General features: G+C 32.7%; 2 protein-coding genes across 6 annotated transcripts; one reads left to right on the forward strand and one right to left on the reverse strand.

Moving 5' to 3' along the window:
* Positions 1-267: 267 nt before the first annotated feature.
* Positions 268-9,205, forward strand: LOC109620083 (protein asteroid homolog 1-like). 3 transcript variants are annotated; one of them, XM_066081867.1, is made up of 4 exons: positions 268-345; positions 606-1,758; positions 5,795-5,943; positions 6,135-9,205. In XM_066081867.1, exon 4 carries the CDS (start codon positions 6,220-6,222, stop codon positions 8,320-8,322), a length of 2,103 nt encoding a protein of 700 aa, XP_065937939.1. In that variant the 5' UTR covers positions 268-345; positions 606-1,758; positions 5,795-5,943; positions 6,135-6,219; the 3' UTR covers positions 8,323-9,205. The 3 variants fall into 3 exon arrangements, with proteins under 3 accessions (XP_065937939.1, XP_065937940.1, XP_019927249.3); XM_066081868.1 differs by lacking the exon at positions 606-1,758; XM_020071690.3 differs by lacking the exon at positions 268-345 and having other exon boundaries at positions 366-1,758.
* A 4,395-nt stretch (positions 9,206-13,600) lies between these two features.
* Positions 13,601-53,665, reverse strand: LOC105348258 (plexin-B2). 3 transcript variants are annotated; one of them, XM_066081870.1, is made up of 21 exons: positions 52,477-53,665; positions 51,245-51,457; positions 50,248-50,367; positions 49,830-49,936; positions 49,554-49,683; positions 47,710-47,872; positions 40,412-40,505; positions 38,915-39,005; positions 27,144-27,173; positions 26,926-27,027; positions 26,316-26,405; positions 25,852-25,945; positions 21,949-22,118; positions 21,157-21,290; positions 19,311-19,431; positions 18,764-18,924; positions 18,088-18,273; positions 17,650-17,728; positions 16,607-16,852; positions 16,098-16,256; positions 13,601-15,018 (listed from the first exon to the last, which is right to left on the reverse strand). In XM_066081870.1, the coding sequence occupies exons 1-21, from the start codon at positions 53,557-53,559 to the stop codon at positions 14,818-14,820; spliced, it is 3,774 nt and encodes a 1,257-aa protein (XP_065937942.1). In that variant the 5' UTR covers positions 53,560-53,665; the 3' UTR covers positions 13,601-14,817. The 3 variants fall into 3 exon arrangements, with proteins under 3 accessions (XP_065937942.1, XP_065937943.1, XP_065937944.1); XM_066081871.1 differs by lacking the exon at positions 27,144-27,173; XM_066081872.1 differs by lacking the exon at positions 13,601-15,018 and having other exon boundaries at positions 16,116-16,256; positions 16,607-16,878.
* Positions 53,666-59,705: the final 6,040 nt, after the last annotated feature.

A 59,705-nucleotide genomic window follows, 5' to 3' on the forward strand; every position in this document is an offset into this window, starting at 1 on the left:
AAATCGAGAATTAAATTTTTTCTTCTTCAAAAATTGCAATTATTAATCCGGATTTTCGATTTATACGTTCAACTTTGATTATATCCATTCAACTTTGATTATATACCGGTAGATTCATTGGCTAATGTAGTTTCAAATATCATATTCATATTTTAATTAATAAATAATTATCCTGTTGCAATGCGGCAAGTCAACCATGACCAGTTTTTAAAACGCCATATGTCACACTCATATTTCCACTCTGACAATACATATTTTTACATACCAGGTTATGCTCGTCACTTACTCGATTGCGCCCCTTTAATGTAAACGCATATTCATTACCGACTCTGCCTCTTCTTCAAGGTATGTGAAATCATGTATTGTTTCATATTGCGTAAACTATTTTATTTTATCTTATTTTCATTATTTTAAAAAGTTTTTACAATCAGAAAACGCAATACCTCTAAGAATAAACATGTTTATATTATATTATGTATTTTTTCCAGTATAAATTACTTTGTTTTGTCTGTGTATATAAAGGTAGCGATACTGTATTATAACTTTTTATGGGTGCAATCAGCTAAGGTTTATCGAGCGCTTTAAAACAATAAGAATTCTTTTAGGAAGGGAGATAGGCCTTTTGTTTGCCAATCGTTCCACAGGGGCTTGTGTAGAAAAAAAAGATTAAAAGTGGGTATATCGGAGGAGAATTAACAAGGGAGGAAGCGAGGGAGTATCAAAGATTGCGTCTATCGGTATCAGCTTATTTCTCATTTAAATAGTTCAACTGGCCATATGCGCCGATTAGTATTCCTAAATGATTCGGATATGATATTGTATCATAATATGATATTGTATCATGTGAAATAATACAATATGGTATAATATGATACAATATTACAAAATATGCTTCAATATCACATGTTTTGAAACAATATCATATTTGATACAAGGTCATATCATGATAAAATATCATATTGTATAATGATATTATAAGGAACCATTTTGTACCATATAACATAAAGTTGGACACCATTTTGTATAGTATCATAGGAAACAATATCGTATTGTATAGATGTATACAATATAAGGTATAGAAGATATTGGTAACATTGTATCATGCTATACAGTATGGAATTTACTTATAATATGGCTATTATACAATTTTGTATCATATGATTTTATATGATATTGTGTCAAACCACACTTCAGTACCAGATTATTAAAAGCCGAACATTTTACAGACGCCCCCTTTTTTTTACCTGTACAAACTTCAAAATGATGCCGCTTGTCAATCAAGTTTGAAACAATAACACTCAGTTTGATTGACTTCACTCCGTTAAAAACGAACTCCATTAATATTGGCATCGTATAAATTAGGCTCTTTAGATTCCGCACTCCTACTGACATAGTATGTTTTTTTTATACAATTATATTTATTATAATTAACTTCCTAAACAATGTCAAGTGCTAAACACAATGTACTTTTAGACTTTTAGTTATATTCTTAAAGCAGAATGAATTTGCTGATTTTTTTTCAATTGTACTTTACACACGTGTGCTTAGAGAAAATTCAGACGACGCGTATATAACATTTCCGTATGAAATCGCTTCGTATGGTCATTAGAACAATAACAAACATGTATTCAAACTAATATCAATTCTGACTGATTATTTATTTCCTGTGTATTAGTTCGCTGGAAAATATTTCAGCCAATGATTATCATCATAAAAATAATGGTGGTCTCAAGAGGGGGATGCATATGCCTCGTCTAGGTGAGCTTTGTAATTTGTGATTTACTATGTATTTCTACGTATTTAGATCATGCAATTTAAGATCGTGCGATCAAAGATTTATAAAGACTGACTTGAAGATACCGGTGCATTCTCTTTCACTATGTCATCTTGTGGAATAATCTGATGTATATGACGTAATAAGTTGCTATATAGTTTTATTTGTTTATATATTGTTTATTTTGTAATTAAGCATGGTCTCATTCTTTATTAATCACATTTTTATTTCACATTGTCAACGAGACCGGGTTGTTTTCACACTCTGGGCTTGCTTGATAAACTTACACCAGTGTACATCGGTGTAAACAATTTGTATTGAATATTAAGTGCACTTAAATGGTGTAGTGTAACGTTACATGGTGTAGGGAAGTTAAAAGAATAAATATGGAGGAAAATGAGAGAATCTGATGTTCCGCGGTAATTGAAGGCTTTTTTCCTGATATAAATGCTATTAAATAAACACATTTCAAATACGGGTTTCGTAAAAAAGACAACTTTTATGCGACTTCTAATCTTATATTATTTAAAATCATTTGTCAAGTTTCCAATCAAACAAATGAATCATTTGATCTTCATATTCAAGTGGTTTCAGTGCAACACCCAACAACATATGCCCCAGACTCGGTGTAGAAAAGTGTACACCCGGGGCTTGTTTCATAAACAGGCCCAAGTGTTTTGGGCTTTACTTCAGTCTAGTCCGAGGAATTACACCGAAACAAAGTCGATCGAGCGTACTTTGTATTTTCACAAAGCAGCGTAACAATGCTGAGGTATGGTGGCATATCTCTGCCCCTTGTGTGCAAGTAATTTTTCTATTAATTATGTGGACATGCAAGATAAATATGTTGACATGCAAGATAGTTATGTCAACATGCAACATAGCTATGTTGACATGCAAGAAAACTGCAATCAAATGAGAGTTATAAAAAATCTCAAATATCGCCAACATGTGACATTCAAGATGCTAGATACGCTACCTATTGATGTCAACATGCAACTTATTTATGTTAACATGCAACTTCTTTATGTCGACATGCAACTTATTAATGTCGACATGCAACTTATTTATGTTAACATGCAACTTCTTTATGTCGACATGCAACTTATTTATGTCGACATGCAACTTAGTTATGTTAACATGCAAGATAAATATGTTGACATGCAACATATTTATGTCGACGTGCGACTAAGTTATGTTGACATGCAACTCATAAGTTGCATGTCAACATATTTATCTCGCATGTAAACATAACTAAGTTGCATGTCAACATATTCATCTCGCATGTCAACATAAGTAAGTTGCATGTTGACATAAATAAGTTGCATGTTGACATAAATAAGTTGCATGTTGACATAAATAAGTTGCATGTTAACATAAATAAGTTGCATGTCGACATAAAAAGGTAGCATCTAGCATCTTGGATGTCACAAGTGGGCGATATTTGAGAATTTTTGAGATTTTGTATAATTCTAATCAGATTGCAATTTTCTTGCATGTCAACATAGTTATGTTGCATGTTGACATAATTATCTTGCATGTCAACATATTTATCTTGCATGTCCACATAATTAATAGAAAAATAACTTGCACACAAGGGGCAGAGATATGCCACCATACTGAGGCGTAAACATTTGGCTATAGCTACTGAACCAGTCCTTGACAACGCAGCACTGTACATATATAAAATAGTTTCGATTACGCCGTTATGTATACAGGTTTAACAGAGACATAGGTAGCAGGGGACAGTTTTATGATGCATGAAATTGTGAAGTGGGGGTACCCCCATTTACCACTGTGTTGCGGGAAAAATATTATAATTTGCACCTGGATCAAAATGACTTGTAACTACCTGTTAGACTTAAGGAAGGATATTAAGCTTAAAAATTTACCCAAAATGACACCCATATCTTTTTCTGGTCAAATAAAATGTATATAGTCTGTCTCAAGTTATTGCTTCCATCACTTTTTGATGATTTTTAATAAAAATACACATACCTGTGAAAGAAATACAGTTGAAATCGATGATAAGGAAAATATCAAAGATTTCTTCATTGAACAATTGTCATTTTTCACTCATGAAAGTTCACAGGAACGAAAACAAATTTCTTACGGAGATTTATAATGGGAATTGTTTACATCTTTTCTCCATTCGGAATACACTCGGGATACCTCGTGCAATTTTTCAACGTTATCATCCTGGCTTATTAATGGCTGATGCAATGCAAAATCTCCGTAGACTTTTTATTTTGGGATGTGTATTGAAACCTGAAGCGGTAGAGGGGGCGTTTCAAAACAGATAATCTGGACATTTTTCATATTAGTGGATGAACGTAGTCTGAGCACAAAGGTATTTATTATTATCGAAATATCAAGCAAAAAGTGGTGGAAGCAAAAACTCGGGACAGAGTATGATTGACCCCTCTCTGCAATGTCAAAATTTTACCCATTTTGGCCCATTTAGACCTTGCCCTACCGTGTTCCTTGTAGTCTAACATGTCCCCTCCCTGCCAGTCTGTACCGCCCAACCCCCATCCATGTCAGTTTCACACTATTTCACTTACCGTCTGCCCTACTTTCTTCTTGCATGAAAAGTGAGCACATCTGTCAACAGCCGCCATTTCGCATCTGACTCCCACACACCCCCTATAACACTCTGGGACCTACATGCTTTACACCAAAATACAGAAATGACTCCCTGCAACCATAAAATTATCACCTATAATCAATTCACTAATTTTCAATTACAAACAGGCCTTCAAATACACTAACACTCATTTTTACTAAAATATTGACGGGTACTTTATGCAAAACTGTCCCTTGCTACTTGTACCATAAATAACAGTTTGAGAGGTTGGCAACTCCGCCATTAGCGTGTTTTGTTGTCGAAAAATGTTACGGGACCAACCTTACTTTGAGAACAATGTACATATTAGTAAATTAATATATTGATCTCAAACCAACCGTGTATTGATTTTATATGTCTCTAGGTCTATGTAGCATGTGGAAATAAAAAATATTAGAGGAACAAGAATTGAAATAATTTTACTAAAAACATGAAAGATTAGATGAATTCTTTGTATGTATTTGGGAAGTTCGAAAAAAAAATGTGTTTTCTTTTATCATATTGAAAATTTTGAATTTACTGGATGGGTGTAAATTTACAAGTTGTCATATTGTAAATTTACAAGTTGTCATATTGTAAATTTAGTGTTTACATCTACCCAGTTTATTAATATACTCATAATTAACAATATGACAATTTTCTGACCTTAGTCGCCTTTTGTCATTGCGCATTTTAAGTGAAATGGATTTTAGGGGTTCTAAAACAAAATTAAACAAAATTAAAGCATTTTAATTTTGTTTTCGATTATTATGAATGATTTTTTTAAGGTAAAGTTATTACTCAAATGTAGAAAGAAATAAAATGGTTAAGAAAAATATTATATGTAAGTTTATAAAATGTAACACATAGTCGGGCGTAAAGATGCGTTCTTTAATAAAACGCAAATATTCGAACTAGCGCTAAGTCTGGACGTGCTACCCCTTTATGAAACGAGCCCCCGGTTTACACGAAAACGCTACACCACTTATTTACCATTACGAATAATAGATTATCGATTTTTCCAATCATATCCTGGAAAATAACGTAAACTGATACCTCAAGGAACATGGGGTCATTATGAAAAAAACCCGGGCCATTCTAAATGATATGCCAAATTGCCTAGCCACTTTCTAACTATATATATATATATATATATATATATAATTATATATAAAACACGGCCTTTTGCGCAAAGGCTTTGCTATTCTCTCGCTTGCTTCAAGGTATAACACCGGTAATCGGCCAATCAAAATGAACTTAGTCAATTGTAGTTCCATATATACTTCAGAATTATTTTTTTCCTTGACTGAATTTTTACATTTTCCTTTACTCAGTTTTAAAATTTTTTGTACCACTGAGTAGGATATTTATTTTGTTAGGTGATGATCTTTTTTCACAGGGACTACTTCTTTCAGGGCACATGCAGCAGCTTCCTGGGGAGTGTGCAGTCTGTTTACATACAAATGGAAAACACGTGGTTTTGAGGGTAGACCTGTTTGGAGCTAGATATTTTGAGAAAATGCAGTATCGCTTGCCCTTTTTATGGTGTTAGCTGATGAGATAGGTAACAAATAACATTTCCTCCGAATATTTTGTCATGAAAAATACAAACTGATTTTTAAGAATTTTTTCCCCTCTATTGTGTTATATAGTGAAAACAATTACCGGTGTGATACCTTTACTCGCCAGATATATTATGCAGAACATAATAAGAGCATATTCATGTATTCTTTAAATTGTCATTATAAATTTCAGGAATCCAAACTAGGTATCCCTTGCTCCTGCTGCTTCTACAACTGTAACCACAACAAAATAATAGTAAACTTTAATTACGGTGATTATGGGAATTTCTGGATTAACAACCTTCATGAAAAATAATCCACAACTGGCTAAGGAATTTCCGCTGCAATCAACAAAGGTAGTCATAGATGGCAATAGCCTGTACCACTTCATATTTTATTATAACCAAGTTGATTCCCTTCACGGTGGGGATTATGACCATTATGCCCTAAAAATCAGAGAGTTTTTTAGCCTCCTTCACACCTGCAACATCCAACCATATGTTGTTCTTGACGGTGGAAATGAGCCAGATGGCATGAAATTCGAAACGATTCAAAACCGAATGAAACATAGGCTTAAACTTGTTAACCAATTGGCAAAAAATGAAAAGGATATTTGCAAAGTTATGCCAATCCTGGCATTTGACACATTTAGAGCAGTTTTGCAGGAAATTAGGATACCGCTTGCAGTTTGTGATTTTGAGGCTGACAAAGAAATCGGATTACTGGCAAACAAGTTAAATTGTCCAGTATTGTCTAATGATAGTGATTTTTATATCCTACCCTTAACAGCTGGATTCATACATTTTGACTGTGTAGATTTCACGTTGCAGGAAACTAAAATGGAGAATAAAAGCTCAGAATATTTTCTTCCTGCTCGGCTATATCATGTTGATAATTTTGCAAGTTTCTTTCCGTCGTTGGGTACCAAAGTTTTACCCTTGTTAGCTACTCTTCTAGGAAATGATTATGTTAAAACAAGTATATTCAAGCCATTTTATTCATCAATCTGGAAGTTGAATGGGAAAAAACAGTTTCGTTTTCTTGAATTTGACCATAAGATTCTTATAGTTATTCTGTGGTTACAAAGTGTGAAAACATATGATGAAGCTATTTTTACAATCAAATCAAAGGCTCAGAATTCAAACGACAGAAAAACCATTTCAAATGCGTTCAGAATTATTACAGAAAGATTTACTTTCAATAAAACAGAAAACGAATCTTCTCTGTATTCGCTTTTATTCGGAAAGCAACCAGATATTGTCAGAAAAACAATACGAGGGTTCAATAAATCAGTAATTCCGGAATGGTATGTTCGGGAGCACAGAAAAGGGATTCTTCCACCACGTTCAATGGACATTGTCACATTACACAGAACATTTTTAACTCCACAGGTCGAAAGTTCAAGCTCACAAGCATCATCTTATAAGTGCAGTGAAAAACTTCGAGCATTTATGTATGGGATACTACTTTCAGAAGACATTGCTGTACTGGAACTGAAAGAAGGGTTGATTACAGACAAAGAGTGTGCTGTCGAGGAATATAATCAAAAAGACGATTTCAACACGAGTATATTTGTCCACCCTCTTCAAACATTGACACAACACTGCACTCTCCCAAAGCTGTCAGAAATTAAAGATCTTTCAACACCAGACAAAGAAAATATCCTTCGCATGATATTAAATACCGATTCCTTAAGAAAATATCGAATGACCAAAGATCTTGAGCTGGTTATTGGCATTATTTTATTTTGGGTAAAAGAAGCCGAGCCGAAAGTAACACTACATCATTTGCAAAGCGTTCTTGTGTGTATGATAATGCTAAAAGTTAAGTGGGTTGTTCAGGGAGGCGACACTGGAAGCGAAAAAAATTTGATAGAAACTGCAGTTCTGAACATGACCGACAAAAGTTTAGAAGAGGTCGGTACGAATCTTCTTACATATAATACCGAACTTAAAGACAGTGTGAACAATCCAGTAAAGAGTGAATTAATCCACGGATTTGCACAGCTCCAGACTTGCATCATGGCTACAATGCACTTTAACTCTCTATTGTTGCACCCATTTCCAAGTCCATGCATACCACACATATTTTCAGGGACGTTTTTGTACAATTTTTGTCTGGAGCTAAAAGAACAGAAAGATCCTGACTTTTTCATACATGAACTACTTGTAAAGGGCTCACAACTTACAGAATCATACCAGTGCCTCTTTGATGCTGTGATGGAGTCTATTGACCCAAACAGATTAGAACCAGCGACTAAATATTTAAATGAGAAGTTGTTCTGTAAAGGCAGGAGACCAAAGCTTGTTGAAAACGTTCTCCTAACCACTAGGAACAAGTTTAGCATTCTTTATATGAGGGACAGTGAGGATGACGACTAAGACACTTTTTAACTTAGTCCAGTGGCATATATTTTGAAAACCGGACTAGAGATTCATAACCCTGATTTGCAACAAGGGTTTATTAAAGATCATATGAAACGATTTTTAACACTATGATTTTCTTTCATAAATATAAAGCTTGGTATAAACAAATGTTAAAATACGTGAAGTAAGATTTTTTTTGCCTTTGCATTAATGAGAAATAACCGTGAAAACTCAGCACCTAAAAAAATTCTTCCCCGCTTATCGTTCTTGATTTTGTGGATTAATGACGTCACACAGACCCACCGTTGTAAACAATGCATCAAAACTAGTGTAATTTTACAGTAGTTAAGTAATTTTTGCTTATATTAACGTGTCTTTAATTATTAAAATATATTTGCGCTTTAGTTTGAGCCGTTGGCATTTTAACTATGTGCAGTATGTCGTCAATTTAATCATAAAAACACCCCGTAAAACAACTATGGATCGGGTAGTGAATGATTTTAAAGTGCGGTATGAATAATTTAGAGTTTTGTGTTAAATGTATACTGTTTTGTTAGATGAAATTTTAGAACTCGAAAGAGCGCGTTCCGTATCACTTAATTTTGAATGTCGTGACACACTCTCCTAAATTCTATTCTGCAGAACATTTTGTATTTTCTTCACTTAATGCTGGATGTGTGTAGTGTGCTCATCTTTGTCATATATTATACACTATAACATGTAAATGAATTGCCTGGTTTACTATCTTCTATCATTCAGGTCAAATATAATTAACAGTGATTTTTATGGCTTACGGCCATCTAGTTGCCGGATAATCTTTACGGCAAAGAGTTCAGTTATCTGAACATGCGCGACAAAAAATAGTTCTATTCGATTATTGCAAAGTTAACTGTTTGTCGTTCATAATAAATATCTTTAAGCAAGATTGTATTTTCCATACGTTATTATCACTTATGTTATTGTAACCAAGATGAATTGACTTTATTTAAACAAACTCGAAATCTAACGCGAATGAATATTAACTGCAGTGTTTTCCCTAGGCCGCATAGAGGTAGACGCCCCTGCCATGCATCACACAGTGCCGCCATGCTTTCCGCTATGCATACTTACATGTATTATAAGCAAAAAATCTTTTCCCAATTATTTCAGATCCTAACAGTGATAAGTAAATGTAAAGTTGTCGTTATTTCGTTCAATCTTCATAAAAACGTTTGCACCCATAGAGAGCGTCGCTAACTTCGATCGACATCGATCTCAGCAAGGGGGGAAGTGTTTAACGGTTAAAGAACTGAACTTATGATTGAGATATATTGAAACTGGGATTATAAATCGGTAATAAATGCATAAATAGAAGGGCAATTACCACTTGTTTTAATATAATGTGCCTTCTTCGACACCTCCGCCATTATCGAATGTTGGGGATTTTCCAAGATCTAAAAATAGCACAATGTTCCCTCGATGGACTTACCTTGGTTGTGCTATGATTGAACTGTTTATTTGTCGTAAAGATAATGGAAACTTGAGACCAAATGTAATCAAATAAGAAAACAATATGCAGTTAAGCTTGATTGCAAGTCATATACGGAAGCGATGTCACATTACTATAACATAGAGACATCGTATAGTATGCCTCTGAAAATGACTGTGTACACATATCATGTGAAGAGAGACTGACTGCAAAGTTATAGTGCAGTAATTAATTTTAATTAAATTTGGTGTCAAAACAAGTTTGCTGTAATTGCATAGTTCTGCCTGTTTCTTGCCCCCCCCCCCCCTCCAAAGAGTTTATCTCTGTACAAAGGGGAAAAAATAAAACAGAAGGTATTAGAACTGCCTTTTGAATTTATATTTCTTATAAAAGCTTGTGGAGGTCAGCCTCTTAAAAAAGTAGAAATAAACCCAGAAAATATGAATAAATATACATTTATGAAATACAAATAAAATGGAATAATACTTGTTGGTGTTGATTTCATGAGAATTCATTAATTATAGTACATAACATGCAGTACATTTCATCATTTGGTTATATTATTTTTACGCGCAGTGATTTCGCGCTGGCTGTGTCGCTGTTACGTGTTACATGGTGGTTTCAATCAGTTGATAAAAGAGGCGTCTAGATTTCAATCCTGTCTGTTTCGGTCACTAAGGTTCGACCAATCAACAAATGGATCATGTTGATATTGGTCCTGTTAGTTTTTATAGATCTATGAATTACATGTAGCTAGTTACTTTCTATAGAGCTATAAATAAACTAAAGTTTCCGTTAGAAATAGAGGGAATCATACTCGATCCATGTAAATATATTCATATCAAACCCGTAAGCCATTATGGCCCTTCAGGCCTTTGATTTTGTTTCTGTAAAGAAAAGTATTTTTATAAATTGATAATGCCTAATTATTCTAGTACAGAACCATCTGAGACAGACATACGAAAGACACCTTGATGGTAGGTTTTATTGTGAAACTTTAAGAAAGTTTATTTTAGATATAAAAGCCAGTATATATATGGCTAAATTACTGCCTCTGATTTTTTGAAATAATCACAAAACTTGTAAATATTAGATGACAAAATAAAGATCAAACTTATATACTTAGTTTTTGACAAAATGTACAAGAACCGAAACAATGTACATGCTCAGTAAGAATTACACCCCCCCCCCAAAAAAAAAACCAAAAAAAAAACCAAAGAGATGTGTCAAGCCAAAAAGACATTACACAACAAACTGAAAAATACAAATATGGGGTCTCGAAGAATCAATGGATGAACAAGAACAATATAGTAGATGAACATCCTAACGATTCCAAATCTGTCCTTAACCATATTCCAGCAACAGCACAGACAGTATTATTAAAGATATTTGCAAGGAAAAACTGGGGATCCAAATATCAGAAAACGATATTTATTGTTCCCATCCCACTGGAAACAAAAACAACCATGTGGGCATCCAAATTATCCGTCGTTTACAAAATTGGAAAACAAAGAACGCAGTATACAAAGCAAAGAGTGAACTCAAAACTCTGATATGTTATTAACTGTTACGCTTGCGTAAAATTTACTCTTTTTGGATCAACGACGGGAGAATTTCTACTAAACTGTCCGAAAATGGTCAAAGATATTTGATCAAATCCATCAGTGAACTGCACAAAAACGCGCCTCCACCGAGTGACGAACAACAAGGTTAAAAACTCTAATCCCTTGCTCTCCTCTTCTGAACCTAAAACCGATGTGAGCTACATGTATGTATGTTATAAATTGAATACAATACAATGTGCAATCAGTTATGTATGATATTATAAGCATTGTGTTCCTGAATGGTAGATATTTGCAAATGTATGAAAACAATTTATATTTATATGTACAACCAAGATATATTTAATGGCTGTGGCTAAATTACATAGCTACATTTGTGTTTGCTATATAGTAGTATTATAACTTTTGTAAGCCTAATTATATAATCAATTTGGTTTCTTGTCCAATATTGTTGTTGAGGCCATAATGTTTATTTTTTTTCCTACATATTCTTGTTTTTATTCATTTGTTCCATTCTTGATTTTCACTTTGTATTCTTTATTTGTATGCACACACTTTTTCAGGTTTTTGCGTACTTTATTTTTGACCTTCAACTTGTGTCCTGATATTATGCAACAAAGGTTATGGTCGTTAGGTGCATATATGAATTCACTTCTGTGTGCTCTCTCTTGAAAAAATGTTTTTATTTTAATATTTTCCTATAAAGACTACTTTTCAAATGTTTACTTTAAAACTTACAGTGGTTTTGAAACTCGTATTAAACATTGGCAAGGTGTTTTGAAAGATTAAACTGATCTTAAAATCTACTAGTACACAACTCTTAATTATATATATGTCAATTGCATATATGTAAACAGCTGCCATTTTATCCACTGACTTTTATTTTTGTTGTGTACAGATCTATTGTATTATATGTTTGTATTTGGAGACGGTGTGGTCTACGTTATGGAATTTGTGCCCAGTCCCAACTGTATTTTTGGACAATAAAAATATGTTCAAATCAAAAATATCTAAAGAATCAAAATAGGTGAAGAACAAATTGTCAAGATGTATCAATATGCAACTGACACTGCTTGTTTTACACTTAGGTCATCAGCATATCCTAATGGTATTTAAAACAAAGTCATTAGATTAATATGCAAATAGTTCTGGCTTAAAGATAAATTTTAATGAGACATAAATGATGTTTATGGATGTTAAAAAGTTTGTAAATATTTTTTTATCACTGTAGATATAAATACAAAGGAAACTTGATTTTCTGCAATTAATTGAAAAAAAAGTAAAACATGAATAAGATTTAAACTAACATAAGAAATAAGTTCTGAAGATATCGATAGAATTTTTAAAAAGTGGTATTTACTTTGATAGATGGGTCATCATCAGCATCTCTTAGATTATTTTTTTTTAAAGAAAAATTATTGGATTGATATGCAAAACGGTCTAGCTTAAAAAAAAAAATTAACAGGACATAAATGATGTTAATAGATGCCGAAAAGAATTTAAATAATTATATAAAATATTGTCTTCTTTTTTATTCTATTCTTTAATGAGACCAAAGCGTTACTCTTTTAAAATATACCCTAATTGAGATGTCTCTATCAAGTGAATTATGTGCACTTGATGCAGTAATGTGAAAATCTTAAATAGCATCATAAGTTATTCTTCTTATCCTTTTATATCATAAATACTTGGTAAACACAATGAAAAAATCATGTTTTAACTGTCACTTTGTAGGTAATATAAAAGAAATTCGTAACCAATCTCAGCGTTTTGTTTATTTTTACTAATGGAATATATCTCAATTGCTTACAGCCCCCCCCCCCCCCCCCCCGCCACCGAACGGCATCATGGAAGATCTTGACATCCCCTCCAAAGTGATTTAAAATTGAATCTAGGTATCGGGATTACTTTTCCTGATTTATCGGGTAATATAGAATATAAAAAAAACTGTTTCATTTTTTACATGCTTTCAAAGCCTTACAAATAAATTATGACGTCATAATCATAAAGCATCAAAAACGACACTTTGGAATCATTTATTGGATCCTGACCTTAGAGCTGGCATGAATTCATAAAAGCATTTACACATGTAGTTGCCATAATAGTTTTGATCGCTCTTCTACTGCCACTGGGGTATAAATACCAGTTGAGAAAGTTACGGTCGCTTGCTTTTCAATCAGGGAATTCAGGTTTAACGGACTTCTAAATGCATGAACTGCACACTGTAGTAAAATGATTTAGATAAAGAATTAAGGAAACAACAATCAATAAAACAAAAAATATATTTATTCTTTGAAAGAATTTCAAAGGTATGCATATTTTTGTGCTTAGCTAGTGCTGCCTTACTTGGCATGCACAACGAACACATGTGTCGTTCATACAAGGTGCATGGCGTCTACATCTTTTTGAAAACCTCGGCGGCACTACATCCAACAGTTCAACTCAGATAAATGATAGTAAAACCAAGAAAGTAACAACTTAACATAATTTTCATCGTTTCCTACAAAAACGTCCCGTTTCTAAAATCCATGCCATCATTGACATTCCTCGAGCTACAACAATTTGTGGTTTGTGCATGTGCTATGTGCAATATACACACAAAAGCAGGTTACAAATATCGAGGATTTGTGAAATATGTGTGCATAGATTTGAGTCTGTCTTGTTTCGTCGTTCATCGGATATTCCTTGCCAGTGCAGTGGTTGTCTAATTTTTTTTTGTTCAAAACGCGTTTCTACAAGTCTTTTCGTCGAATGTAACGTGTTCGGGTGTACGAAATACCTCAATGCGCTGAAGCATAGATAACCCTATCGGCCTTTTGAATGGGGTGTGTAGAGATGAGCAGAACTACAGAAATTGACAACTAATATGGCGGTAGTCGAAGATAAAAGGGCAATAATTCGTATTTATGAATTCACGTCAGCTTTAACATGTGTATTCAGTTCCTCGGATATGTATAAAGTGTTTCAATGAAGTGCTAAATTTTGCTATGAAAATGTTAATGTAAGGGACATATAGAGATTCTAAATAATCCGGAAAACGAAAATACATAATCAAATCAAATGTTCTGAGATTCACAGATATCTTATTCTAAAATGTATTATTACATGGATTGGTTCAATTTCTAAAAAAAAACCCCACCTAATTATTTTATTATAGAAGCACAGGTAGAACATACTGAATATAAATAAATACATAGTTCATAAACTTTAAAATTCCTTTGATTGTTTATGCTTAACACAAGTATAAACTAAGAATCAAACTAAATGTATCTTCTTCTAGAATATAGAGAATGGAGATATCCTATTTTACAAGATTATACAAGCAATCTGTGGCCTGAAGTGTTGATCCTTATATTTTTGTCGTCTAATGATTGAAATGGAATATAATTACGTAACAAGACACAATCCAGATTTTAACCATTGTGTCACATGCTGATGTCTTGCTTTGACTTATCCTACTTCATTGTCTTCGTTGTCTACTTAGGGTCGTGTATCACTTTCATAATGTTCACAATTCTCGTCTTTTTTACTTGATGTCGTCTGTGTACCATTACAGCAACAGACACAGTGACAATGGCAATTGACAGCACAAGGAGCACGACGACTATGATACTCAAGAGTCGGAGGTTGGTCGATGTACTCTATTATTCCCACAATTTGTTCAATGTTACCAACTTTCACCTGACAAAAAAATTAAGCTGTAGTAAAACAAGATGAAAAGTTAAGAAAATAAATTACTCAATTGTCTCAACAAAGTATTGACTTTGCATTACCTACTGCTCTACAAACAGAACAACGATACAATTATTTTACGTCTGATGAATTCAATGATCTGTGATTGGCTGTAATTTAACATTTACATATAAGAAAAAATAAAACATTTTATTTACCCGTATTGACCAAAGAGGTTACACTAATATTTGATTTTATATTAAATGCAAGGATTTATCATCACCATTCCTACGAAAGTTCGTGTTACTCATTCCAATGACTTTAGCCTGATGTTAAAAAAACTAAGTTAAGGATATTTTCCTCGCTTTTCAACGCTGACTTGGATAAGTCTGTATTAATTTGTCACTGAATTGTAAGGAAAAACAAGTCTGCTGCTTTTTCATTTGATACAATTATTCAGCTATACATGTATATGTTTACTCAAATCCGTTTAGCTGAAAACTGAAAAGAAATTTCTTCCCGAAACAAAATACATAGTGGTCTTTAAGATCTCAGAGCTCACATGGACAATGCATTCGGTTTAATGAGTGCATATCCCGCCTCTCTTCCTTTTTTTTTTTAAAATAAATGTACATATTAGGCAGTTTTTATCACAACAATGGTTTAAAAAAAATCATTCTGGTTATGATGCATTCCTTTGATTGGGTGAACAAAAATAAATCATCTTATAAAGAATCTTGCCTACGCCCTAAAAAGATTAACCTCAAAATAATATTAATTTGCTTAAAGTGAGAGTTAATTTTTTGTTCAATTTTACAGTCGCCCTAGTGGTATCAATTAGAGCAGCAATTTATTCTCCTATAGCTAGGTGAGGGCTTTGGTACCCTGGACGCCGACATGAAGTATAAAAAAGTCAAAGTAAACTAAAGCACCTTAACTGTAAATCCTGTTATTTTGTATTAACTACATATGATTTATGTTTGTAATTTTTGAATATTTTATCAAATGTTTAGGGCTAACGACAATAAATATTATAAACTTGATATTAGTTTTGGCTTTGCATAGTCAAAAATAATGAACCTTCTCACCCTGATGAATAACTTGTCCTCAGTTAACCTTGTTGGAGGTTCCTTGATTGGTGGCCGACAGAACAGTTCTGTCTCGGTCAAGCTTGTAATAGTGCAGTGTCCAGGGCCGACAAATACCAGATAGTCTTTCTTCTCCGTTGCAGTGGTCATATTTTTACCCTTTAAAAAGCAGCGCAATTCAATGCACCTTTATTGACGAAATTAAGCATTTTTGAAGATTTTTTTAATAAGATCACAGGAAAACTGTTGTGATGAACAGGAAACTAAATCAAATATAAAAATTGTTTTCCTAATGAAAATATATTTCAAAATATTATTTTATTCTCGTTTAGGATATTTCTTTAAAAAATCCAACAAAAATTATCCAAATATATGTTCAAACGTTTAACAACATATTTGATATTTTCAATGATTTTAAAGATAACTGTCCTTAATCAGAAAAAAGTTATGTCTCACGAATTCAAACCATTCCACATAATAAAGTGCAGCTAACAAATCAAACGACTTACAACTAGTTTGATGGAATCTTCTAAACGTGGATTAAAGTTGTATGTTGTGTTATCATTAAAAGCCGCGAACAGAGGGTCATCCACATACAATACACTAGACATGAAGGTATGGGAAAACCCATCAAGGTATATGGCGATATTGGACCTTGTGCCCTCCTCCTTTCGTAGCTTTTCGCTTTCTTTATTGCTTGGATATGTGCATTCAAGTTTAGTTTGGGTAAGAATTCTGCATCCTGAGCCTCTTTCCTGTAGCATATATTATGTTTGATGTACTACAATTAAGCAATACGTATACATGTAAAAGTTTTTGTTGTACATTTTTACAACATTATTCATATTTAAAAAAAAACCCTGAGTTTCATTTGCTTGGCAAGTGAGTTAGTTGTTGATTACACATTGAAATTTTGATATGGAAATTAAAAAACAATTAAGGTAACTATTTCGCGACATTCATAGTCTCGATCCAATGTCTAAATTCTGCATATAGCTCTCGCTTTCCATTTGCTACTTTGTTACATAAAGTATACATGTCAATAGCTTATGAAAATTTACGATATGATATTTATTGTAATGTTAAACTTACCGTACGAAAATAAATCGTTAAAATTTTTTACATGCAGTATGCGTTATACACAAATAAATTTAATTGCAGACTGTACTTAGATACCGGGTACATTTTTTCTTAGGAAGATCATTTTTGCAATTTTAGTTTACCATGATTTTGTACTTCGATAATTACAGTAAGGATGCTTAAAACACATATTTTGTGGTTGAGATAATATTACAAAACTGAGCCGAAAATAGTTCTCGCATAAAATATCATCAATTGTCAAATGGTGACTTATGGTTTTACTTCCATTGATCAATATTTTAATGAGCTTTATTCTCATTTAATAATTGATTTAAGATGTTACTGATTGTTAAATTAAATTTCATCCACCCATGTGACATTAAATCAGATGTACAAGCTAATCTTGTCTGACAAACCACGTATTATAGTTGATAACATAAGATATAACGATTCCTTAAATCAACAATCTTACCTCACTGTCCACAAATCCCACTGTACGATTATCTTTGGCAATGAATCCTTCACCAATCACTTTAAAAGTTGTTCCGCCGCTAGGATAAAATTCAATTTGCTCATAAAATCAAAATTTCTGTCCATGAATAAAATTGTAATTTAGACATGGAGACACAATATTTTAATTAAGAACATACTGAACTATAACTGACTCATTTACAACATTAAGCTTTATTGGTTAGCAAAATTATACAATGATTGCAGAATGAAAAAAAATTACAGGAATAATTAGATTTTAATAGAGGAAAACTAGAGATAACCTCTAAAATAAAGTTTCAAACGGTGACCTGTCTATTTATATAATACTGATCATCTGCTCTTTCGTGTGAAACTTTAATATCGTCCCTTAACTTTCCACCCACCTGCAAAAAATAATTTAGATAAGTAAAAAAGCTACCTGCCGATGGATTTCAACTCTGCAGGTTCAGTTGAAGTAATTATTGGGTCTGGTAGGTATTCAAACAAAAGGTTACTATCTACTTCTGTACTGGTGTCAAAATTCACCTTCAGTTTATACATCCCTAAGTCCAGTGCCCTTGTGTGTATACAAGTTATGTTTCCACGAACTGACAATGCTTTAATTCTACAAATGACATGTTCAGTACTTATTTCATTATATTTACAATTATTTCATTATAAATTGGTTTACATTAATTTACCAAGACGAAAACTTAATTATACTTTCTTAACAAAGAATCTAGTACGCTAAAAATATTATTTGCCTATGCAAATATATATTTGACAGGGAATGAGATAAAAACAGGTATTTCATTACTGATTTGCCATTCAAAAATTAAAGTTTATAAAAATCATGCATCTGTTTACCATACCTGTTTTTTTAAGTAACCGTCTTTTGGTAAAACCCATATTTTCAATTATTCTAATATTCCTACACCTACATGTAGAACTTTAAACAGGATAACACGCCCATTCCTATTCCTTTCAATCGCACTATAGACAAAATTTTAGCCGCACCTATTTCAACATGTATTCATGAGAAGTTTTTAGTCCATCAATGGAGAGTTAAGAAAAGTGAGAGCTAAATTAATCTACTTATCAATCTGCATACTAACAAGGTACATTCTAGAGGTACTTGTGATTTGACTAAGTCTACATTGGTTAACGTTACTGCATACTCCATGTTGCCAATATTTAGATTGTTTCCACTTAGATGAATGGTCCTTCCTCCAGACAAGATACCTTGGGTAGGGGAAATACCAGTTATCTTTGGAACCTATGGTAACAAATCACTGCACAAGCTGAATTCAAACATAATAATATCAGAAAACACAGCTGCTAATTTTGAAAGTTAAGGTGCATAAAAAATGAAAAATGTTGACATTAAAAATTGCAATAATTGTGGTTTAATTTGCACCTCACACTAGCTATGCTACCCATAATCTTATAAGAGGCATAATTAAGTTAAACTTTCAATTTGATCAAAAATGTAATATTACAAAAAACTTTCTATAAGATACCCAAATATAGAGCAATATTTCATGTTTTGAACTGAAAGAAGCTTAACTCAGAACAAATACTTAGATGCTATTGCCTTTTTAATGTATTGATTTCATTTTTAACACACATCTTTACATGGGCCCTGTACATTGGCATTAATACCTTGTATGTAAACTGAATGTCGTCTGACGAGTTCATGCCATCCACTGTCACAACCACCTGTCCACTTTCCTCAGACTTCTCCGGGGAATCAAAAGATTTGCTTAATGTGATGCATCTCATCCTGCCATAGACACATGTGATATATTGATAACTAGGTGTTCATCTCTGTTTACTGTAGAATGTGATAATTTCATGAGGGCCATTTTTCAATTTTTCATAAATTATGGGTTTTTTGCTTATTTGTGGGGATGTAATTTCACTGATACATCAGTTTCAATGTTAAATACGTGAAAATAGGTGAAAAACTAAATCTTTTATGATTAGTAATCTTCAGTACTATGTAAATTCGTGGGTGAGGGCTATACCCATGAATTCTACAAAAATTCAGCCAAGTCAAATTCTAATGATTCCACTGTACTTGACATAACTGTATAACTTGCAATTGTTCATCTGTTTTGCTTTTTTATATATTTTATGCTGTGTTGTTTAAAATTTCATCAACAAAATAATTAAATATTTTGTTGTGGTTGTTATATATTTTTAAAAAGTGTAGTTTAAAACAATATATTTATATTTGCGAACATGTTTCCTAAGATGAACCTAAAGAATAGCAAAAACCTTCAATTCCGTATTTTTTCATGACGTCACAATGATCATGGCACACGCTTATCGCTTGGATTATTATAAACATAAAATCTGGGTAATTTTAACAATTCTGTTAATTAATAAATTCAATTTGCCTTTTTTAAATGTAACTTTAAGCAATAAACAGCAATGGTAAAAAGTTCACGAATATGAATTTGGTTGGTACGTGATCAAATCCTCTCTTCAGGCTTCAAAGGATTTAATCACGTAACCAACCAAGTTCATATCATGGTGAACTTTTTAACTTGCTGTTAAATTCCTAAATCACTGAAGCATTTGACCAAAACATAATTGTTTATGATTATTGATCCATATTCATGATGGATGGATCCAAATATGTTTTGTGCGGATACTTCCATTTAACAAACCAGACACGAGTTACAAAAATTGTTTGCAACGCTTTTCACTTTGATAGCATGTATAAATCACCATTGGAAGTTGTATGAACAAAGATAAAATACTAAATAACCCAACAAAATCAAACATTACCTGCAACATTTTGTTACAGTCCTATCCTGTCGTATCATGTATCTATCCTTTCCTATCGTGTATCATTTCCTATCATATCGTGTGTGCATACTGTTCTATCTTGCGTTAATCCTATCCTATAGTGCGTGAACTCTATCAGGTTTATCATTCAATTTTAACAGTTTTTCTGTTTATCCTATCGTTTTACTGCGGAATGATTTTTATTCATAGGGGTCAATGTTCATGGTTAGCCCTCCTGGTTCGTGGGGATGTCATTTCGTTGGTAGAAGGTCCGGATAATTTTAATAAACATTAAACAAACGCGTGTGTATACATTCATGGGAATGTAAATTTGTGGGCAAAGGTTACTAACGAAAGCCACTAACATTGATAATTCCACAGTAATATTTTGTGCCTTTCCATAACAAGTAAATTTATTTCAAAGTTACAAGTCATTCCTGTCGCATTGTATATTTTATTTCGCATTGTATATTTTAAACAAATAATGTAAAATTCTATTCAGCAGTCTAAAATGATATTACATGTAATTGCTTAATTTTTTCTAGATAAAAAAATAAGAACATTATTACATGTAAATCAGATCTGTAAGAAGTGAAAATGAAAAATTAATGTAAACTATCAAAGTTCTTCAGAACAAAATAGCATATTTACCTGTATATCAAATATATGAACTTTATATATTAAACTTATTTCTGCATGGTGTTTCACATACCTCCGACCCACGAATGTAACATTTTCACATTGCACCCCAGCTAATGTAACTGTCACATCTGACTTAATTCCAAAGTTGAATCCCTCTATAGTGACCTCTGTGCCTCCTTCTGGAGGACCATCTGTTGGAGAAATCTGCAATACAGCAAACATATTTCACTTCATAAAATCAATAAAGCACATTAAAAATATAGGAACTATGATATGTGTTCCTAATATAACCTTGAAATTTAGTATCAATCACATATAATATAAAATATTGGAAATGTTCAATTTCATAAATTTTTGGGGGGCATAAATTCGAGCGTTTGAACCAAATTTTAGAAATATGCCAAGAGTCTTCCAACTTTATCATTAAGTTTCTGAAAAATTGCAAAAAATTTAACAACTGGAAAAGGAAATTTCCAAAGATGAATCCAAGGCTACAGTCCCTGAAACGTTCTACTTTCCCACTTGAACAGTGAGTTAACGGTGAGCGCACTCTGGGTGAACGGTGAGTGCATGCTGAACAAAATTTGGTGAACGCATATGAACGGTGAATGATATGTGAACGCTATGTAAACGCAAGATGAACGATTTATTTAAAGTGCCTCAGGAGTTACTCAACACTGTGGTTCATCAGTAATCAGGAAAAAATAACAAATTATCTACATGTATGTATTGTTATCAGCCTAAATATAAAATGATCTGACTGAACGTGAAGGTTTTGTGAATGGTGAGGGTGAACAGAGAAGCGGACACACTAAGATCAATATGATTCCATTTTTAGTAAAAAGTTAAGAAAAGTCCTCACTTTGGTAACTGTAGGTCCACCACAGGTGTCCGCCTGGCTGCACTGGTTATTATCTACGTCCACACAGCCTGTATTTTGGCACCACTGACACTCGTATCCCTTGGATTGATTCAGGAAGTGGCAAGTGCTACAGTCCTCTCGGTATGAAGAAAGTGACTCACATTTGTATGCTTCAAGACAGAGGGTAGACATTATACAGTTCTTTGCTATGAAATCTATGAAATATTTAAAATTGTTAAATTTATTTTTTAAATTTACCGGTACCATTATGTCATCAAAGAGAGTGATATAAATTTTCATAATTTAATTCTGCATGATTGAAGTGGGCTATTTTATTACCTTAAAACATAGGTAATCACAGATTACAGAGCTCACCGAGACGATGCATCACCTTTCTGAGACCACCTTTATCATATTACATAAAAATCATAGTTGATCTTGGATACTGTGGTGTGGTTTGACACAATAGAGTATATCATATGCTTCGAAATTGTTTGATAATGATAAAATAATTTCACACGGTATCGTAAGACACAATATAACTCAAAACAGTAATATAAAATATGATATTGCACCCTATGATACTATACCAAATGATCGTATGACATGATAATGTATCATTTATCATACATAATAAAATATTGCATCCTATGACACAATATAATATCATGATATTGAATCATATATAATATAATGTGATATTGTATCATATAAGATACATAGAATGATATTGTATAATATAATTCAATATAATTTGATACTATATTGTATCATATGATATAATACAATGCCATGTCATAAAATTATACATGTATATTATATAATTAAATATCAAATAATACAATATCTTATCATATAATATTGTATTACAATATGCAATGTTATGTTTAACAATATCATATCATAAATACAAAAAGTTTGATACACTGTCATATCTTATCATATATTTTTTTTTTACAATATAATACTTTGTTTTCCCTTGGACTGAAATGTCACACTTTCATTGGTTTAAACATGGCACGTGATTGCCTCATATATCTCTATGTAGGCACCGTGAGGATAAATAGTAGACAATATGGCCGTCATTGGCCGCCGCTTCGCCTACTCATCTCGACATTGCATATTATTTAATTCAGAAACCGTGTTCCGTAAGTTCTTAAAATATTTAGAGTTTTTGCCCTTTGAAATTATTTTTAAATTAGAGAAGGTGAGTAGGTGAGGCGAAGCCGAGCCATCTATGAGATGGATCAACCCAATGTATTTCCGTAGTGTGTCAGTAACTAACCTAATAAGTAATAATATGATGTAATAATGTATCGTATAATGCATAGTGTATCATATCATACAATATTGTATTATAGAAATCATGTTAATATATCATCAGCTATCTAGCAAGTTTGATTAAGGTAGGAGTTTTTTAGCATCCTTGCTAATGGAGATCAGGCTCTGTATCTGAAGCTACATCTGCGATTCCTTTATATTTTAGTTAAATCAACCATACAAGTTTGAAATAGTACTATTATCTATTAAACATGAGACCTGTTTTAAAAAAGTAGACTTCCTCCAGCATCTGAAACCTATTGCTCTGATTCAGCATCTATGCCTGTGGAGTGCATCAGAATCACAAGATGCATAATCTATTCAAATTTGATAAATATAAAATATCACACTTTTGTTTTTATCTCGGCCCTGGTATTAGCCCGAGCGGTTGGAATCGATACCATCGGAGGGCTGATACCAGGGATGAGATCAAAACAAACGTTTGATGTTGTTTATATCATATATCAAAAATCAAAGACTTTAATTCCAAATAAGAAATATAATTTATCATGAAGTAGCTATATATTTTTTTCGGATTTACAAAACTTGTTCGTTTTTATTTCTTTTTATATGTATTAAAACTGTAAGAGTTGTTTTTGACAAACCGTCGTCATTTGAAATACAGTAGAAGAGAGTCTGTCGTCAGAAACGAAGCACTATTTTCTAGAATTCAAAATAATCGAGAGAGAAACTTCCCTCCTACGCAGCTTCGTAATGAGTCAAATTCTTTCGCTGGGATTTCGAAAGTTTCCCGTCAGATTCCATTCATAAAGATCCATACTGTTATAGCAACTAGTATAGAAAGTTGTTTGAGAACGTTCATAAGCGCGTCCATTACTATAACCATTTAATTTTTACAGTCTAATCTCTGGTTTTCTAAGATTAAGTCTCGTTCCGTCCTTCTCTATATCCTCAATAATTTAAACGTTGATTGATATTAAATAAAGCATGCTATTGTTCTAAATACACAACCGTTATGTAGGTAACCTCCCCTTACTTAGATATACATCACTCTTTGGCGCTATTTTTGAATAATTATTTGTTCAATTTTTGGTAATGAATAAAAATATTCAGACGTGTAAGCTGATAATTTGTATTATATATTCGTTATTATATCGTTATTTCACAAACTAGTCTCAATTTAAAGCAGAAATATATATTGAAATTATCGATTTTAAATTTGAGGGCTATACTTAACGACGGGCGGAGACAGAGAAATATCAGCCCTGATGGCGATACAGCCCTAGCTTCCGGTTGCCGTCTCACCTAGTCCAAAACTAGGGCTGATACACTACTAGGTATATGATATAGACTGAACCAATAATAACTAAGACTTGTCTATCAAAGGGCACTTTAAACAGCTAAAATCCAAAAATACACAATCCATGCCCACCCAGTTGGGTGAAGTAAGGACCAGTAATTACTTAGATATGGCTAAAAAAGGGCACCTGTACCAAAAACTTTAACCTGCTTCAAAATCTTAACCTCCTCCGGTATCTGAAATTTGTGGCCTAGATTCAGCACCAAAATCTTTCCAGTCCATTTTAAGTAGGTCCAAGTGCATCATCCATGCAAGTTTGGTTAAGATAGGACAAGTAATAACATAAATACAGGACCTGCAACAAAAATCTTAACCAGGTCCGGATGCCGACGCAAACGCCGGAGTTATAGGATAAGCTCCCCCTGACTTTGTATCGGGGAGCGACATATTAACTTATATCATTTAGAGTGGTGCCTAAAGTCACACCAAAAATAGCTTAAAAGACAGTGTTAATTTAATTGGTAATTGCCTTGCTTTCTACACTAAGTAACAGAAAATTAAATTTTAAGGGATGAAATCATTAGATACTAATTTATAATTTATAAACAAATAAACTTGAGATGAAAGTTTATGCTTTTTTAGTTAAATATTTTGCTGTTAAAAATAGCCTATGAGTAAGATATTGGGTAGCCTTTCAATTAAGGCTCTGATTGATCAAACTGCAAATTTTCATGGTTCTATAACTTTCTTCTCTGATCCAATTTTTTTAAATTCCATTTTCAACCCTTGATGTTGACAGTACAACCCACATTTATCAATCATAAGTAACGATTGGTTTAATCAATGATCAAAGAGATGGAGAAAAAAACTTTAATGGGTGGGTCTCTTAAAATAAAATGTTTTGTTTACTTTGAATGAGAACTTCATTAATTTATTACACAATTGCTATCTTGCTTGCCACTTTGAGAGTATAAGATTTGAAGAAGATTATATATTGAAAATATCTTATGTTTTTGTTAATACACTTAATCTCTTTGCCATTAAGTTTTATTGATTTTTTTGTTCACATGGATATTCAAAATCCATTTATTACAAAAATTGTAACTGCTGGTTTTTTGATATTAATACTAATTAAATCATCTACATGTAATAATTAAAGTTCCTTTTTGTTTGCTAAAAAACGAAACTGGGTTATTTTAACATAAACTTTATTGAAGAAAATTGAATGCTCAAAAAAATCTCTTGAATATATATGGGCTTTAAACACCCCCTTTTCTTACCATTGTATTAAGTATTTGCAGTGCTCTTCTTCAATAACTCACCATTCAGAGCAACAACTCCATCAAAAACTTCCAAAGAAACATTCCCGCTTGGCCCATATTTAATTTCCACACTTTTGGAGCCTTCCCCCGTCGTCTGTGAACATAAAAATCTTCAAGATTGTAAATAATAAATATATTAAAACGTTTTTAATTGACAAAAAATATGAAGTTGATTTCTCTAAGTGTGTTTGTGAAAATAGACATTCTGAATTAATATATATATATATATATATATATATATATATATATATATATATATATATATATATATATATATATATATATATATATATATATATATATAATGCCTGAATAACTCGTATAGCAGAACATTTATTATATGTTAAATCCCGTCATTTAAAAAAAAAATGTATTATCACTTTCATACAAGACTGATATTTTGAATATTTAGAATATTTTGTTTTAAATTTTTTTTCTGCAAATGCGTTACTTAAATATCCTACCTTTATACCTAAACACTGTATGTTGTTTGTTCCTTGTATCTTCTCCCCAATAAAATAGCCTGGACCATCAACGTAACACCGGTACGTAAACTGTATGCATTTAAACAACAATAGGTATTATTCCCTCATCTCCTACAGAAATTAAGCCCTGTAAACCAGCTAGTGTATCTCAAGTTAACCGTGAAATGAAGTCGTTGCTAAAAAAAGTTTTCATTTTCTTACTTTTCTTGCTTACTCTTGAATTTTCTAATCCCCCCCCCCCAACATGACATGACTTAACATGTAAATGTGCAAAGTATAATGTTTACATGCAGGAAAATATTCGACCTGTTTTATTTTCGCCTTCGTTGGCAGCAGGTGAATTTAAGACTGGGCGAGTTCTAATGTCTCAAATTATCTTTCTTCAAACACAAAAGTTACCATGTCTGGGCGAATTCAAGACTAGGCGAAACCAATTGCAATTGTAAAAGGGCAAATGTGACACAGGGTATATAACTCTGTATACAGTATATACATGCACAGTAAAAAATCTTGTACAAGCCACCTTGAATATCATTACCACAATTGTTTTCAGGCACAAAGCAATGTGAGAACAATAAAAAAATCTTACATTTTCAGGTACTGAAAGATTCTTTCCTGTGAATTGTAATGTCTTTGACCGTCCAGATGGAATCGACACAGTCTGGCTTAAAATTTGAGGGCAATCAGAAACCTAAAAATCGAGCAAAGGTTTATATTTTCTCTAAAGTTCTATGCCATGATTTGTTTAGAAATACTTCTAATGGAAGCATGTGTTTGTATTTTTATTTGTATTAAATTTATACTTACCGAATAGAGTAGTTTATAAATGGCCTTATTCTGCAAAAAATCACAAATAAAACTAAACCTCATTGAGATGGCAACCATCTGAGATGGATTAGCTTTAATAAAGGACACTACGATGGGAAGCATATATGGGGACTTTGTTTTGTTTTGACCTTGCCCTCTGACTTAAAAATTCAGATGAAGATCGGGTATGAAAATCATATTGGTGATTGCAAAAGATTAGGCAAATATGGTAAAGGGGAGAAAAATAGGTCCAGGCAAGAATTTTACCCAGACATCTGACACAGAAACTCAATTCAAGGTCAATCAGACTCCTTCTGTACAGGGCAGTACAGGCAGTGATTTGGTGAAGTCCAAGAGGACTGGGCCAAAGTGAGAGAAATTATGGTTCAAACATAGAAGTTTATGAGATCTGACGAAAAATTATGGTTCAAACATGGAATTTTATGAGATCTGATCTTGTCACAGAACACCCTTTACCAACCAGCACTTTTAAGTTATGTATGACAAAGATTGGAGAGTGGTCAATCGAGGTCTAAACTAGGTCTATGGTCAAAACAATATTTTCTTAATTTTATTACAAAAGTCTGATATAACCTTAAACTTTTGACCTAGAAATATTGTATAAGATCACAGAATACCAAAGGCTTTCCCTGAATGAAGTATAAGTGAGATTGGTTCAGTGGAAAAGAGTATATGGTCTGGACATCGATTTTATACTTAGGTCTGCGATGACCTTACCCTTGGACTTCGAAAGTTTATTCAAGGTCACGTACTGCACACCTTTCACCCAATGCTCTGTGTGGGTAAAATATGATGCACATAAATGGCCAAAATAGAAAAAAAATGCCCTAAGCATGTGATCTTGGATAGACTGACTTATTTATCTCCATAGTGAGCAGGCAGAGCAGGGTCTTAATAACTTATGATGGGAATTGTTTTATAAAAAGAAAGAATCATAAGTCATAGCATTATAAAAACAAATTGTTCAAACCAAAAATATCACTTATCCAAACTCTTTTGGCATACAGACTCTGAAACGCACTACTGCACCAGCTGTACATTTCTAGCACGCTTCTCGCACGCTATACGGTTTGTACGATACGATACGTTTCTCGCACGATAAAATGCGCTTCTCACACGGTAAAGTACGTTTCTCATACGATACGATACGTTTCTCATGCGATACGATTCGTTTTTTTATACGATACAATACACTTCTTATACGATACGATACGGTTTATACGTTTTAAATACGTTTTAAACGATACGATACGGTTTATACATTTTTTGAAAACGTTTTATGCGCTTTTGATACGGTTTATGCGCTTTTAATAAAGGTTAATGCGTTTTCAATACAGTTTAGCGTTTATAATACGGTCTTTAGGAGTTAATTACGTGATCATGTTATGCATATTGTACATGTACAATAATTGAGTAATTTATATGTGTTGTATGCGTATAAAAAAACTGCAATATGCACTTGTCGCGGTTCATACTGAATCTTTGCAATAAATCTTATAGAATGAATGCATATAAGTTAAAATATTTGATAAATTTGCATGGAAATATAGCAAGGTTAACAGTTTTTTTTTTTGGGGGGGGGGCAAATAAGAAAAGAATGGACGAGACTCTTCTCGTGAACAAAAACCGGATTAACTTGGTATACGAAGCTTGGTATTCAGTGGTTTATTGTCTGTACGTGTACATATCAAATAAATTACATGTATTATGCCTTATTAAGATGAATATGGAAGCAAATGACAAATCCATCAATTGTGTACAGTGTTTGGAAGCCGTCATCCGAGTTCTGTTTCATATCATTGTATACCTACAATTTGCAAGGTGACCGCAATTAGCTACTGTTTGATCCCCAGAGACCCGTTAGACTATGTATACACCTGTATTCAGTCATCCGTATAGAGAGAGACGGGAACGCTGTACCACGAAGCCCTACCTCTATGTGTACTCTCTCGTCATGATGGGGTAAAATTAATTAGGAGATAGCACCTTGATAAGACCCCCATCAAACCACTGTGACATACATATATGTTTATATCCAGTCAACCAAATCTAGGTACACCGTACCCAATTCATAAATTGTACATACATGTACTACCTTATCTTGGACACTTAATTCACCATATACTTTTCATTCATTCACTGCGTGTACGTGTACTAGGTATATATATATGCAATGTATTCATGTTCGACTCTTAGCGTTATATGTATTTAGAACTTCATCTTCTGGTGGTTCTGTCATACATACATTTTTCAACATGTCACAGTAAAATTCAATTTTCATTCAAATCCAAAGATCCTACACGTAGTACGCTCAGTTTACTTTTTTTTCATGAGAAAAAAAAAGCGCTTGTCGTCGTCACAAATATTGCAGATACCGATCATAGTTTGATTTGGATAACACGATTTGTCATGTACATGTTTGAAGTTACCTTCCTGGCCACCCTTTAGTAGCATCGTTCCATTACAACATCAACTTGAATAATAGCCCTATACACAACCACCCCGTCCCATACATACACACTGCCGATAGGGGATACACCAATTATTCACGTAACTGTTCTTTATCTCTAAACGATTGAATAAAATTCATTTATTTTGTATGTTACACGTACATGTAGTGAAAATTTGTGATTAACTTATACCAACATTGTGATCTATATAAAATGATCATAAAAGTGCCTACAATTTACGTTTATTGAACACATAAAAATGACTGCATCATAACATGTAACAATTTGTTAAAGGAAAGTAGTTTTTTCACTTTACCGTGTAAAGATGTAGTAACAAAAAAAAGTAATGTTAATTATTGAATATTCTAGATTCAGTCACAAATTAAGTTACTTTCAAAGGTCAAGTTTTCTAAAGGCAGAAATAACCTTTTCCCAGTTACGGGGTTTACCAACAACTATTTTGTAGGTTCAATTAAGAAGACTGCTAGTTCTGTACCTTCACGATGTAAAAATTAAAAAAAAAACCCAGTCGTAAAACCTGTGTATACACATGTGACAAAACTCATGAGGTTAACTAATTCGATTAACATGATTTAGATTTCAGATTACATTTTCGTTTGAGTCTTCAAATTAATCGAAATACTTAAAACAGCGCGGCGTGCAGGGACGTGCATATACATGTACGTGTACTTTAGTATGGCCAAGCACGAAAGATGGGGGAGGGCCAGGGCAGATGATTGAACATGAACAGACTATATAAAATAGCTAATTTATGACATGCATACATTTAACTTTATTACATGTAAATACATGTATTTTCTAAATTCCTAAATATGTCTGTCAATACCAGTTTGATACTTTACTTTTCCACATGATATATCGTGAAATTCGGAAACATTTCGCCAATCATAAAATCATTAGATTAAAATAGCAATCGGAAATCGGAAGTACGTGAAACTGAAAGCATGGTTGTGAAGTTTGATGGCAGCGTTTTTCGGCATACAATTAATGTTCCTACAAACTATGTTAGACTTTATAAAGGTATGCAAAACTCGCTATTCTCAACGAATTTATCATTTGGTAATTTTAAAACTTGATAAGTCTGATACGCACATGCATAATATGTATTACGGTGCGACCGTTGGGGCGAGCGCAGCATGTGATAAAATAATGAATTATGATAAAACAATAAGAATAAATTAAAAGTAGTGACGTAAAGTAAACGAATTTGAATGCAAAATAAAATAAACATGCCTTTTTTCCAGTAAAATTTCATTATTCATAATTCATAAGATGTTGTTATCTATTTTATATATAATATATAGAATTTATCTCGGATAAAATGTTGCTGAATAATAAAGATTTTAACACAATGTACATTACAGTTTATTTCCTTTTTTCTTGCAGCAGATATTTTTCTTAAACTTACATTAAAAAAAATGACATATCACAGAGTCCCCCATCCCCTGTTTAAAAAAATCAAATTTACATATAAAAAAAAATTGCTGATCATATAAGGAAAATGGATTCCCCGGGAGCATGTAATAAATGGAAGTGAAAATAAAGACACTATTGAGCAGTTAAAGAGCTAAAGGCATACTCTTCACCCGGGTTAGAATTTTCCTGATTTGAGAATTTCTTTTTCTTTTTGCTTGCGAAGATTTTTTGAATGATGTTGCCACGCCCCCTTTTAAAAAACATTCCTGGAAATTACCGTAAATATAGTGAATAAAATTAATGTGAGCATTCATCCAAATGAGAGCAAGTTACAGCTGTGTCCTATCTTTGAAGAAATGTCCCCATTCGTTAGCTCTGCAATATTTTGAGAAGATTTTGTTAATTATATTTCAGCAGATTACAATAACTACTTAGAGTAATTTCCCCTTATTGTGACGTCAAAGTTCACGTCGTTCAAGTGTCGTCTGTCTCTTTGAAAACACCCTGAAAAAAACTACGCAAAATATAATGTTTTGTTCACTTTAAAGCATTATGTTCTTGAAATTACATAATTTATCTGTTTCTATAAAGTTTTACTTTGATTCTCACGAGATGGTATCCAGTGTGACGTCACTAGAAAGTACGATAACTCCGTTAGTCGTATGTAATGGAATTTGCGTTGTGTCAGCAGTATATTTACAATGCATCTACATAGTCCTTTATCTTGTTCTCGTGAGAGTGTGAAATGGGAAACCATAATTACAGGGCACTACTGGGACGATTAAAACAAGGCATTACTGGTCCAATTTACTGACGCCAAAAAAAAATCCGTTGAATGAATGTGCAAATAGTCCGAATTTTCTATTCACACACGCCCTGCCGGTAGAGCTCGCTTCGCGCCGGCGAGCTGCGCTCGCTATTAAAAAAGGCCCAGATTTTGCATTGACGTGACAGGTAGGCCTACATCGTTTATCAGCTGTAGTGTATCTGTATAGCTTGCATTGGAGGTACAAAGTTAGGGTATAGGACTGTTTCGTGTGATTTTACTTAATTTTACTTTTTCTTATTTTTTACTTATTCTAATGGATACTTCTAAAAAAAACTACAAGTTGGGGGGGGGGGGGGGGGGTCTATTATCATCTACTTCTTGTTGCAATGCGTTATTTTCATACTGTATGGTTTGATCATTTATAACATATTTAAATGGCATTATATAACAGTCAGTCTTGGGTAATAAACAATGTCACTGCCAGCACACTTCAGTTTTTACTCTTAAAAGGATATATTAAAATCAATTAATACCTGTTAAGACCAATTCTATGTAAGAATCAAAATTCGGTGGCCACGCATAGTCACGGATTTTCTTCATACTTGACAATTTGATAGACTTTGGTGAATAAAAAAGCCCAACACCATTTATTTGTTGCTATGTGGTCCCGTTGCCATAACCGCGGGAAAAGATGTAAAAATGGCATTTTAATGCTTATTTGAGGACATATTGTGAGTAATGTGCAGAACTTCGAGTTTCCAGGGTAGAATATATTATTTAAAATAGTTGTCATTTTTCAAAAGAAAGAAAAAAATTCATGGAGAAACGCATATTTTTAGAGTGTTTCCATGGTTACCAAACAGAAATTTTAAAATCTGTTTTCTTCATTTAATTTGAATAAAAAGTGCAAATCTTGGATATTTTTGGTAAGCACTATTATGATTGTGCAATTAAGAATTTAAATAGGAAATTTGAGACCGTTGCTATGGTAACAAGCTTAAAAATAAGGAAAATTATAATATTTTTAGGAATCTTTGAATGGATATTATTTCCTTATAATGAATAAATATATAAAATCAAATGAAGAGAAAAAATAAAGTATGTCCTTAACTTTAATGACACTTGAAAAAAATCTGAAATTTTCTAAAAATAACTGCTGTTGCTATGGACTTTTCCAAAAGTAAGAATTTCTGTGTGATTTTTTACGCAACTTAATTTTCCATAGCAACAGCACTTCTCTGTTGCATAAAAAAAGCTTTTTGTGGTATATAATGAAAATATAGATATAATTGTACAAATTCCAACTAAAACAATTGCAAAAAAATTCTAAAATTGGGAATTAAAGCATATCAAAATCATGTTCAATTTCTAGTTTTTCCTATTTTTTGGCCTTGTTGCCATAGCAACGGATGTTAATTTTCATAGTAAAATATATATAGCATGGACATTGATATGAATGTAAAATATTAATTCTTATTTCGACTTATCAAAAAACTGGCAAAAACAGATTTCAAAATTTCGTAACGGTTTCCATGGTAACATTTTAATAGTATTTGTTTCTCCATCAATTTTTTGATATAATTAAATAATCGAAAATAGGACAACGGCTGTTTTTTGTCTTCGGTAGTTTACATTAGTGGGCAAAACCTTCTAATATGGCTTCAAAGTAGGTTAGTTTTGCTATTTTTCCATATGTATCTTCGATTACTATGGCAACGGTTACCCCTAGCAACCAACTTTTGTAGTTTTTTTGCATTTTACACCTAGGTGTGTCCATGTATGAAATATAAGGAAAATTGGTGACTATGCGTGGCCAGACCCTTTTATATCTTTTATTAATTAGGAAAGTTTAACGTGTAATTATCTTGATAATCTTCCATAAATGTATAATTGTTGTAAATTGAATTAAATAAATAACGTAGTTATCAAAACAGTGTAAAAGCAGATAATTTGCTCTGTTAATTCATATAACATGTACATCCAACTGGTAAATAGGGGCAACTAATCCCTCTTTCATAAATAAAGAATGCACACTTCAATGCCCAGAGCATATAACAATTTCCCTCTTTTCTCTGTATTACATCTATTAATTAGCTTAAAATGTTTGTGTACAGTGTACATGGAATGGTGTTTAATTGCCTCTTCCAGTGTACTATGTCTTGTTCAATTTTACACCATCCCAACAAACCAGTACTCTTACACCTGTGACCTAGGTAATCACTCCTATAGCCCTTTTCACAAAAAATCTTACGATTGATTTTTATCGTAAGTGAAAACTTAAGTTTCATAAAACATCTTATGAGATTCTTACGTGTAAAATGTGTCGTAACTTTACGATAGCACATAACCTCTCGTAAGTATTTCAAAACTGTAAATAATAATCGTATTATGTAAAATATACAAGAAAAACAGCTAAATTTAATGTTTTATAACGCATTATACCGTTATTTCGCATTATATAGCAGTTATTGTTGAAAAATAATACACAAATATTGAGAAATAAATTCTCCAAAAATTTTTACGGCAAATTTTTCTCGTAAGATTTTCCTACGTCACACTAAACACACATTGTGATTGTGACGTCATATTTTGATTTCTACTTCATCACATTAGTTTCACCCGATGTAAGTGGTATATAATTTCAGTTTTGCATCTTTTTTTATGAGAATGTTGGTTAATTTATATGTTTCTCCTGTTTTATAAGAATTATTAAGTGAATTCAAGTCGTTGCTAGGGAAAGGATAACTCGTAAGTAAATTCTTAAGTGAAACCTTTTACGAATGCGTTCGTGAAAAGCAGTTAAGATTTCTCTTAAGATATTCTTAAGGAAGGGGTCTTTTCTGGTTTTTGACTTGTCAAACGTAAATTTGATTAATTGTTCATTAAATCAAGATGAAAGGAAATTAAAATAGTGTATTTTTCTTTCTTTTTTACTATCATACAACTTTGCCTAGAAAAAAGTAATCAATGTTTAGAATCTAACAAGGACTATATTTTTGGCGTGATATTGGCATAGGAAAATATCACATGTTTCGCAATTCAGGATTGCTGTAGATTACTGAGTCTGTTTTAGCATTTTAAAAGCAATAACATTTATGTTGGATTTTTTTACTAATGTGAACTAATTATATGATACTTGGGTTTCAGAATATGTTTTTATAATATGATTTGCCTATCAAATTACATTTTCATAAGCTTTTAAAAGCGCCCTTTCTATACATTGATTTTTGTGAAAAAATCACTAAAATTAGTTTTTATCTCTTATTAAATGGTCAAAATATTAGCTTTTCTGTCAATTTATGTCTTTATAAAAAGTCTTCATAATACATAAAAGTCAGAAATATTTTATTATTGAAAGCATAAAAAAATAATCTAAAATCCTTCAAAATTTAAGAAAATTAGAGGAAATGCGGGCTAAGCAATATCATTTTTAGTATACATATTTATTCCAATTTAGTAGTATAAGCTGAGAGACATTCTGATATTCTGTCATTTCATTGAAGAATAGAATCTTCAAATCTTTAACAAATGTCTACAGAACTACAAAGAGCTACACTTATTTTTATTATCCTTTACGTTGAAGAAAAAGGTAGTGACCTTGACCTGACTTTAGTGCAAAAACAAAAAGGTCAAATTTGATACAAATGATAGAATTATTTGTTAATATGATCCGTTTGACTGTGTCAAAATTTCATGAACTTCTTATTATAAGAAGTATGAAAAGACTCCTTCCTTAAGTTGAAATCTTACGCAAAACATTAAGATTTTTTGTGAAAATGGCTACAGGTTATTTCATTTTCACACCTTAGTATGACTATGATCACAGTGTATAATTCATTTCAAGCTGAATACATGATTGCATATATATAATTTATGACCAAAACAAATGTTATTTTGATTGCACTTATTAATTTATTATTATACATCATGTGGTTTAGAGTTAGTAAGTATGAAAAAATAGTAGTTATTTGAATTTTATTTTAATATGAAATTTTTCATAAATGCCACTTACAAAGTATGATGTTTTAATAACAAGGAACCACAAAATGATACTGTACACAATTTGCCACTGCAACTTGCTCTTAGACTACAGAACCTTGCCAATTAATATATCGCTTGCTATATCCCCCTAACTTAGAATTAAAAAAATGTAAGTTATATGAGAAAACAAACTCTATTTTATTGGTCGTTTTTATAAGTTTATAAATTGTTTATTTTTCTTTTGTCAAGCAAGATCAGTCTGATAGATAGGCCCATGACCAACAGCATTGGTTTGTTGATGCATCTCTGAGAAGGTGTCCAAGTAGCGTTGTGGACAATGCACTCGCTTCTTACTGCTTGCGAGTTGGATCCCTGTGATTGACTGTGGTTGTATGTGATAGGGTATGGCGATCGCCAGCTTAGGCATGTGGTTCTCTCCGGATACTCCAGCTTCTTCTTACACTAATGACCCCTTCGCGCTAACATCCGTGCCAACGAGAGATATTAAATAAAGTATGTAATATAAACTAATATGTATAATTAGATGCAAAAAAAAATCAAATCAAAAATGTAAACATATAATCATAATTTGTAGCTCGATCATAATATCTTATTTCCATTACCTGATAAAGCCGAAAACCATCAGGGTACTGTGCAGCCGCAAATGGTTACAAGTTGTCCTCTAAGATTTCTTGATAGATTTCAGAGTCCATGATTCCATTGAAATGCACACATCCGTTCGCCCTCTGTAGGATATCCCTCCCCATACATTGACTTTGTAGGAATGCTTTTATTTTGGAGCCTTCCCTGGTAAGCGGTCGAGATTCTGTCCATGCTGGTGGAAATATAGACGACCAGAGGAACACATCTCAACACAACATTCGTCAACATATATTACATTCTTGTAGAGGTCATCCAAACCAGCTCAGCTGCTTAACACACCAATCAAGTCTATGCTTCACGTTCCTAACTGAGAGCAGCTGGCCATACTTCATTGTCTTTGATGACCAGTTCAAGCGCCTTCTAAGTGCACACACATATCCCTTGGTCACCTTTACTCTTCACTGCCTTTCTAGTCTTTCCAATACACTCTGAGCTATCATTTCTGGATTTCGAGACATCCAAATGATGCAGATGCACGATAAACCGGAAACAGTCACTTTTGGGCTTCCTAAATAGAAAAAAAAAGTTTTTTTACTCAGCTGCTCAACTCTATTCATTATGAATGGTTGGAAATTATGACATGTCTGAAAAAGAAGAATTCATTTCCAGAGGTTTATTTGTTTTTCTTTTTGTAAGATTAATTGTTTTACTTACGTTACGGCAATTAGCTCAGGTGATCTAAAATGATTTATTTCGCTGATTCCCTGAAAATCACTGAAAACAGACTCATTTCTTGTAAAAAGGTAAAAAGTTCAATGATCGAATTGATACACACCAATTCAGAATACTTAGTAATTTCTGTGAACTAAAGTTCTGGAAGTTCTAAAATATTACTGATAAAATCATGAACAATATGATTTAATTTTAGCTGCAATGTCCATTTTAGTTGGCTTTACCATATTTATCTTTATATTATAACATGTATAACATGTATAACATAGATGCAACTTCCCAACATCACAGTAGGACTTGCATGCCATTGGATTCCAATCATTTTGATGTTTAATATACATGTAAGTTGTTGGAGACATGAAGAATTATGTTAATTTAAACTTTTTCTGATTGATTGTTTGCATCAATATAATAAAACAGTTAAACTATACCACTGAGGGAGTCGTCAAGATTCCAGTTCCCCTCCAGCTAGCCTATTTCCATTCAACTCAGGAAATAGACTTGCTCGCGACAAAACTGAAATCTTGGCGACTCCCTCAACGTTATACTTTATCTGTAGATTTGTACATGCAGAATCACTAGATTTAGCAGTGTAGTTTGACTTACACGTGCACATAGCTTTATTTACATACATATACCTTCCAAAAAACTCAGTACATGAGAGCTTGCAAGCAAATTCTATTTTAAACAATGAGAAGTACACTATAGTTTTAACCTTCAAATGAAGTCTGCTGAACAAGCTAAACGTTTAACAATGCAGCAGTCCGTATTCTAAATCATGTAATTATACTGTGTGCATGTTTATAATGAATAAAAATATTACTATCATGTTTAATTTCACCTTTTCACCTTTATTGTACATGTATATATACAATAGCAATGCTTTTAAATGAACGTTTAATTGAAATGTTTTAATACGTTGGTGTTTTTGTTTAGAGGATGTCTAATTTACCGTCGGAATCGATATCCATATTAAATACAATGTAAAATGATTTTACTATTCAACATTTTTATTTTAAATTAGATTTCGTACTGAAGAAAAGAACGTTATAATTTATAAAACCTTCTAGTATAGATGCAAACTTGTGAGCTAAATAGAAATTCTTGTAAAATTTCTTCTAAATCGCATCTCATTTCGTCCCTAACAAGCTCTGGGAAAATCAACTAACCTGTGATCCAGCACACTTCCATTCGTCTCGAAACGGATGATGAAACGTAGTTGTAGTTCCTTTTAAGAAGATCACAAATTTTCACAGTCGATAGTCCAGAAACGTGACTGCTAATAATAACATTGCGAATTCCTAACAATAACCTCCTTCCACCTCGTCCCGACGCCATTTTCAAAAGGTTGATCTCGTTCATTTCTCGCCTGTACTCAGCACACGGTTTATACGATACGATACGCTTCTCACACGTTTTGTTTACACGGTTCTTACATGGTTTATATGATACGATACGGTTTCTGTACGATACGATACGGTTCTTAATACGATACGATTCGGTTCTTATACGATACGGTTCTTGTACGATACGATACGTTTCTTACACGGTACGAAACGCTTCTCATACGATACGAAACGCTTTTCATACGATATGATACGTTTCTAATACAATTCTAAAGTCCACGCTTCTTGCACGCTTTTTAGGTGTAGCAGTACGTTTTAGGGTCTGTATATTGCATATTTGAATTTTTTTCAAATATGTCCTCCCAATTTGAAGGCAACTTCCAATGATAAGAAGTGCCTGGAAAAAGTTTAAAAAAAAAATGTTTTACTTACGTAACGGCAGATACCCCTGGTTGGTTTACATACAGCCTCTTCTGTACACCAGTAACAATCTGTTCTTTCTTGCTCAATGCATTTTCCACAACTAAAAAGTTGAAACAACTGTATAATGATCAAAGATGGGTCAATATTTGAGTTGCGCCACTGCAGTCCTCAACTACCAGTTTTTTTTTCAGAGCTGTACTTAAGTCCAAATTTCCTCTGTTTTTCTAAAAGTTCAACTTTGTTTGAACCTAATTTCATAACATAGTGAAAATATCGAATGGTTTGTAAATAATAATTCATTTCATTAATACTTTTAGTGTTTACAACAAATTTTACCCATGATATTGAACTTTATGACAATCCGAATTTGAGAACTTAAACCATAAGTAACCAACGTTCCTCTTATTCTTTCATTTTCGATAAACCAGCCTGATATAGCAAAATTGAGTAAAAAGTGGACACGCTTTGCTGGATCCACATTGGTAGGATTTAAACCATGACATATTGGTAGTATAACTCATACATTAATTTGCGAACTATATGAACAAATTGTGTTAACGTCTATATGAATAAATGATGCATGCATAAAACGGAGAAGTTGAATTCGGGGATGGGGTTTAGTTGACAGTCTTTTAAATGAAATTCTCATTTGCGACAGTGATAAAAAAATTGTAGTGTTTGACCTAAAGATCAATATTTAGAAAAGAGATATGATGCACTATACACTCTGAAATAAAAATTTCAAAAAAGGTGATTTCTTCCAGTCTGCTGCAACAAAAGGAATGGAGGCCATGCATGCGCGGATCTAGAGGGGGGGTCGGGGGGGTCCCGACCCCCCCCCCCCTGGAAAATGAAAATAGTAAAATTATCGCGAAAATATGCCTCGGACCCCCCCTGGCAAACACAATTATCCTTCGGACCCCCCCTGGAAAAATTTTCTGGATCCGCGCATGCCATGTACATGTGTATGTACTATTTATTTATTCATTTTAAATTTTCATCACTGCCAGCTTCTCTCAATATCTAGCCATGCAGTTCCTTCTTTATTTCAATTTTATAGAACATGAATGGGTTATGTAAAGCAATTAAGAAATTTTTTGGACACAGTACATACAAAAAATGAACAAAAAAATCTGGTTCAACATATCAAGCAACATTAACTTATCATTTTAATCTGAATGAGTTAATTCCAACGCTTGCCCGCGATATCATATGTATGTACTAAACGAAGTCCATCCATAGGAAATTATAATATTAATTCTAAAGACAAAAAGTTGACATGGACCTTGATTTGCGCACAGCATCAAAGAACCAAGATGACAATGAATTATAGAAAAGTAGTGTTTATAGAATTTTAGAATGGATCGAAAATGGATATGAAATTTGTTTTTCTTCATACATGTAATTCTATGTCATTGCAGAAATCTTTGATCTTTTTCTACTTGCATTCTTTTCAACTGTGTCAAAATAATCATAACAGTTATCTACAACAGACTCCAGTCATACCTGGGAAATCTAGAACATCTGTAGAACAGTATTTGTCTTTCTGCTATGACATTGCCGTTCAGCAAGATCTGAAGTGGAATATCTCCCTCTCTGTCTAGAATATGAAGTATTGAAAACAATGTACATGCCTTTCTGATGTTTTATACTTATGATAGAAATTGCAAAAAAAGAAAAAGCTTTACCAAACTGTTTTGGCCGATAAAGTATGTTTTTGTGAAATATGAGCAAAATGGGGTTGAGAATAAATGCTCTAAAAAGAGGACTTTTGCATTGTCTGGTATGATCTTGACCCTTAAACTTCATTCAAGGTCACTGCACACCCTTTGAACATAGACACTATTGTAAGTGAAGTATAAGCAATATTAGACCAAGAGGAGAGAAGATATTCTCCAGACAAGAGATCTCGGATGGACAGATGGGCAGAAGGATGGAAGGATGGACATATAGACTGATCATTATAGAGTGTTCGCAGAGCACTGTACAAGTTCTCAGCCAAAATTAAAGTCTTCTTTTCATATTTTCTTATTTCTGGGTATTTTTGGATAGAAATTGACATACTTTAATTGATGAAATCCTTATTCATCCATCTGTTAGATTAAAGCATCATTTACAACCAAAAACATCTTGTTTTTGTGCTTTTTAGCAAGCCCCAAGTTTGCCAGGTTTTTGCAATTTACTGTACCAGTTATCAATTTCATGATGATAACGTGGTAAAAGCCCTGAAATTTGAATTATGCCCTTGTGAGGTCAGACTAAAGGTTGTTAGGGTACATGTAATGATACATAAAAAGAACTCACAAAATCATTCGCTTGTTATTATACTGTAATAAACAAAATCGTAGACAATTCAGTACATAATTGTGCAATCAGGTGTTGAACTTAGCTATGAATCTCTCAGAATTTAGTGAATTCCTTTTGTTTAAATACAAGTTGTATGTATTGATATTATGCGTTGAATCAAATAAGGGATATAATTACGTATCACAAAGAGGTTATATCTTTTTTTAAAAATTAATTATCAGGTCACATCCCCCACTGCTGTTAGTGCAAAGATGTAAAGTAGCAGTAAACAATGATTGTTTAAGCCCATGTTTAAAACTTATTTTTATTTATTTGAAAAAAGATGACTGGATTAAAAAAAATCTTGGATAGTCACGTGCTATAAACCCGAACTCTCAGTTTAGCCGATAATAACAGGTACAGCAATTAATAGTAGTGATTTCAAAATAAGGTACAGCAATGGAAGTCAAATGAAGTCGTACCCAAACCTACTCGTACCCAAACAGACTAATAATCCATTGGTCTGGTGGTAAACAATGATACTTGGATTGTAAATGTAAAAGATAATTTGTTAAGGTTAGGTTTTGTTATAATGTTATTTGAAGGCAGGCATAATTGTATAATTGAAGTCATTTTTCACTCAACAATTTGATTACAAGTCTGTTTGGGACTTTGGGTACATGTACTTTGACTGTAATTCCGCAGCAATGTATTTTGAATTTTTGTATTTTGTGAAATAATAAATTGTAAAATCTCTCATTCCTAAATTCTAATTTTCACTACATGCAATGGCTTATGGTTAAAGAGTTCATGACACATGATATTTACATGCAATGGCTTTTTGCTAAAGAAGTTCATAATACAAATTCATGATTCATGAAGTTCAAAGTACTGTCGTTAGGTGATTTTATTGATTATCATTCATTTTAAAACCAACGATATGTAATTTCACATGACAAATAGTTTCTTAGCTGTATTTGAATAATTACAAACATTTTCTTTTCGAATAAGAATTCTCAGGCTTTTTTTCAGCAAGAATTCCGAGCTATAGGTGGAAAACCAAATGAATCATGTATTACATGTTGTGTAAGCTAGGCCATCAAACTCTACAATGGCAGGTATCAGTGCCGGAATCAAAATAATTCTAGAAAAGAGTATCCAGGCAATTTTTTAACAAACAAATAATAATAACTAAAGTATAGTCTACTCCAGTACTGGTTCTATTTTGAGATTGGATAGTCTGCCCTTGATTCCAAACGCTAGCTTCTGCTGTAGAAATAGCCCTTTAATTTGGTAATCAGTCTTATAGAACTTTGTTGTATGAATACATACGACTAGAAAAAAATAAAAAAAATTGTTTGTACCATAAAAACCTGAATATTTTCAAGGTATTTATAATAAAATAAGTTTCATTAAAAAACAATGCTTCTGAATACATTACATTGAGCTAAATGATTATTTTCAAGTACTAAATCTTGATGATTTGTGCTGAGGTCCAAACACTGTTTTATTTCCGGTTAACAGAGCAACTGCATAGGAGAGTTGATTAAAATCAACTTCCAATGAAAATTTCTACATAAACTTTACAATTAACAAATTGAATAACATTACAATTACTGTTTGTTATAAAAAATATTATCATTGAAGCAAAAAAGTCACTGCAATTGATAATTGATCAATGACACAACAGTAAAACTCGTTTATTATTTTCTTCCTCGTTTCACTCCTCCGAAAATAAATCTTTTCTTGTCTAATTTAAAAAACAACAACAAAATGAAATAGGTTAGGTTCATTCGTTACAAGATCGCATTTGATAACATTAAGACACAAAACGTATACTGTGGAATCATTTGAATTCATGGGGGTCAATTTTCGTGGAAAGTTGGTTTTTTACTTATTCGTGGGGATTAAATTTCGTGGGTGCGTCCGTTTTCCCTTTCAGTAAAAAATAATACTCTTTCTAACAATTTTTCGTTGAGGACATAAATTCGTGGGCAAGGGCTACCCACGAATACCACGAAAATTGAGCCACCACGGATTATAATGATTCCACAGTATATATGTATAAAAAAATCGCATACTATATAGACAAACATGTAAATTGTGCATCACAAAATACAGGGCGGGCAGGGAGGGTTACTATCAACTCCTAACAATCTTATAACAAACGTCGCAATGACCAAAATAACACATGAAACACTATTTATACTACGCGCCAAGTCACTGGACTCGTGCGTGACGAAACTACTAAGTATAGAATAAAGATTTCCGTTATGTCGTAAAATCAAAAACGTTAAGAAATTCATTCATTTTTCCCTAGTTTTACTCCTCGGAAAATAAATCTTTTCTTGTCTAATTTAAAAAGAAAAAGGTTATAGGTGCGTTCTTTACAAGATCGCAATTATATAAAGGTGTAAAGTAGACTTAACGAATTTATATTCCCAAATTCATCGAAACTAAACGGTTTTTTTTCTGAATGCTGTCGTCAATATACCCATCCTTAGCCTTATCAGAAGCCTAACGCCCATGTACTTTAAGTAATCTATCTGGAACGTTATTGTTCGAAGCAGCAGTAGCACCCCCACTTCTTAAACTATGTAAAGAAAATTGTGAACCGTCAAGGCCAATGTTGCTTCAAGCCGATAACAAAATCTATCTTGCTCTGGTGTAGGACAATGGTTTAGATGCATTGCAGACTTTAAAAACCCCCGGAGATTTCTTGTAAGTTATAGCTGTAAACAAATAATCACTTGCAGAAACATTCAATTGCAATAATGAAATATATTTCTCAACCACAAAATGGGACACATATCATTTCCAGTTTTGCGATAATAACTACATTTCCTCTTCTGTAAATGCCAGTTTTGCTTTTAGGTATATTAATTTCTATCTTTGTTTCTTTCCATTTGATATCAACAACCGAATGTTTGATAATTCGCTGAACCGCAAAAATCCCGAAAATCCTAATAGGCTCATCAAGAAAACTCTCAACTTCAATGCATTTTCTGGATCTTTTTGATACTCCTCTTTAAGCTTTAAAAGAATGTCAATTGTTATTGGTTCTTTCCTATTAACTGGTTTCGCAAGAATCCGTTTTCCACCTTCAAGAGCAAGCTTTAGAAATTTTTCCTCACATCCAATTTATGCTATAACAAAATGCTTCTAGCACTGACGATGACACTCGTTGTTGTACAAGACTAGTCAGAAAAAGAGAAACTGTAGCTACTGAAGCCGGCAGTGGTTGAAAATTGTGCTGCAGACACCAAACTTTAAATCTTTTGAAATAACCGTCATATTTTTGGTTTGGTGCGTTGGACTTCGCACTTTTAATAACACCAGGCAAGAGATTAAAAAAAACGACAAGTTGAGGATGTTTTTAAAAAAATCAAGATGTCTCGCCAGTGGCCTTGATGGTTATGCAATGTCTGTAAATACCTCAGAATAATAACTGATTAATTATGACATCAAAATACAATAACAATAAATATAATTATCGTATATTTGGCAATACAGTCTTACCACTAATATATACAAATCTGAACAAGAGGAAACAGTCATCTCTTTTTGATACACTCCTTCACTTTTATATGTTTATATATAAACAAGAGAAAACAGTCATCTCTTTGGAAGCACAGTTCTCCACTTATACACATATATACAATCAAGAGCAAGTCATCTCTTTCGAAAGCACAGTCATTCTTGGATGTATATTCAGGTTTTAAAACCATATGTAATACAATCAATCATGATTATGAGTCCAGCCCTCCAAAACTTACTATGTAGCATCTATATTCAGCCCAAGTACTGTTGAATTTATTGGCTGCAAAAATACTACTCCTGTCAGAACCTGCACAGAAAAAATGCAAGGGTTTTTCATATTTGACATGCTGTTTGATAAACCACCGAACATTTCCTAATATATCAACAATAACTGGCTAGAATGGTAAAGATTTCCATTTCGAAACCACTAACACACCCTTTGCTTGACAATGAATATGCTTTATTGCCTTGCTTATTAGATTAATAGGTGGTACTAACCAATTCATATCTTGAGCCCAATCAAAAGCGAATGCGTTTACGCCGCTATTGCCCGGCGTACAAAACTGAGAATAAATTTTTTTAACTTTAAAATTTGAAGACCTTGCAAAAACGTCACATGTGAAAGGTGTCCAAGCTTGATCAAAATAATGAAAAATATTTTGATGTACGCCCCAGTCGTCAAAATAAAAATTCTTGCTATAAAAATCAGCCTCTTCGTTGTTTTTTTCTAGGTATCCATGCGACGGAAAGTTCTATGTTATTGACAAGACATGTAGAAAAGGCTGTAAATTTTGTTTCATGCTACCTGTTTGTGAAATCTTTATAACTTTTTGATTGTCCGAATATAATTTAATAAATTTATTTTGCAACACATGATTTTGTTTTGATTATTTAAATCAAGCTTGGGGACCTTTCACATGGTGAAGGTTCCCATACACTTTTTTCTCGATTAACAAGAAAACTTGCGCGCGCAAGATCCGTCTGAATTATGCTTGATATACGTTCACAATTTTCCTTTGTATCGCATACCCAGCCGTCTTCTTAATATATAATAACTGGAAATGAGTTAGTTCTCCAATGTGTTACTAATAGTCTCAGTGTCTTTGTAAAAAAAAATATCCCGCAGAACTTAAGCCAAACTGTACTGTATAAACAAAATAACGGATTTTACCATTAATTTACTGATGATGATCTTCGATTCATGAATATTGATACATGTATGATGATAACCACTCGTTAAATCAAATTTATCATGTTATTTCCTTTCTTTGCAAAGTTGATACCTTCTTTTATACCCTCAAATTTTACCTTTCTTTTCACAATGCCAAAAAAATTACATGTCTTATATCTGGTATCAACCTTGGTTTTTTGTTTGCTGGTACAGCCACTGTCAATGGATTAACACAAAAAGGAGCTTGAGGACATTCCCGAATGAGATCTTTTCCCAAAAGTTCGAGAATTCATCTTTCTTCAAAACCTGAATTATCCAGAGCGGATTTGTTGTTTTTCAGAAAAACTATATCGGGTAAATCCTCAAACTCTAACCTGTATCAAAACCTAACTACATTCAAAATGTAATCAGACGGTTTTAACACATTTTCCCAAAATTTATAGGAATGTTTTGAACGATTCTTAACAGAATTTGCATTTTCAAAATCTGATTGAACATCTAGCAAACTAAAATTAGAACAGTACTCAACTTCACTGTTTTCTGGTGTCTGTGTCAGATGTAACGGTTGATTCTGGGGCTGTGGCTGGGTGTCCTCTCTGTTGTTGATTTGTATATGGACAGAATCTGGCGAAATGCCCTGGAAGTTGGCAGTACAAACAGATGACGTTGTTTCCCGGTACTTGATAGGTTCCTCTGAAATACGTAGGCTTTGGTTTGTTAAATCTTTGGTTATATTTCTGGAATCCCGAATTCCCGCGAGAAAGCTGTCTAGGAGTGAGACCATCCAATATCCCGCACTTAGCGGACTGATAATCCTTGTTGTCGTAACTGTACGGATTATACCTTCTCTTCTTAGCGGCTGCACGGGAAATAGCAGAACGAAGTTTAGAAGGTCCTCAGAATTATCGGCCAAATCCGAGTCCGTGTATTCTTTAACGGTGTTTCAACCATGCCTGTCGGCGATGCGCAGTATCTTATTTTGGTGACATAGAGCTTCTTTTTCTTTTTGCATGATGTCAAGTACTTCGCTAATGTCATCTATCATAAGCTTTCTTTCAATCAGCTCGAGACTTCTTAGCCTTTCCTCGTTAAAAGAGAATTGAATTCTGTTAGCATCGGCACGCAAAACACATGACTAAGAGCTCTTGGACTGGAATTTCTCGTGAATTTCCGAAACAATGGCAACTCTCTGTTTCTCGAGTGCTGACTCAATGCGTCGGTTAAAAAAACGAATTTTGTCTGTGGCGTCAAATTGCTCCTCATCAATAGTTCTTGTCTGGTCTGGGTTTAAATTTCTGCCACTCGAATGATGAGAATACTTTGTCTCCGATTCCCCATATCTTATAAACACAATACTATCAACTCCTAACAATCTTGTAAGGAACGTCACAATGACCAAAATAACGTATGAAAAACTATTTATACTACATTGTGCGTGACGAAACTACTAAGAATAGAATAAAGATTTCCGTAATGTCGTAAAATCAAAAACGTTAAGAAATTCATGTACGAACACGGATAGAGCGAATTCTATGATAGAGCGAAAGGTTTTTTTAGTCCCCGGTAAATTTCGTAAGAAATCTTTGCAAAATATTACGGTTATAACGAATTTTGAATATAATATATAATATTATATATATATTTTGAATATAATAATATAATATATACATAATGAATATACAGATATAACGAACTGATTTTAAAGTTCAAGAGTTGTGCTTCTCGCAATTTTTAGAAGATAATAATTACTTACGTTTATATAAAATTAAGAATCTTAAGTTACTGTACTGAATTGCTGATACATTACATGATATCCTTTTTGTTCTACCACTTCTAGTTTCTCCCGGTATTGTACACTGAATCTGACCAGGTGTAATATCTTTTGGTATCGATCTTCCACCAAGTCTGCATGTCATGTTTTCATTAGTTTCCAGTGGTGGCACAAAAGTCACAGACAATGTTACTGGCTTCTGCATAAACAGATATCATTTATCGGAATGACTAAATATCAGTTTATAATGCAATTCTAGTTAAATATATCATGAAATTAGCTAAACAAATAATTATTCATCTTTAACGTAAATCATAACTGTACATGCCTCAAAATATGACACACGTTAACATCATTTTTTAAAAAAAAAAAATGGGTTTTATTTTCTGATTTCATTACGTGTAATAGAAAAGTAAATTACAAAGGTATGATGTTAATTTCCACCAATGTTATACATGAAAGCAAAATATCTGGACGCATCGGTTTACGTGTGAGTTTATTTGGAAACAGATTTACCATACGTTATTTTGTCTTATTTATCTGGAATACCACGATCTGGATATGGACGGACCGTTTTTACCACAAAAACACAGTTCAACTATCAATTTCGTTTTATTTAACCGGACGGTAAAATTTGTCAATACCCGACTTAATACAACAGAAATTTTACATCTGTCAATTGAGTTTTACACCTTTTCAGGTATTAAACCCTCATAAGTAGCTTGTATAAACACTTTAACTCTCAAACTACTGACAGTGCTTATAGTTAGATATGATTAGACTAAGTCACGCCTCACTGCACGTGGCTGGGGTATATTTACCTTTACACCTGTCAAGTGTCATCCCTTTTTAAAACATCCTTTTTCCAAAAGAAGAATAACCCAAACAAAATTAATTTTATTGGTGGTCAATCAAATGAAAGAAGTTATCTTTAACAAATTGTCTCATGAATGCTTTGTTGGATTAAGCCGGAAGAAGACAAGAAAACAAAATGAAAGCGGGTTAATCCATTGTAAGTGCATTTGTGGATCTTGCAATTTTCCAGCTAGTAACAAATAACTTTATTAATGATTGAAAAATAAATTTTCAAAATAAATCATCAACTATTGTGGAAATAGGCGTGTTGGGGAATGTAAAGTAAAAAGAATATAATGTACATGTAAATAAGCACCTATCACACGAGTTTAGCTAAATTCAGTTATTATTATAATTATAGTCCGATTAATATTTTTCCTCATGAAATAACAATATAAAGCAATGTTTCATACTGGTAATTGTATTCAACAGATGAATTTTAATAGGCAACTTTAATTTGTTGCTACTTTGTATGAAAGGCAAAGAAAAAAGTATTAACACTCATTATAATCAAATACTTCATCATTTGTGAAATTGGGACAACAATAGACACATATCATATATCTGGATGTTTCACCTATCCGGACGAGTTGACATGGGAACAAAAGCATCCGGATAACTGAGACTCCACTGTACCCACCCCATCCCCCCATGCCTGCCCTTAAAGAGTATTCAAATATGTTTCCTAGCTTTTATGATCTTATAGAATTATAGCAAAAATGTTCATTTTTGTGTTAACTTTTTAATGACGTCACAATAATTAACGAACGTGCTTATCGTTGTACGGTTGCATTATTGTGAACATAAATACATGGTTATGTTAATAACTCTAAACAATTTGCTTTCTCGAACATAAATTTCAGTAATAAACAGCAATGTTTAAAAGTTCAAAGGTATATGAACTTGGTTGGTATGTGATCAAATCTTCTTAGAAGTCCTTCTGGCTTCAAAGGATTAAATCACGTGACCAAAGTTCATATCTTTGTGAACTTTTAAACATGCTGTTTATTTCTTAATGTTCATACCGTGGTTTGATCCAGTTTGTAGGCATATCCTGAGGGATGATCATGAAACTCCAGACTCAGACATTGGTTTTTCACGGATGGAAGCCAGTAATCAGTAGCAACATTAACACATTCCATTTTTGAGGTACATCTACATAAAACGAAACCACCAAGTCATGAAACTGAAGGACTATTTTACATATCATTACAATACTCTTACTTAGCAACATCAATCTACTGTATGCAGGACTATTTTTAATTTCTTCCCCCCAAAATCTTGATAGTACATGTATATACCTATTGCTGGTCACACACCACCCACAGTTAGCGTCTCTGACATTCATACATTGTTGACAGTTATCAGAGTACTGTCCACACTGAGTCTCCTGAAGCAACTTCACGATCTTGAAACAGATATACGATACATTGATTTGATTGTTTAATATCAATTAGAATCTGCTTTCAAGTTTATTTAAAACTGCTAAGTACATGAGATAATAATTAAAGAGGAAAAAGGTTCAATATAATACTGCTTTTAAGTTCTAAATTCAGCACTGATTTTGACTCTCAAAAATGATTAAATTAAAGCCAAAATATAGATATACTAAAATATATACATAGCATTTTTACCAAATCTATCAAAAAATGGACACAAGCATTTCCAGATATACTGTAATCAATTTTACTAGTACACACAAAAATCAAATATCCATACCTTGTTTTGAGACATAAAGTATGTTTCTCCTTTCATATTTCTAACAGCTCTGATCTCAGACTTGTCCACTTTGATTTCTCGAAGCTCAATCGACTGGTTTTTCACTGGGTCATAAAAAACCTGAAAAGTAAAACAGGTTAATGGGTCGAAAAGCTCACCTACACACTGTAGCACTACTCTGATTATATCACATGTCTAGTTTTAAACTTAGAAAACAAATATTGATTATATCCTGACCCATGTTACTGTTTCCATAACCTTTGGTGAAAACATATATGTACCTTTCAAAGATATACCAAGTACAATTAAAATTGGTGAAAGGGGAAATATATTTTCTTCAACGGCATGCCATATCCTTTTTTTACCAAGAAAAATTCACAGGAATGAATACAGATTGGTTGGTGAGGGGGGAAGGGGCGGTAGGCTCGAGATTTATAACATGAAAATCTAACATCTTTTTCGATTTGAATGTTAGACATCAGAACACATGATTTTTCAACATTAACATCCAGGTACTACTGTATCCTGTCATTTGCAATGCAAAATCCTGTAATAATATTTATTTTTAGTTGTGATTTAAAAACAGTAGGAGGACTGTTAAAAGGAAGGATTCCAATACTTCTTTCAATCTAGACTAGTGAATTTATGAAATCAAAATATAAAGCAGAAAGTGGCGGAAACTGTGAGCACTGTAAAACAATTTTATTTGTGACAACCTTACAGGACAATTTCTTGAAAATAATCATGTTAATTGCGGGAACATTTTTGCAATCAAACCTTATCAATACTATGTGTTTATTACCGGCATATCCAAATGACAATGACTGGTTCGCAGAGAAAAATATTCATAACAACGAGGCCTTCGCAAACCTTGCAAAAATTTCTAACACGCGAATATAAGATTGTTTTAATTAGAGTACTTTAAATTAGGCAGACTGTAGTCATGTTTATGCTGTATAATATAACAAAAACAATCACTTATATATTTTTGTCTTACCTGTATAACAAATCCATTGTCTGTTCCAATATAGAGAATTGTTAAGTGATTGATATCTGAACTTCCAACGACCGTGACTTGATGAGATTTGGTGGAATACACAGCATTGCCTTCTAGTGGTAAGAGCCCAACAATAATACCGTACTGGGGTAGCTTGTTTGTTACATTATTACAATAATCTCCCTTTCTAAAAGCATCATCGAAATTCACAGACTGAAAAAGTGTGATTAAACTTAATGTAAATATAGTTTTAAACAAGAGGCCATTTGGCTATATTACCAACTAATGTCATGAATGTATTGTAAAGTATTGTGTAAAGTACACACTATTTTTAATCACTTAAAAGTGCGAGTGCATTTTATATATGGAAGCAAAATCTGACCCCTTTTATTCATGGAGTGTTTCTGGGAACCATGGGAGAAATTTCCCCTGTGTTCAAAATCAAGTTCCTTTTCTAACAGGATGAGTTTATAGTCTTATCAGATGTTGAGCATTGCAGTGCTCAAAAAGATCCTAAACAATTGTTTATATATTTGATATAAACCTACGTCAAACTTTGAAACGTTTATGAGGCCCAAGAATCGTCCATGGGCCAAAGTCTAAACAATTTTTAAGAACAAGGGCATCGCTAAGCGGAGCATCCCCTAGCGCCATGACTTGTTGTAGGAGGAAATGCATTACTTAGGAAAATACATGTAAATTTATCAGATTAAAATAAATACATGATTGTATGACACAAGTATTTTGTAAAACCACTTTAAATTCCTAATATCTATTTTATCTCGCTATATCAGAGATTTCGTTATATCTGTGTTTGTACTAAACGAGTTTTATTGTATATTGTTTTGGTATTTACGAAATAAAATATTTTAATATAGATAAATATGCATCAATAGTGTTCTTTTTTGACTCTAAATTATCTTTCAATAAATGTCAAAAACAATGCTAAGCTGTAAAAAGAGATTGCTTTTGTAAGGTATGGGATCTATAGGACAATAGCCAGGTGAATTTTATTTAGAAAATCACTCGGTTGTGAAGTAGTCTCTGTGGCTGTGGAGTAGGTTTTGTTGCGATAAATTAAGAATAGATACTTAAATCAACTCTCGAAGCCCTAGGCTTCTTTATAGAATGCCCCTTATCCTGCACATCGGAGATGCTTGGATAGGGAGGACATTTTAACATGCAACAAAATATGCAAGATTCTATGTTCTTTGATAGTATTAAAAACTTACCTGATTTTTACTAATACAGAATTGAATTGGTATATCTCCATCAAATATCATCTCCTCTGTTTTGAGATCATTTTTTGGACACGTATATCTGTGTTTTCTTGACTTTAGAAATGCCTGGTAAATCTTATTTTCTTCAAAAACACACATTGCAGACAACATGGGTTTTGAACTTGAAAAAAGACCCACTAAATATCTCTTTCCGGATATGGTAATAAACAATCCATGCTTGACATGAGTCAAGTTTGTCCCCCCTGCATTACAAGATATAGGAATGTCCTCATACACTCTCTTTGGATCCTCACTATCTATGGACTTACATATTTTAACAAGCTTTGATTGTGAATTCTGATTCACCAGAAGGAAAACAAAATTGTCATTTTCAATCACCACTCTATAGTCCATTACAACATTCCTTGGTGTTTTCAATATCATATCAAAAATTCTCCCAAATTTAGAAGAACCTATATTTACATCTAACAGGTCTGGTAAAGCCGAGAACATGGCAGCTTTCTCCAAGTTGTCAGGACTAAGTGGTAAAGTTGTGTATTGTTTTGCAAAAAGGACGATATTTTTCAACTGTTGAGAGGAACTTGTATCGTTTATATTCAAATAGATTCCCACGGCTGATGCCTGGTTACTGGATACTAAACGAAGAAAACTATTGATACTTGTATGGTCTAAGGAATCTTTATCACGTCTTATACATAGTCCACCTCCCAGTGTACCACACGTAATCAGGCTATCAGGTGTTACAACCATCACTGTATTGTAGTCATCTCCACAGTATTCTTTTTTAAATTCTTCAGATGGCAACTGTGGCAAACAGTTTTTATCTGGTCCAGTTTTTCTGGCAACCTTCTGAATCAGTTTGATGCCATCCATACTAAACCTGTACAGAATATTCTTACCGCTCACGAAAACGTTCATAGTTTGTCGATCAAACTCAATGTTGCGTAGAGGAAAGTTTTCTAGAGGATTGGTAAACTGATTCTCTACCAGCTTTTCTCTGGTTTGACCTCTAATTAAAACGTTTAAACACAAACATAGTGTGAAAAGAATCGGGACCATCAAAGAAGCCTCCATGTTATGCTGTTTACCAATGGTTTGAATTCAGCTCCTTTGTATAATAAAAATCGTCCTCCTCACATGCAGATATCAAGCAGTACTAAGTTTACTCAGTTTTTTTTTATTGTTTTGCACACTCCTCAACATATTCTGCAAAACAATTGAAATAACTGTTGTTGATCAGACAAGTAGTTGCTGTTTAGAAGAGTTTACATCTTTTCTATACTCACATGAACATTAAACAATTGCAAAATAAATATTTCTGCACTATGTAACAATTGTTAAAATTTGAAGACCGATATGTAAACAATCATATTGAACTGAAATATTTATGTGATGCAAATATGTTTTTGATATTGTATGAGCTAACACATATAGACTATCAATTTTAGCAATATCTCTTCAATTAAATATCACATAATTTTTTAACTGATTCAGATATGATAATCATTATTGAAATCAACGACAATACTTTATTTCATTTAAACACCATCTGAACTTGCCAATATGAATGCTATCTGCATTTTGATTCAATCTTTCAACCATGAAAAAAAAAGTTAAGCAAAAAAAAATTTATATAACTTAATTTATGCTTCAGAATCATACTGAAAAGTTGTACATTTTTAATTATTATGCACCATAGAAAAATCTGCAAAGAAATTAATACTTTTCTAGGTTCATGTATAAGATGTTGATAAGATATTAGACTTTGTCCCGGGTTAACATTGCATATGTTTTCTGACATTTACAAAATAGATACATTGAAACACCGTATTGTTGACATTTACATAACCAAGCTTTAAGCCTACAATAATGCTATTAATTTCACTACACTCTGTTCAGTTAGAATCATCTAACTATGTCTCGGGAAAGGTTTGATTTCCTCGTAAGAGCAATCTGCTTTCCCGATTTTTATTTATTCTGTGTTAATTAAATAATATAAAATCAACTTTTTAAGGTCTTCTGAAGACCCTGTACTGATTCTGATGATAATTCTTCATTACTGTTATTCTTCTTCTAGACTTTTTTTTAAACCTTGATAACTTTTTTTGTTTTTCGTCCGATTTCATTCAAATTTTCAGGGTGTATTGTAAATTAGATTTAATTTTTTTTTCACAAAAAAATGAGAAATCGTAACATCTGGGTTTGAGTAATTCCCCTTTTAAAAATATTTTAGGGGTATTCGTTTCCGGACAAAGGCTCCGAAATAGTCTGTAGCCAAAAATCCAAAGTTAGAAATCTTTAAAATTGACACTTTGAATGTTGTCCTCTGATTTTTGTATTTCAGTTTTTTCTAATTGTACCACTTGAATTATAGTAATCGAAATCTATGTTTTAAAAGTTGCAAACTTTTACTCATGTTTTTCTTCGTAACTTTATAGTTTGAAATATTTCTAAATGCATATAGAACAGAAGTTGTCAATAAACTAAAGGGCTCTCATTTGAGACCAGAAAAAAGGGCTTGGTCCCTTAAATAAGGGATCTAGGCGCCTGGAAAGTCTTTGCTGTATAACTAAAAAAAACGATACATGCTACGATAATGATGTCGTTGGAAAAGTTGTTCTTCATTATCTTAAGATTTATTGGTATTAAAAGCCAAAAATTCGAATCTCTTATTTTAATATAGTAGTATAGATACTGAAAATTCTTTATATTACCCATGTTCTTATTATCGCGATTCCACCGTTTTATATCAATTCGCGAGATGTAAAATCGCAAACGCGGGACTCTTCCCCTCATTTCTTATTGTTCAAAACTCTGCAAAATGATGGCTAGATTTTAAATTCCGCGAAAAGTGCTTCTCGCGATTTTACGCGGATATTGATTCCTCGCATTTAGTTAGGGATCTACAATGTATTATCTGTTACTGTCTGCCATGTACGGTTTAAACGATTTTTAAATTGAATTCAGCTGTTGCAACTCCAGCAACTCTCTGAATTCTTATATATATTCTTTATTTCATTTACATTACTCGAAGTTTATGAACACAACAATCAATAAAAAAAATATTAGAAAAACGATGAGTTACATTACATTATTATTTAAGTCGATAGCAGTAATTTATTCCATTTACGTCATGCGACAATCAAAAGACCTTCAATAAATATTCGTCTTATTTGTCTCACTGGTCTTAACGATCATGTGAAAGCGTAAGTTAAAGTCGCACTATATCATTGGGAATAAATATCATATGCATAGTTACCTTATGAAGCCTTGGTATTGTTTGGGTGGAAAGTGTCAGGTCGACAAGGAGTAGACAAAAGGAAACTAATAAATTGATTTATCCTAAGGATATCTTTTTTTAAATTTTCTAAAGTACAAAATCAAATAACTAAAATGATCATTTATTCATTTAAATAATAAGATAGCATGATTTACAGTATTTGACGTGCTTTTCAATGCTGTGAATTCAGTTGCATGGCATTTTAATGCATGTTATTTTATTGCTCATTTCTATAATCCAAAAATCGTGGCAAGACATTTAATAAAAATATCTATGAGTCCAAGCCTAGATAATTCTGTGAAATGCTTCTTCTAAACTTGTATTCAATAAGAATTAAATTAAACTTACCTAATTATTTGTTTTGCCTGAAAAACCCACAAATAATTTTCTCTTTGACGAAATACACCTATGTTCATGAAACTTCAAATAGAGATACAATACTAGTCTAAGCTACAGTCACGTTATTCTAGGATGCACACAAGTACTTAACTTCTTTTTGGTGAATAAAACTACTGTAAGTCAAATGTCTACTCTATTTGTTTTATCCTTACTTCCTTATTTCATAAGTTCTTGTAAGTGTGACAAAACGCAATACTTACCGCTAACATTTATTCTGAACATCGGCTTATACTAAAAGTTTAAATCTTTACATATTAACACGTAAGAAAGTTTTCTAGATGATCAGTTTCTTTTCAGTTGCTTTACGTTGACACTTTTTGAGATGACACTTTCCGTATTTAAGAAAACAATACAAAACAAGTGCTCGGTCTAGAGTTCCTTATTTCTTGATCGTTTGATCTTTCATTGACATACACAATAAATGAAAATGCAAAAAATTAATTTCCTGCCGATTAGCCATTACCTTATCCATGCACTGTCACATAAAAGCAACACATTACTTGTTTTGATTTTATGGCAATTGTAATTAACCTGTGGTGAGCCCCTCTTTCGAAATTTTACCTGTACGATTCACCTGTAACTAGCCTCAACTCACTGGACCTTTAAAATTAAAATCAGTCGTGCACAGTTTGGACACGGCAGTCCGAGGGAAAGGATGCAACCTAGACTTCTCCTGTTTTTATTGTACAAGTCCTGGCACATTTTTACTTTGCTTTCATATTTATAATTTTTGTCATTATTATCATTTTTTTAACGTTATTGTTTCATAAATGCAGTAAATGTCTTAAAACATCCAGTTACGAAGTTTCTCGGTAATTCCAACTTAAAGCTATTCACGTTTATCATTAAATATCTTTACCAGCTGTTACCTATATTTAGCATTCTTATTATGGTGGTCCGTTTATGTCTATATAAATGAGATATGTTCCGTTGGTCTTATTTTAGTAAGTGTTCAGTGTGAGTAAGTGTAAATGTATCCATAAGTAAAGTAATGCATGTATTTCATGTATGTTATGCGTAACAGAAGTTACGAGTAAGTAAAATGTCTATCATTGAGACATGCAGTATGTATGTATATGCCATGTGTTGGTATGGTGTCCACCTTGTGACATAAGTATGTATTTGTATTTGAACAATTAAGAGGTCTAAGTATTCCTTGTAGTTTTCTTGTATGATTCCACGGATAAACATTGTAAACATCTATGACTTTTAGTGAAGCATCAACCTCCTACAGGACCAGCACCAGCAGAAGGACAGTCTCACCACAACCGCTATACTTCACGGATCATCTATTTAATAAACAGTGCTCTCCTCCAATTCCAGATTTATGGACGAATCATTTGTCAATGTATTTTATAATTCAATGTAGAAAGGAAATATAAATCATTTAAGTAAAGTCAGTATTTATTTTTTATCAGTTGAGGATCAGGATCTTCTATTATCCCTAGGTCACTTAGTCATTATGTGACATCCACTATGTGAATTTGTACGCAAACCGAACATCGATACAAAAATAAATTGGCTACTTTGACAGTTTATTACAATATGTAAATATTTATTTTTATAGATAATTGTATCCTTATGCTAATTTCTTGTGTTACTTTAACAAGATGACTATATAGAATTACTTATATACCATGTATTCACTAATTGATTTTTTTAACGCCCTTGGAAAGTTTTAGTGTCCCACTACTAGTATTCCAATATTTTATCCTTTCGACTATAAACATTAACAGATATAAAGAGTAACAATGTGGTTTTTTTTCACTCAAAAATCTAAAGCCTAAAAGTGCATATAGACACCTAAGAATGTAAAACCCCCAACATAATCATGTATTTGAATTAAAACATTTGGGAAAAGTTATTCCACGTGTTTATGAGGTCTCGATCTCTATTCCTGTTGAATATTGTGTTTGTGGAAGCTGTCTCTCTGTCCTATCTGTCTTGTCCTACATATGTTCTGTAGGGTTGATGTCTAGACTACAAATGGGGTATGTTAAGACTTTATGAAGCGGTCCTTCACATGTTGTAAATAGTTAAATTGGCTTAATTGGTATATCTTCTACACCCCCGGTTCTATTGAATATCCGGATAAGCCCTGAAAGAGTTTTGTGGTCTCTGTTAAAATATTATATTGACCCATAATAAATGAAACGAATTTAGATAACCTGTTTTATTCTTTTACATAATAATTTCAAAGGTTGTAAAACAATTGGAAAATATAGGAAAACTATGTTTGGACCATGCTACATGTAACTGCTTTAGAAAGTTTTGGGGCAGACATGAGCCGCATGTTAATCAATCAATTTTATGGCTAAAGGTAGGGAACACAAGAATCAAATAATTTGGAAAAACATGCTCGACTAACATGTCAAACCCCCACTTGACGGTTTTGAAGAAAAATGAACATGGTTGGATACTAACCTACTCGATTACAAAAATTTTCTTGAAAATGAAGCATTTTATATAGCAGACGATAGTCATAGTGACCTCAAAAAAATTTAATGATGTCAATGTTTGATTACCAGATAATAAAAGTGGGGTGAAAAAATTTTGGCCAGTTGTAAAAATGGACACGCAGATACTGTTTTTTTTTTAAAAATAACAATTCACCGAAAAAAAAATTACTCAATCTTCAGTAAACAAGATCGATTGACAAATAATTAAATTACAGAATCTAGACAACGCCATGCGTTACATCATATGAGTTCAAGTAATAAAACAAAAAATTATCATTTAAAAAATCTCAGTTAACGTAATAAAAGAAATGGATAATTTGGAGATGTATTTTAAATAGTCTTAAAAATAAATCATAAGTTAAATATCCTAAAAAAAAACAAACAAACAAACAATGAATATAATGCAATTGATGATTAGCTATTGAGTAGGATAAGAACAAAACGTATATAAACAATCTTAATTTTTATATTGATAAATAAAGATAAATACAGCTACTTTTAATCAAAGTACTAAAGTACTGAAAGCCGGGCTCTTTGATGTGTCTTAGGCATATTGTGTAGTAAAGTCTGAATCTCTCTCTCTCTCTCTCTCTCTCTCTCTCTCTCTCTCTCTCTAATGCTTTTAATGTCGGCATAGCGTCAGAGATCAACCTAATTTTGTAAGCGGCTATTAACAAAATATGTCTGTCTAGTAGAAAAAAAGTTCAACAGTTGCTGCCTTGAATTTTGCAACAAGCCTTATGTATTCAATCCCCAATTTCTTCAACGCGCAGCAAAGTAGTTCATGGAAATTCACGGGCATTGTATGTGTCAAAAAATGCATAGTCTTGTTTTTAAAACACGTACTTAATAGGAAAAACTAAAAAAAGATAGACAATTCTCTCGAAATTTAAAAAAAAGAAACAAAATGCCAAGACTTTTGACAAAACGTAGCTCTTTGTGTATTTATTTGGTAAAGTGGAAGCATTTACTTTGACGCTGTTTGGTTTTTTGTTTACTTTTGAAGTTGTGCTATTTATAGTAACATTGGCGATTTGCCTGCCTACAGCCAGGACTCTGTTTTGAACCTTTAAAACCACATC

The sequence above is a fragment of the Magallana gigas genome, chromosome 4 (genome assembly GCF_963853765.1).
Source record: "Magallana gigas chromosome 4, xbMagGiga1.1, whole genome shotgun sequence".
NCBI classification, from domain to species: domain Eukaryota; kingdom Metazoa; phylum Mollusca; class Bivalvia; order Ostreida; family Ostreidae; genus Magallana; species Magallana gigas.

Excerpts from the sequence above, each read along its gene's own strand:
- LOC109620083 (XM_066081867.1), top strand. The coding sequence starts at position 6,220 with ATGGGAATTTCTGGATTAACAACCTTCATGAAAAATAATCCACAACTG.
- LOC105348258 (XM_066081870.1), bottom strand. The coding sequence starts at position 53,559 with ATGGAGGCTTCTTTGATGGTCCCGATTCTTTTCACACTATGTTTGTGT. Across the intron at positions 27,028-27,143 it reads TTTATAAACTACTCTATTCG|GTTTCTGATTGCCCTCAAAT; the intron begins GTAAGTATAAAT and ends CTCGATTTTTAG. Across the intron at positions 15,019-16,097 it reads AGGACAAGTTATTCATCAGG|GTGAAAGTTGGTAACATTGA; the intron begins GTGAGAAGGTTC and ends TTTTTTTGTCAG.